This window comes from Barbus barbus (assembly GCF_936440315.1).
Source record: "Barbus barbus genome assembly, chromosome: 19".
Lineage (NCBI taxonomy): Eukaryota > Metazoa > Chordata > Actinopteri > Cypriniformes > Cyprinidae > Barbus > Barbus barbus.
Window position 1 is genome coordinate 4,204,327 of NC_136747.1, and position 69,760 is coordinate 4,274,086.

The window sequence follows — 69,760 nt, forward strand, 5'->3', positions numbered from 1 at the left end:
CTCTTACTGACTCATAAATCGCTTTATCAAGTATGGAGCTTATAATTTAACAAAACTGAATATAATATGGCATTTAACATGGTTCTGAATTAGAATTTTTTAAAACTTGAATAATGAATATTTGAAATTAAACAACTGATTTTTTTATGGCAGTTTTTAATAGACGTATTTTCAAACAGCGGATTTTTTTGTACCAATATCCAGTTTTAAAAAATACAGCTTCAAGTTTTCAAGATGAAGAAGAAATTCGGAGCATTAAATTCAATATTTAAAATTCAAAGCCAGAAATTCAGATCGTACAGAAAGTAGGTCAGAGGTCATCCACAGGGAAGAGTAGATGATCTCCGAAAAGTCGACCGAAGCTTCACTGCGACCGGGAGGGGATATGTTCGGTTCACTTAGGCTAGTTTTGTCCTGGCCACAACATATTAACTCGTGGGAGTGTGATAATATGTCGGGGCCACCAGATATATATATATATATATGTCTATGGAGGGAACAACCATAGATATACTAAATGCCTCATTTTTTGTCATTGTATATAATGAACAATTTACATTCAAGAATATAATAAACTGTTACAAACATGGTATTCATATTTCCTGGAAAAAAACAAACCATAAGGAGGGTATACATCAATTATCACAATAAAAAAGAGGCGTTTAGTTTGTGTATTATATATATAGTATTATGTAATTGTTTGAGGATCTTCGGATATCTGCTCATTAATTTTAAGTTTATATATATTATTAACACTAATATTTATTTTGTCTAAATTATGAAAATATTTGGTATTCCTTTCACCATGTTCTATCCATTTCCGTCTAGAACGAATGAAGGCCCCCCCGTGCCAAAGTTTGATAGATATTATCCAATTCAAATTGTAATTCAATTAACATATTAATATCAGCTTGTGTTTGCTCATCCGTTTCATAAATAAGAATAATTTCCTTAAGTACTCTGTCTTGCCTCATTCTTTTTTCCTTGGATAATTCTTCTCCCTTTTAATTGCCATATTAAAAAACCGAGGGTTCTATTTTTGTTTCTTCCACATCATCTAATAATTCACTGGAAATAAGCCAAAAATCAATCCTGCATCTCTTAGATAAATCTTTGTTGTTCCAAGTGAACTGGATTTTTTAGTCTCCACACATCACAACAGTTTAAGTGCAAACAGAGATTATTAAATTCTCCATAAGTGCCTCTTAAGGATCTTTGAGGATGACAGTCTTTAATAGGATCATTTATGCAGTTCCAGTCGCCCCCAAATATTAGTTTAGCATTAATAAAATAATTTAACAAGGCATTTCTTTTTTCTTCAAATTCAGCAAAAAGAAGTGTGTTTCTTTGGCTGTTATTATGGCCATATATATTACCTAAAATAAAAATATCCTCCATAAATTCAAGAACTAAAATGATCCATCTTCCTGAGTCATGAACTACATTTTTTAGGCTTTTCCCCTGAAAGGAGCTCTTTAATATAGCAACACCCGCTGATTTACTGTTTCCATAAGACATCCATATATTGTCTCCCCACTGATTTTTCCAGAAATTAAAATCTGAGGCTAAAGCATGTGTTTCTTATAAAAAATAAAAATCTGCCTTGAAAGATTTACAAAACAAAAAAACAGCTTTCCTCTTAATCTGTTCTCGTATACCCCTCACATTAAACTGATAAAGGTAAGAACTGAAAGCAGGCTCAGTACTGGTAGAAAAGAATTGCATCGCTAACTTTTAAGACTAATCTAAGAAAGCTATGTAGCTGGCCTCAGTATATAAAACATATAGATCACAGTTATAAAACAGATGGGCCATGGCATGTACAGTACCAAAAAAGTGCTGATCAGTCACAAGTAGCATGATGACGTTTCTGTCATCCATACAAATGGGAAAATAATTGAGTACATAATATCCTTACATGTACACTCTAAAAACTGCTGGGTTAAAAACAACCCAATTTGGGTTATTTGGCAACCCAGCGCTGGGTTATTTTAACCCAGCAAGTTGGGTTATTATGTTTAACCCAGCATGCTGGGTTGCTTTTTTATGGCTTAAAATTACTACATTGCTAGGCTAAAATTATCCCAAATTAAACCTACAAATCTTGTTCATTTTAAAATCACACAAAGAATGACTTTCAAAAGGTAAATATTTATTAAAAACAAGAGAAAACAGTCAAAAAGTAACATGCATGTAAGAAGAAATGCAGAAAAGTATGGCATTAACAGCTACAGAGTTTATAAATGAAGCATTGAACATTTGTTGAATATAACTTCTGATCAAATTGGACTTTTTTGGTAAATTTTATATATTACATAAAAATATACAAAAACACTATTATACAATAATTGTACAATTAGTTAATAGTTAAGTCCTTTACAAACTATTCTGGTACAACATTACACAAATAAACCACAACATTAACACTGATATTATAACATTCAACAGATGCATGTGTGTGAAAGAATGGGAGCATGTGTATAAATGACAGAGTGTAAACTCCACTTTTACTAAACACCACATTTAACATTTTCAAATTGTTTGTTTCATAGTCCATGAATTCAGATCATGCGTCACTGTCAATTTTCATGATCTCTTTAGCATAACTGATGTAGTCATGAAGAAGCCCCATCAGCACAGCATGTGACATCTTTTACAACATCCAGGGCAGCGTCCTCCTTTAATACCACTGTTGCATCAGTTTGGGGGAAATGTCATTCTCCTCTTTGACCAGCATTCATCCCAGTCACCGCCTGTTCTCCATCAGTGGCCTAAAAAGAGAAAAACATTTGAAAAAAGAAAACATTTAATTAAACTATCCATTTTCAGATAGAAGTGCATCCACATCTGCAAGGATAGGTAAATAGTCTGTTTTATAATTTAATCTGCTTTGTGTGGTTGTTTAATGTCTGTCTACCACAGCGCTCTCGAATGCTATAGTGGCAGCACTAGTGTGAGGGCATGTAATATTGTTTAAATATATTGCTTTCAGAAAGCTACTTATTTACTGAAACATTAAAACAGACATGACATTCACATACCTCACAATCTTCCATGTACGTGGAGGGCTGCTCTTTAAAGGGTTAGTTCACCAAAAAATGAAAATGGTCATAATTTACTCTCCCCCATGTTGTTCCAGACCCATACAAACTCTGCTAATTTTTGGAACACAAATAAATATATTTAATATTCTCTTAAGCTTTGTCCTCCATTGCAAGTCTGGGAGACCAATATTTTCTTCTGAACAGACATTCGCTATCATATAATTTAAGGTTTATTTATATATAAATATTGGAATGGATTACTTCAACAATAACTATTTATGAATCTTGAAAATACAGATTATCTAGACTCTCAATGGATTAACAAAAATTATGAGAAAATTTAAAATATATTCATTTGTGTTGTAAAGACAGACAGTCTTATAGGTTTGGAATGACATGAGGGCAAGTAAATTATTTTTTGTGTGAACTATTCCTTTAAGAAAGGAAGACCAAGAATGATGACTCTCCAAATCAGACATCTCCAAAGTTGGTTTGAGTTCTGCAATGAAAAACACAGACATCAATGTTTACATAAAATATGAACACGTAAACACACTGTTGTTGCATCCAAATGTGAAATAAACAGGCAGGAGACAACAGAAACATTTATTTTCTAAAAAATAACTTACATCAATCTCAAAAGAATGATGCTCTCCTATGTCTCTGGCTTTCAACATCTACAAAAAAACAAACAAACATTATTTTACTCTTAGTTTAAAAAAACAAAAACAAAAATGTTGATAACATAGGATTGTGAAGTTATCTTTCCCTCTCTTCTGAAGAAGCTGAGAATATGGCGTCCTCACACGAGCAGGCCTCGGTGTCGTTAACTCCCGACGCGGGCATTAACACACAAGCTCAACTAGTCTGAAATATTACATGAAAAACATTACTTATAACAATTATCACTTCATCAGCCTCAAAATAATTAAGATAGTCTTTATTACATAACGCCGTTTCCTTTAGGAAACTACATTCAGTTTAACCGCGAAAAATAAGAAAACGAATTAACATGTAAATGTGTTAATAACAGTCTATTAACACCTCGAAAGGTGCAGATAATGTAAAATCTTATGTAAATATGACATAAGACACTCACGGACGTTATATTAAAAGTATCTCTTCCGTTCAGTAAAAAAAAGGCCGTTAAGACCGTTTCTGAGGCGAAAACCGCAACCGCGTATTTTTCAATATAAGCTCTTTTCGGACTATTTCCGCCTTCCATGAAACCTCAAAATGCTCCTGGACACAAACTATGAATTATGACTTTACATTTTTAATCTTTACTTACCATAACGTCTAGTGATGTTACGTTCGTGAACGAATCGTTCTTTTTGAACGAATCTTTTAGGTGAACGAATCATTCTCGTTCACGTAATCCATTGACTCATATTTCTCGTTCACTGAAATTCCTCCCTCCACCGCAGCGCGCCGCTATTGCGCGCATGCGTAGCTCTGGACCGTTTCATCTGTCAAAGAATGACTAAACCTCGAGCCAATAGCCTTCGAGTATGATACGAGGACGGAGCATGTGATTTGTTGAATCTAGTGAACGAATACGCCCTTCATTGAGTTGCTTTGAGTTTGAAAGTCAAATGAACTGTTACATACATACATCTCGTCTCATTATTACGTTCGTCGTTCGAACAACTGGTTCTTTGTTTTATTTTTTTATATTATTGTTTTATTTTTTTTTATTTATCATTTTGTTTTATTTATTTATATTATTGTTGTTTTATGTTTGAACAGTTACATACTTTTAAATAAAAAAATATTTCATTATGTTAGTCTTGTCATGCACTTTTGTTTGTTTAAAAACTGTGGCTGTATCCGAAATCGCCCCCTATACCCTCATTCACTATTCCCTACATTAGTCCACTCATATAGTTCACTTGAAGGAGTGAATGAAAACGAGTGAGTGAATTCGGACACTAAGTGCACCGGAAGGACTGCCGCTTTTGCATAGTTTGCTTCCTGTTAAATAATCATTTGATACAGGCAGCTCCAATAGTAAGATTGAAGGATTTATCTAGAACTCTGTCACGGAAATTATGTATAAACCCTAATAGTCAATTTACAATTAATTGTGTACCTTTGTTGTATTCCACTGTATTCCGCCGTGGACGAGCGCTTCTAAAATCAATGAATGGATGATTCAGCTGCGGGCGCCATCTTCTGGTGAGACGCGGGAATTCATTCGGCGCGCGACTCTCGCAGTGCATTCTGGGGATTCTCTAGCCGTTGAGTGTACATCGCTTGTACACTCGTTTTTGCGGTGCATTGTGGGATTGAATGAGTGCACTCGAGAACATCCACTAAGGTTTCGAACACCACTTAAAATGGCTGTCCCCTCAAATAGTGCACTATTTGAGGGTATAGGGGGCGATTTCGGATACAGCCTGTGAAACATAAAAAAATATGGCAGTATTGATTATTTGCGTCACGTCATCCCATCTCATTTGCGTCACGTGACTCACGTCAGCAAATAGCATTTCAGCTCAGGTTTAGAAGGGGCATGTAATTGGTTGGATCGAACGAACGAATATAATAGCATCATTGACCGAGATGGCTCTGTTTTGAGTCTGAACGAGAGAGAGATCTCCCGTTCGTGAACGAATTGAACGAACTGGTAGCTATACCCAGTTCGTTGACCGGGTAGGTCGGCCATTCTGTCAATCTAGTTCATCAATCAGCAGAAAGCGGATGCAAAGCACAGGTATCCGTACTGTGCACGCTTGTTTATATTCATATTTTACATACAGAATAACTCCTCGTTTAACATAATCTCAGATTTGAACGTGTAAATCTCTGCCTAAACAATTAAATGTTAACTAGCCTAGTATGCAAACAAATAAAAAAACACTTGTGCATTGGTCATCCGAAAAGAGTGTAATTTAAAAGATAAAAAGAGTAATGACTTTGATCACTTATTTAGACTTATTTTATTAATTTAATGAGAAGGGCACACTTTTTAATGAAGCCAAATCGGTTTTTATTTTGTAACAAGTAAAGTTGAACAACACATTTTGCCGCACATGCTGACGTATTTGTGTAATATGGAAAAATGGTCACTGAACGAGTTAGTGAACGAATCTGAACGAATCATTTTGGTGAACGAACGAAAAACGAACGAGTCTCTGGAAAGAATGAAAATTTCCACCACTAATAACGTCTTTCACTCGCTTCTCGCTTCTTTCAGGCGGAGAAAATGGCGGCTTCTCGCGCTGGTGTCGTCCGACGTTAACGTGACGTGCGTGCTCTCTTTCACGTCCGCGTTCCCAACCCAGCGCTGCTGGGTTATGTTCAAGACCAATTTTCAATCCAAAACTGGGTTAAAACAACCCAACGTCCTACCCAGCGGCCTCAACCCAGCGTTTGGGTTGAAAAAACAACCCAGCATTTTTTAGAGTGTAGCAGAAAATATGTGGTTTATTTATTGAAATGCTACTGTAGACCTTGTTTTGTTTAGGAAACCAATAGCAAGTTCAAGATCAGGAGAAGTAAAGTGCAATGAGGAATACTGGAGTTTAAACATTAGTAATAATATAATGTGCATGTTGTGTTCACTCAGAGTCACTTTGATAATGTTTTACAGGTATGTGATACCATCCTGATTCATTCCAAGGAGCGGTTTTCCTTCACCCAGCACCTTGTTAGTGCAACATTGCTGCACGGAGATTTGTTTCCACAACACAGTGTGACGTTTCCTGAATCAGCACTTGAAACAACCGTGGAGGCATACCCCGTGCTGAACAAGGCCAAGCTCAAAACAGAACTGTCCCTCATCTATGAGAAGCCTGAGTTTAGGGTTGGCAGTGGTGCAGTTCCTCTGTACCAGTTTCTCATTGAGAACAATCTTCAAAGTACTTTCACAGAGACTGTCAGTCTTCTCAAGATCATAATCTCCACGCCTATGACAACAGCAGAGTCAGAGAGGTGCTTTTCTACTTACAATGAAAGAAATACAATGACCCAGGATCGCCTTAATGCTCTGGCAATGCTTTCTATTGAGAAGAAACTGGTCAAAGACATTCCTGAGTTCAATAAGAAAGTAGTTGAGAAGTTTGTCAATCAGAAGGAGAGAAGAGCAAAATTCCTGTACAAATAAGTAAAAAAAAACATGCAGGTTTTTTTCACCACATTGATTTTCTTGTACATGGTTATCCTCAGATTTGTATCAGTCATGGAAGTATCCAAAATTTAACTGAAACTGGTAAAATAACTGATCGGAGATGATTTCATGAATAAACAGGTAACCAGATGTTCGTTAACTTTGTCTGCATTGCAATAGATCATATTGCTTTGATTTATTGTGAAGAATTGTTATTTTGAAATTGTTTGCTGTGCCACAGCCCCACCTACAAGTATTTCATCAGCTGCCACTGAATGTATGACTGCTCTCTGAACATCAAGAACATCACAAAAGAAGATTGTGGGTCTTACATCTGCCAACAATGGATGGGTCTGAAAGGACAACAAAAACAACACAGAACTGATGCTCGTGTTTTTATCTGCATGTTCTTCATGGTACGTTTATGATTATGTAGTCAATGTAAAACGGGCAAGTTCTTCATTTAAACTCTGATGATGATTGTAGAGTGTGTGATGTGTGTGTTATTTTGTGTTTCAGTCTCTTCATCATCCTCATCCTCACAGACTGAGATCAGTGCAGGCCGCTCTGTGACTCTCTTCTGTCAGTTGTATTCTCTTGCTGAAGTCTCTTGTGATGATTGGATCTGTTCTGAGGGAATTGAGCTGTTCTGGGTGAATCAGGCTGGTGTTAAAAGATATCAGACTCCAGATATCAGATATATTCTCATCAGATCACTGTATCATCACTCTGACTACAACACTCCCGAACAGGGCTCTGAACCGGTTCAAGGAACGAAAACGAAAACCGGAAACGAACTAAATTTTGACTGGAACAGTACCGGAAACAGAAACGAAATCAAATGTTATAGTTCCGAACAGAATCGAACATTTGAAATGGCCATTAACCGGTTAATAACGCTATTTTATCGTTCTATTTAATATTTGAAATTTGCTGTCAACCAATCAGGAATTCAAGTAGTACAGACTATGCAGATGTGATGCTGACGCATCCAGCGAGTGAAATGCCCGCTCGCGCTCAGCTGTGAACTCTAGTCGCAATGGCAATGAATTCTGCTACCATCTGTTTTAATGGGAGGTAGCAAAATCTGACAGGGTAGCACAAATCATCAGAACACCGGCGTTAGAGTTTATCCGACAGCAGTAAATGCATTCAACATCGCTTCTTTGAACGGAGAAAACACAAAACTATATTACATAAAAAAGAATATTCTATACACTAAATATATTTCACGTAAATCATTGACAGATTGACAAAAGAAACAAAAAAAGGCCTATACGGTTCATTTTGACGCATTTCAAAGTTCTCGGAAAGGAAAAGGAGACGCAGAAAGTAGTTTTCTTTATTTTGCTAAACCTTTACAGTTTTATTAGTTTTGCAATAGCTTGACAGTTTTGAATGATGTCTTGTATCTGTATAATCAACCATATCGCGCCGGCACCTCGCGCGCACAAAGACACGTATTTTTGCGACATTGCAGCCAGTTCATTATCAAAATAAAATACAGTTAGAAACGTGTAAAAAGTTACAGAGCTCCGTTGTCCAATCTGTTGCGTTCAGCGTGATATATAGCGGATGTTAAGGATGATGTTTTACGTCGATGAAAGTAAAAGCCAATAAATAATATTTTAATAGGCTATGCGTCGAGAATATGGAAGCATTTGGATCCGTGCCGAGTGACAGAGGTAGGCATCAGTTTCACCTTTAATTTGTTTTTGGAATGACGTTTTTATAGCCTTGGCTATCCTTAAGTTTAGAGGATTTGTTGTGGAGAGAAACTAATAACTGTGTTTATAATGTTTGGAAACATTTTTGATTTACCAGCATTTTAGCCTTCATCATTTCTGAATAATAGCCTAATAAAATGTAAAAATCTAGAAAAGATGATGCTGTATTGGCTGTGAAGCGCACCGGGTTAAGATACCATCTCTTTCTGTATTTTTTTTTCTTTCTTTTTGTGTAAAGAAAACACTGTACTTTATTATTATTATTTTTATTATTATTACAGGCAAAGACAATTTTAAAAATAACAGTATTAACCTTACTGTTTATTCTTTCTACTCGAACCGATTTCGGACCGGTACTAATACAGAGGAACGCAGGAACCGTTTTCAAGCCCTGCTCCTGAATGAAGAAGACAACAGAGAGTGGAGATGCAATGTTACTCACAGAGATCAAGTCCAGAGCTCAGTCACATATCCTCCTGAGACCCAGCTCTGGAGTTTGTGCCTCTGTAGTGGACTTTCTATTTCAGTGAATTTCTCTGAGACCTCACATGTCACGGTTGTAAGTCTGGATGTCCTGTACATTCAGGGCTTTATAGAGATACTAAATGATGTTTCACCAGGACCACTGCCTCTCATAGATCTTTAAAGATGGCTAAATTTAATTTAGTGACAAATTTTACATCCTTATGGAAATATGATTATATTTTGTAATTGTCATTTAAAACTGAATACTTTTCAAATTATTGGTCATAAAGCAACATCTCAGGAAAATGTTATGGGTTTTCAAATTCAGATATGACTTCATTTCATACATGTCCACTGTAGAGGACACCTGGACTAAAATCATGTTTATTATGCATTTTGGGAGGCATAACAATTGAATAGGAAAATAAATTGTATATCTATTTTGTTATGAAATATTAGATATTATTATGAAAATCTGGCCAATTATTACTCCCATTATGACAATTCTTTTTTCAACATGCTGTCCCAACAGCTACCCATTAATATGCAAATTAGATACAGTATAGATACACTGTGTTTAATGGGAAAACCAGTTTATGGACATTTTTACACACATATTGCATAAAACAAAATGGTATATCAAATAATTTTATATATTTTATAGTTGAGAATCATCCTTAAACAAAGTTTAGAAGAAAAAAATCCTGAAACCTAAAAAAATCACATTGTTTTTGCCTTTTTGATGTCTATTCATGTCATTTTATTTTTAGAAAAACTTGGTTGTATTAACTATTGAGAAAACATTTGAGAGTTTTGTGCACATTGTTTTGAGAAAATGATTTGCATGATTTGTATGAAATGAATGGAAACTCTGTTTAGGACAATTACAAAGTGTTCAGATCACAGTGTTTTGAGAACAGTGACCTCAGTTTGGAGAAATGGGTCAAATCGATTGAGAAAAACTCTAATATATGGTTAGCTAATTATGTTAGAATACAATATTGACATTTCAATATAAATCATCAGCATTCACAGAAGTACAACACACCATTGTCTTTGAAAGTATCCATTCGTCACCTGTGATGTCATTTCTAATATAAAGACATGATTATTACATCAAACTTAATGTAAGAGAGAGAGAGAAGTAGCACAAAAACACATGCAGAGGTCCTTAAAATACAATATACATACAGCATTCTTCAGTTACATTAATTATGTCATGATAAAAACAGTTTAACTACATATGTGGTGCCTTTTGACCCCTCACAGAATTAGTCATGTTGAAGTAAACCACACAAAGAAAGAATAGCATGTAAGTAACGTAGTAAATGACAAGTTGAACGAGTTCGTAAAAGAAAAACATGATGCATTAACAGCAATTCTGGCCAAAAACGCTCTTAAGCTGTTGAAAAAATGAGTCGCAGGAATCACTGATGAATCAACAAAAAATCATCCGTCTGGAGGAGAATACACCCTCCGAAGAACAATTAGCACAATTCACAGCTTGAAGTAAACAAATTTCTACTTTTTTAACCATTAGGCAGTGATTATACAGTGTCATTAAAAATGTCTTCAAAGTTTTAAATCTGATCCGAAATCAGGTAAAAATCATATAGACACTGGTTCATATTCTCAAAGCGGAAAGCCACTGAAACTGTATCCATTTTGAAACAAATACAATGCATTGAAACTTTGTTTACTGAAATCACGGGACTTTGACAATTTGAGATGTGCTTCTAATAACTGGTTCAAAACATATGGTTTGCAAAAGTTTTGAAGCTTTGCAGTGTAGTGTTTCGCAAGCAGCCATCACAACCATCAGGTACAACTGCCTACTGATGTTGAAATGATTATATATTATAATTTCCAAATCAAGTGATACTTGGAAATGAAGATAAAGTGAACACGATCTTACATGAAAGTGCATCCATTCACGCTTAATATCTGCTGCAGATGAAGTTGAGTTCATCAGTTTCAGGACGGCTGATCCAGCGCTGATCTCCTGCAGACTGAACTGCTCCAGATCTCACTGTGTGTTCACAGTCTTCCTCTGATGTGCCGTTCCCTGGAGCCCAGTTCTGATAGCACACCGTCTCTCCACTCACCCAGAACCAGATGCCCACAGTGCAGGAGTGACGTAAACCCAACCACATCGCCGCAGTAGACGCCCGTTTAACCACGTTCATCACCTCATGCTGAATCTCTTCTGAATGAACCGAGACCAGATCCACATGTTTCTGTCTGCAGTATCTCAGAGCTTCAGACCACGTCAGATTCTCTCTGATCACAATCAGTTTATCTGGAAACCAAACCAAGCACAAGCAGAAACTAGAGAGAGAATGATCCACAAAACAAAACATGCAGAACAAACACTGTGGAATTGATCATGTCAGATATGTAGCGTAAACTTGAAGATAACTGGAGGTGATGATGAATTGTGTGTGTTTTGTGAGGATCTGCTCACCTTCATGACACACAAAAGGATATGTCTTGGTGCAAGTCATGTCTAACCATTCTCCCTGAGAGTTTGGTTCTGTCACTGTACACTTCTCATCACTTCTACCATTTGGTTCAGCAGACTTCCAGTATGTGAATGAGGAGTTACTCTGATCTGACCACTGCCATGAGTCTCTGAACAGACCGATCCAGACATGTGATCCAGATGAATGATTATCACTAATGATATTCTGAACCTGTTGATTCTCATTCTCGTTTCTTACACTGACCAGATCAGTGTGAGTCTGTCTGCAGTATATCTGAGCATCTCTCCAATTCTTCATCTGATTGACAAAAACGAGTCCTGTGTTCGCTGTAAGAAAAACAAATGGAAACACATATATGAATCAGTTTGTTCATTATTCTTATGCTGCTTTATGGATTAAATGTGAACAGGAACAGTGGTGGAGACATCAGAAACATGTCATTCAAAACCTTTTCTTTCTAAAGCTGCTGATATATTGAATATTCACCATATCTTCAGGATCATTTTAATGATTTAACATTAGTGAACATCATGATGATTTTGAAGTGCTGTGTATTTGTGCATTATATTTCCTCTCAGGAATACGTGATTCAGACACAAAGAACCAGACGAAAGAAACGTCAAACAGAGGAAGATGTTACACTGCAGCTAAATGTTAATTAACTAGTCCACAGAAACATTTTACTGGACTGTATATTTGTCATTTTAAACCATTATAGTCGCACACAGTGTTTAATAGTTTTTAATGCACTTTCATTCCTACATGGACTAGACATTTTTTTTTCTGGAAAATATTGTCTATCAACATTGAAAGTATGATAAATATCCACAGTCTTTTCTATATACAATATCAAATTAAAAATAGTGCTTATTATCAAATTTAGTAAATGGAAAATCTATCAATGAATGGTTGTAATGTTAAATAGCTGCACTCACTGTTGTTGCAGATGAAGTGACGATTATGACTACATGGCAAATCCTCCCATTTTCCATTCAACATCATTGCACAATCATCTTTGCCTTCGGGTTGTCCAGAAGCCCAGTTCAGATAGAGCGCAGGTTCACCTGAAGACCACTGCCATTCATCACGACCCGTCTTCTGCAGCCCAATCCAGACATGCTGAACACCACCATCTTTCACACTCTTCTTCAGCTCGTTCACGTCGTTCATGTTGTCAGCGGTAGCCAGATCTGTGTAATTCTCTCTGCAGTATCTCTGAGCTTCAGGCCAGGTCTTCATCTCATTTATAAAGTGATACTGACGCTGAACACATTCAGATACGGAGAAGAGAGCTGTGAAAGAGAGGGTTTGATCATAACAGGGTCAATCCTAATGAAACCATAAACCATAAACACACTAACCAATGAGAAGAAGAATGAAATGTAGAGTTTGGTCCATTTCTAAAGAAGGAAAATATAGATTCAAGCAAAATGTAAAAATCCCTATATACAGTATTAAACTATTTTCTGTCCTGAGTCAGATGTTTCTGTCTGCAGCTTGATACTATCTGATTATTATATCTGCACTCATCCCTTCTTCAGCACAATACATCATTTGTTTATTTCTGTCTAAAAATGTAAATGCTCCTTTCTTCCTAATTTGCATGTGTGTCCACATCTTTTCTCTATGCTGTTCATTATTGCTGTAATTCTTTGGAAGTGTGTTCATTTGAGTACGCTAGAGAGTGGACTGAGCGTCTGTACAAAATTGTATTTCTATCATCACAACTCTCAGAAGATTGTAGCACTGCATTTTTTTCTGGTAATGCATTTTTAAAAAAAAAGTAAATATCAACATCACTTCTATAGGTTTGTTCTCTATTGATTATAAAACATTCAGCTGTAGATACACAAATACACTAATGAAAATACACAGAGCCGATCCTCCCTTTGAGCAGAATACACAAGCTGCGTACGGCCCCCGAAACACCAGGGGCCACTGCTCTCAAAGATGTTTTAATTTTAGTTTCGTTTTTGAATTTGGCCAGTAGTTATGAAACAACACTGAAACTACTGATCAAATGACATAAATGGGTTACAGTGAAAGATAATGATGATTATCCAGATATGTATCCAACAAAGACATGGTCCTACAGTCTAAATATGATGAAAATTCAATGGATGATGATTCTGAAAGATATAAAATGTATTTTGAGTAGAAGATTTAACTTCCGCTGAGCTTGCTACATGTGTTAGAGATGTCTGTGTCTCACAGCTCAAAGCTTTCTTGCTCTATGAGAGCGATGGCATGTTATGAATACAACTCAACTGATGTGATCAGAGAAGGGGGAGAATGTGATGGAAATTGCTATATTTTCTATTTATTTCTCTATTTTCCATATGTTTTATTTGCACAGGTTTCACCTTCAGCACTATTCACCATCACCTTCAAAGATGTCTGTGTCTCACAGTAAAATATGTCAAATATGAGATAAAAACACAAAGGTTTTGCCTACATCTTGTGATTAATCTGTCAGGTTTTTAAATGTGTTAAATGTGATTGCTGTTATTATTGAATTTCATTAGTCCCACGATTAATGTGCGGCTGTTCGCAGGAAAGTGAGCAAGACAGGACATTTATTTATATCTGGTTCACAATTGTTTTGCATTAGTGTTGCCAAAATATTGGACATTTCTCAATATAGTTTGCAACTTTGTGATTTGTTTTTCTTTTAAAAATGAAAAATAATTTAGAAAACACTCTTTGAAACGATTCACTAAAGACAGTCTGGCAGTATTTTCTGATCATATGTTCATCACAGAAGCCATAATGAGCCATTTTCATACAAACACTGTGTCTCTGAGTTCATTTGCAACTGAAGGCAGCCGTTTATTTTGTCCAGAAACAGTATAAATGATGTCTAATGAGACTGCAGTTGATCTTATAAGACGTTGAAAATAAGTCCACAATGAGCACATCTGAACTAAATTTGAACCTTCTAGAGGCGTCCTGACATCAATATTGGACGCTCAGAAGACGTCATATAAACTTTCATTCTGGCTCCTCAGGAGACGTCATTTCAACGTGCAACAAAGACATAATATATACAAAATAATAATGCACCTAAAAGCTGGTTTGCTAATAAACAAAAGAAGAAACTTTGTCATCTGTCTCTCTGTTTGTTTGTTTGTGTTGAATATGTTACAGCAGTGTAAAGCCTCCAGAGGGGGATTATTCGTGCTCGTCTCGGTTTCTTCAAGGCGTTGGTGAGATCAGGTAATATTTCTTACTGTACTAACCAGACTTTATACACATCACTATGTTTTTAGTAATTGCTTGAAATTAGAAGATTGAGAAGGCAATCGCTTAATAAAACCTATAATATTTTTATATTATTAATAACATGGTAAAATATTAAAGATATTTTCTAATGTATTTGATTATTTGTAAATTAATTGTTTTATGCAAGGAAACCGTGATGGGTTATTAATGCACGTTTAAAAGAGGGATGAAATCAGAAATCATAATGAATATGATCTGCTGATGTTGATGTGTTTTGATCAGTTTGTTCAGATGATGCTGCAGCCGCGCGCTACTAACTAACCAACCTTTAACTACCCATTATAATCTAAACACTTCTCTCACTTCTTACATTTTGTTTCAGTACTTGCTTGAAATTATAATATTGGCAAACACACATTTAATACAACTTAAACGGATATTTTGCAAGTAATATTGTGTAGGTACTTAAAATTGAAAATGCTGTATAAGTCATTATGAATGTGTATTATGGCATGACATTGTGAAAGGTTAGCTATACTAAAATAAACGGGAAACTCTTCACCATGGGCTGTTTGTCATTATTTCACACTGGATCCAGTGCTGGTGTGTTACTGTGTTTATCCTGCAGGGGCTGGCGCTTCATTATCTGTGAGCCATAATCATCAACATTTCAAGAAATATTTCCCTATGTGTAATGAATCTAGATAATATATGGGTTTCACTTTCTGAAATGAGTGACAAAAATATTGATCTTTTAAAATTGACATTATTGATACAGTCTTGCCAGGAGAGTGTGTAGATCAGGAATCAGAAGAGGATCTGTGTTGATGCTTTTTCTGTTCCTCCTGAAAATAGAATAAAACTCAGTTTGTCACAAAACTCTCTCTTTACTGAAACATTACACATTAGTGCTAGTGTTTATTCCAAAGTTTGTCAACAGTATTGTGTGTGTAGATGTAAAGGAATCTCTGAAGTTAAGTGGAAAGCTAGAAGTGCGTAATACATCTTCTCTAATATTAAATCTAACACGATAATGGCGCTAAACATGCTCGTAAATAACACACACACACATTCTGTAATTTGATTACCACAAATTTAAAATGTAACTGTAACGAAATACAGTTACTGGTATTTTATATTTTAAATACGTAACGACTTTACATGTATTTCGTTACTCCCCAGCCCTGCTAATATCACAACAGTCAGAGCCACCTTGTGAACTACTCACTAATTCATTCATCATGAGTTTCCTGTTAGTTAGTGTGTTACTCATTTGTTCCTGTGTAGTTATTCTTTAACAATGGACCAGTGTTTTAAAGTGTTACTAATTATTTAACATGAGGCTTTTCTGAATGTCAGAGCAGCTCTGGTCTTAGAGAGCCACTGTCACGCAGAGTTTAGCTCCAAACCTGATCAAACTCTCCTGCCTTTAGCTTTCTAATAATCCTGAGAAATCTGGAAGCAGTATTAGTGTTTTTATTTTGTAAAGTTGTTTATCCAACTTTGTGTTCTCACTAACTCTGAGTTTCTGTGTGAGACTGACATCTAGTGGACATTTCAGTATGAGAGTTTACAGACTTACAGACAAACTTGTTTTGCACACGTCTCTCAAACACAGAACCAGGAAACTCAGTTAAAAGAAACTGAAGCTGATCTGCTGTTGAGCTGTTGTTTGTGTGTCTGTTTTGCTGTAGACGGTGAAATGGCTGAAGCCGGTGTTTTTTCAGTGGAGCAGTTCTTGTGTCCAGTGTGTCTGGATCTCCTGAAGGATCCAGTGACCATTCCCTGTGGACACAGTTACTGTATGAGCTGCATTACAGACTGCTGGGATCAAGAGGATCAGAAGAGAGTCTACAGCTGCCCTCAGTGCAGACAGACCTTCAGTCCAAGACCTGCTTTAGGTAAAAACACCATGCTGGCTGAAGTGGTGGAGAAACTGAAGAAGACCAAACTAACAGCTGCTGTTCCTGCTGGACCTGGAGACGTGGAGTGTGACATCTGTACTGGAAGAAAACACAAAGCTGTCAAGTCCTGTCTGGTGTGTCTGGAGTCTTACTGTCAAACTCATTTTGAGCGTCATGAGGAGTTTCACTCAGGAAAGAGACACAAAGTGACTGATGCCACTGGACGACTGCAGCAGATGATCTGCCATCAACATGATAAGCTTCTGGAGGTTTTCTGTCGTACTGACCAGCAATGTGTTTGTGTACTTTGTATGACAGATGAACATAAAAACCATGAGACTGTATCAACTGCAGCAGAGAGAAAAGAGAAAGAGGTATGAACTGAAATGAATGCTGACACTTCAAGTGTTTCTCCTCACTGCAGTATCCAGCTGTATCATGGGTGCATCATGTGATCTACTCTCCCATTGGGTGTTACTACACGACAGCTCTGTATTTGAGCAGGAGTTGAACTTTGATCATTTTTGTAACATTCCTCAAGTTCTCTGCTCAGTAATAATCATATATGTCCCCTTCATGTGAAAGGACTTCATGTCTAACCTAAATTCATATAATGATCTCACAACTCTTGAGAAACGCTGTAATGAAGAAAACAGGCACCTTTTTACATGATGAATTTGTGATAGTTTTATGTAATAAGTCTTGGGTTTGTTTTTAATTTCTCCTCCAGAAACACTTGAAGGAGACACAGAGTGAAATCCAGCAGAGAATCCAGCAGAGACAGAAAGATCTTGAGCAGCTGAGAGCGGCTGTGGAGTCTCATAAGGTGAGTTTGGAGAAGAAGAGAAGTTTGAGACTCAGTTTGACTCTCCTCTTTCAGTCCCACTGAAGCCGCTGTGGCTCTCAGGCTGTGAGGAAGCAGTAAGAGCTGATTGTGATGTGTGTCTAACAGCGCTCTGCACAGACAGCAGTGGAGGACAGTGAGAGGATCTTTACTGAGCTCATCCGCTCCATTGAGAGAAGCCGCTCTGAGGTGACACAGCGGATCAGAGATCAGGAAAAGACTGCAGTGAGTCGAGCTGAAGGACAAATGGAGCGACTGGAGCAGGAGATTGATGATCTGAAGAAGAGAAACACTGAGCTGGAGCAGCTTTCACACACAGACCATCACATCCATTTCCTGCAGGTAACAGAGATCTAGAAAAAAAACAGAGTAGACTTTAGCAAGATCTGCTGTTACTGAGTCTTTAATTAACTGACATTTATTATCTGAAGCACACTGATTGACTGATTGAATAAGAATCATTCTGCTGCTGGGAATGTAGTCAGGAATATTGTCTCGTGATGTTGTTTTTACTGTAAAACTGGTTTCAGTCAGGTACTCTGCAGCAGTGAGGTGACCTGATGAAACATGCTAATAATAGAGACCAATACGCATTATATGACTCTTTTATTTGCCCAATTAAGCATTAAAATCATAGTCTTAAGCATGTTTAACCCTCTGGTACTCTCAGATCATTTTGTCCAATAATGTTTATATTTTGTTTGTTTATTCTTATTATTTTACTTTATTGGAATGGGACGAAGCTTGGTAAAGGTTTTGGCTCTTGCTACATGAACACACACCAAAAAATAAAAAAATTAAAAAGTTAAAATTAAAAGCCAAGTGTCTTTATTAGTTTCAGGTAGAAATTTAATTTTCAGGTCTTTGCTCAAACAGCGGTTAAGAGGTAATAAATTAATTATAATTACTGCATAAATATAATTTATAAACTTTAACCTAACCTGAAAATACAAAATATTAAAAACAAAACAAACTAAAAAATCTAACTAAAATATAATTTTATTTTGTACTCACTATTATTTTATAACTTCTTTTTTTATGGTTTATTGATTGTTATTCCTGTAGAGTCTTCAGTCTCTCTCAGCTCCTCCTGAATCTACAGAAAACATCTCTGTCAGTTTCCTCTCTTCTTTTGATGCTGTGAGAGAATCTGTCCGTCAGCTGAGACACAAACTGGAGGATTTCTGCAAAGAGGAGATGAAAAAGATATCTGGTAAAATATTAGAGATTCATCTGCTGTCTGTAATGAGACAAACACCATCTAATATTATCATGACAATGTTAGAAATGTCTGAGGAATGGATACAGGCATGGTTTTCTCTCTGTGTTTATATCTGTTATTTTCTCAGTCACTCACAGTAACATTGTTCCCAGGACCAGAGAGGACTTCCTACAATGTAAGTCACTAACAAACACAATAACACACACTGAGATACTTCATCTAGTACGTTTAGTTTAAAGTGACAGAAAACATTATCAGTGTTTTTATTAATCGTGCAGTTTAGGCAAATTTATTACAGAATATTGCATTTTACTAATTACTTCCCTAAGGTTCTAATCAACTTACTTACAGCTTACTCTGCCTTCTTGGAGGCTATTTACAGTAACTCCGCCAGCCAACGTTTGGTTGAGCTGGACAACATTACAAAACATGATCTTCTGACAACAGCTCACGTGGCATTGGTGGTAAATCCCGGGCCATTTTTGATGTGATTATAATTTATAATTTACACTCAGTACGTTATTATTGCATACTGTTTCATAATGTACTGCAATACTGATTAACACTCATTTAATTTTAAGTTACTTTCTTAAAATCAGTACAAACCAACATACAAATAAATAACGTGATAATAAATTGATGTCCAATAGAGGAGAGCGGGGCACAGAGTAACACTTTTTAACTTTCTCAAACTGTGTAAATTCACATGGGGTTCAGAGTATATTTAATTATCCACAGTAATCTCACACTTGTCTAGTACAAATATGACGCTTTGTTTCATAATTACAGTGTAGACGTTTTTCTTTATTTTTAACATCAAAAATAGGAAGTGAAATCAAGATTCAAGATTTTTTTTTATTGGTCACATACACAATTATACAGAATATAACCAGCAGTGAAATGTGACAACATGCCCCGTAGGTGGGGTACATTGTAACATCTGAGGGGTACGTTTGACAGCTTAATATGTTCTGATCTTATGAAAAAAATATACAAGACCAACTAAAATATTTTGTCAATAAAATAAAATCATTATTTATTTAAAATAAAATAATGGTGTTTTTAAGAATGAAAAGTAATCTGATTTTTGAGTTTGACTGAACATATTGCAGCCATGCCTGGGACGGCCCATATAAACGAGCCAAAGTGCTTTACATGTCTTGAAATAATAATTTCTGAACGTTAAACATTGATTGTCAGTCTTTATTGACCTGTTTCTCATTAGAATGTATTAAAGTAATCTTACATCGCTAATGTCACAGAATAGCACGGCAGGACAGATTGTATCTGAACAGCTGGAGTTTAAAACCGGTTAGTGTCTTCTGCTAGTTATCCAAGCATTAAACTGATAAATAACAGATTTGAGATTAAAATAATAGCTGATTTGTCTCATTTTAAATTAATAAAAACTGAGATGAGAAATTTTCTTAAGCCAGAAATATCATGTTACTAAAATAAATGTTCAGCGATATCTTCAAAAGACTATAGGGGGCGATTTCGGATACAGCCCTAGTCTCGCGTAGCCAGCTTTCTTCTTTCGTGAATGAGTTTGGCGCCACCGGACCGAAAATAAATGTGACACTCGCGTCTCCCGGAAATCCGGTTTAATTCAACCAGTCATATGACGACTTCGGCTGTATCCGAAATCGCCCCCTATATAGACGGACATTTTAAGTGGTGTTCGAAACCATAGTGGATGTTCTCGAGTGCACTCATTCAATCCCACAATGCACCGCAAAAACGAGTGTTCAAACGATGTACACTCAACGGCTAGAGAATCCCCAGAATGCACTGCGAGAGTCGCGCGCCGAATGAATTCCCGCGTCTCGCCAGAAGATGGCGCCCGCAGCTGAATCATCCATTCATTGATTTTAGAAGCGCTCGTCCACGGCGTAATAAAACAATTAGTTGTAAATTGACTATTAGGGTTTATACATAATGTGCATAATAATGTAATATACATAATATGCAAAAACGGCAGTCCTTCCGGTGCACTCAGTGTCCGAATTCACTCACTCGTTTTCATTCACTCCTTCAAGTGAACTATATGAGTGGACTAATGTAGGGAATAGTGAATGAGGGAATAGGGGGCGATTTCGGATACAACCTTCGACATTCCTGAAGTGTTTCCAGAAAAGTTTCCGTGGGAGTGACTTCTGAGGCTGACCCTGTGTTACTTTGTGCCCCGTGCTGCCCAATAGTTCATTCATACTTTAATACTGACTGATCATCATAGCAACAATACAACAAATCCAGTACTTTTCTGAAAATGCAGCTTGACTTGTTTGTCTGTTCTGTCCAGATATCTGCAGCTTTCTGTGCTTGTGTGTGAATTGTAGACCTGCATGTGAATGTGTGAGCATTTGTGTTCATGTACAAGAAAAGAAAAGCATAACCAAATAAAATTAATCCATTTTCAAAAAAATCACTTTTTCATTCTGAGCAAAGAGTTTTTTACAGTTTAACTTTAACAACCACTGATTACAGTTAGTTTTTTGTGTTTTTCTTCATCAGATTCCCATCAGTTCACTCTGGATCCAAACACTGCAAATGAACACCTCCGTCTGTCTGAAGGGAACAGAGTGGTGACTGACACTAACACACCTCAGCTGTATCCTGATCATCCAGACAGATTTAATTATCTTCAGGTGTTGTGTAGAGAGAGTGTGAGTGGACGCTGTTACTGGGAGATTGAGTGGAGTGGGAGTAAAGTGCGTATATCAGTGTCATATAAGAGCATCAGCAGGAAGGGATATGGTTATGAGTGTTTGTTTGGATATAATGATCAGTCCTGGAGTTTGTTCTGCTCTTCCTCCAGTTTCTCATTCTGTCACAATAATAAAGAGACTGAACTCCCTGTTCCCTCCAGCTGCAGGAGAATAGGAGTGTATGTGGATCTCAGAGCAGGAACTCTGTCCTTCTACAGCGTCTCTGACACAATGAACCTCATCCACTCAGTCCAGACCACATTCACTCAGACGCTCTATCCTGGGTTTTATGTTGGTGGTCAATCATCAGTGAAACTGATATAGTTTCCTCATCTCTCAAACTGTCTGAAAAGTAAGATTTTATTATGCCATGTTTTACCTGAATATTTTTGTCTTACGGTTATAATATTTGAGAAAACAACTTATTGTGTAAACTTTGTAGATTTTAATGTAACAATTTTGAGTAAACATTCAATGTCCAGTATACTGACATATGCAGTTTATTTTAGATCCATATTACATGTTTGCATGATTTGATCAGTTTCAGATATTATTAGATTCATAATAATCAGATGCATCTGTTAACTGTAGTGTAAAGGTGGAATAAGAATACATGTGGAAATTACATATGACTGACTGATGTGAATCTGGGTTGACATTTATTCTGAACATCAGTATTTGTGACATCACAATGACGTCAATGATTAGTATGTTTAATTAGGATTTATGTAAATTTATGGTGTAATATGAATTTGTCGATAGCTTCATTAAGTTTAAATCTAATTTTCTAATTTTCTTAACTAAAGGCTCGAAACGCATTTGGCTCATATTTTGAACCGATGTGCAGAAGCTGAACTTTTTCTTTTGTATAAACTGAAGGTAAACAGTGGAGTTATTACATTTACATCTACCAAACATACTGATTTTCACTGATGTATACAGTATGTACACACACACACACACACACACACACACACGGGCATACTAAGGTTGAGGTAAGTTGGAGCTAAACTCTGCAGGACAGTGGCCCTCCAGGACCGAGTTTGGACACCCCTGTTCTATATGATTTTTATTTTACTTTCTAATGATAAGCACAACAACAAGCAGTTCTTTATCAGACCTGAGCACAGTCAGTGGAAAATACACCGATGTAATGCTTCAGTCAATGTACACGCTGAAGAATGAGTTGTTGAAATGTATAAATTAGTGCAGTCAAATGATTAATCATGATTAATCGCATCCAAAATAAAAGTTTTGTTTGCATAATATATGTGTGTGTGAACTGTGTATATTTATTATGTATATATAAATACACACACATGCAAGTATATTGAAAATATTTACATGTATATACATTTATATTATACATATATTATACATTAACATATTTAATATATAAACATAACATATTTTTCTTAAATATATACATGCATGTGTGTGTACTTATATGTACATAATTAATATACACAGTATACACACATATTATGTAAACAAAAACGTTTATTTTGGATGCCATTAATCACGAATATAGAAATGCATATATAAAAGTAAAAAACAAGGACTGTTTACTTAATATTTTACAATGAAGGTCTGAAAGATAAACATACCAGTAGATTGGTTGCATCATACACTTTGTTCACACTGCTGTTTTTTTCTTTCCATTCTTGGGAAAGCAGTTTCTTTTTTTCCTCAAGCGTTTGCTTATATGGCTGCTTGGCACTGCAGTGTAGACACGGTTTGCTTGCTACTCCCAATTTTTTTCCTGCATATGTAGCAGTCCTTTAGAGTAGGCATCTGAAAAAAGAAACATAAACGATAATTAGAGTACTACATGCTGTGTTAAGGGGATAAGAAATATTTTGTCTATGTTGACGAGAGTCACAGCCTCCTAAAATATTGTCACCACACTGACCTAACTTGCAAAGCTTTTAAAGAAAACTGTAGCTGTATAATGCTACAGTACAGTAGAGTTCTTAACAAATACCTACTGAGAATGACACATGTGAGTTATGTAGTATAACAGATGCATTCATCCTAAAAGAATGCCCACATGGACACATGTAATCGACTGGTGTATGATGATGAACAAACTTCTGTTACCAAAAAGGTTTATGTACTACAATTTGATAAAGATGTCTGTGGCCAAACATAATACAGTACCAAGTTTTAAGTACTGACGTTGTTTTTTGTTTTACAGTGGTTTAATGACCATATATAATTATTTCTCAGTCTCTTTATTAGAATATAACCACAATATACAGGAAATTTGTATGCAGTAGTAAAGAACAGAAATAAAAGAAACAGCTTCTATAAACTAAAGTGTCACTTATTTAGTGACCTACTTGAGCAATAGCGGGACCCTGGCTCTCTTAAACCTAAATGCAATAGAAAAGGACTAGAATAGCCAGGAAAACTTTAAAGTTTACACTATTTATTGTTATCCTGAGGAGCTGCTAAACTATTGGCAGTAAATATCTATTCCATATTTATATTCCATTGTATTTCTTAAAAACAATTACTTTATTTGAAATAACAGTTATTACAAACATTTTATTTAAAATGTTAACGTGTATCACTGCTACTAATAATAGCCTAATTATTATGATGATAGCATTTGCACTTTATTACACAGTTATAGAAAATAATAGGATATTTCTGTAAAACATGATCTGAAATATGATACGAATCATCATTTATTACTTCAAATGGACGTCATTAGGAATTAACTTAAATGTAGTTTGCATGTGAAATATTTTAATTGTTTTCATGACAGAAGATGAACGAAATGTTCGTTTTAACAAAATGTCTGGACTTTTTACATGGTCCCCTACCAAAACTTTTACAATTTCCAATTAATATCACACTAAATAACTTTACAACCAATGCTGATGTGTTCTGCTCAATTTATTTGACCGTCAAACATGTTAAAATAATTAGTAAATTAGCGTCCCGTACAGATTTAACACGAAGCATAACGTAAATTAATTCTGAATAGACGACAGAATTATAGGCAATAAGTTACGTATCCAACAATAATCGATCTCTTTCGAATATTTGAAATATTGTGACGACGGATATTAATAAAAGGAAAGTTTAATGTCACTTATGATGTTCACGCTGGCTAACTTTTCCATTTAACGTTAGCCTACTTGTGGATATTTCATAATGACATTTAACGTTTTCCCAAGTAAATAAGTTACAGCTAAACATCACAAACGAGGCTGAAAAAAAACGCCCTGATTACATAAGCTTTTGGAATTGGAGATTATTTGTTATCAGGTATAAATCTTTTCTATACTGGAGGCCCAGCTGCACGCTCAGACCTGCACTCCCAGACCTATCGTTTTTTCAGACAGTGCCACCTGCTGTTTGGATGATTATCTAACCTGATTAGATAAGATTACCTAACCTGAATTCAATTGCTGATAGATTGCAACTTACACTATTTTTCAACTATAAAATATTACGCTATGACTGAATGCATTATTATATAAAATATTACACATACTAGGTTATGATTTAATGCATTAAGTCTGGTTTATTATTAATTGTATTAGTAAATAGAAATTGTTCAGTTACTTAAATATTTTCATAGTCATTTATTATTTTCCTAATTATTAAGGATTTATCACATTCTTTAGTATTGAGTTATGGGATGAACATTAATTCTATATTTACATACAATAAATTATAGTGCTCGGAGTCATTTTCTGACACCAAACTTTATTTTTGTATTCTTTTTCATGAGGTCCTACAAGTCATCGACCTGTAAACAATGCAGAGAAAAATGGTGAAAAAAATAATTGGGTTAATAATGCATATATTACATATTAAATAACATTAGAATCAGAATCAGAATGAGCTTTATTGGCCAAGTTTGTTTACACATACAAGGAATTTGTTGTAGTGACAGATGCTCCACAGTGCAACAGAAAGACAGCAACAGGACAGGACACAGATAATAAAAGAATAATATACAAATGACCAAATAGGCAATGTACAAAGCAGCAAAAACACAATATATAATATAGTCAATTATGTGTGTGCAGGTCTGATATGTGCAAATTTAAAATGAAAAAAAAATAGATAAATAAAAAAGTAAGCAAGTGTGGTGAATAAATAATAGAGTTGTGTGTTCCACGTTTAGTGTCAAATGTTCATGAGATGGATTGCCTGAGGGAAGAAACTGTTCCTGTGTCTGGTCGTTCTGGTGCACAGAGCTCTGTAGCGTCGACCAGATGGTAACAGTTCAAAGAGGTTGTGTGCTGGATGTGAGGGGTCCAGAGTAATTTTACCAGCCCTTTTGCTCACTCTGGATGAGTACAGTTCTTGGAGAGTGGGGAGGGTTGTACCAATGATTCGCTCAGCAGTCCGGACTACCCTCCGTAGTCTTCTGAGGTCAGATTTGGTAGCTGAGCTGAACCAGACAGTTATTGAAGTGCAGAGGATGGATTCAATGATGGAGAAGTAGAACAGTTTCAGCAGCTCCTGTGGCAGGTTGAACTTCCTCAGCTGGCGAAAAAAGTACAACCTCTGCTGGGCCCTTTTCACAATGGAGTCTATGTGAATATCCCACTTCAGGTCCTGGGAGATGGTGGTGCCCAGAAATCTGAATGACTCCACTGCAGTCACAGTGCTGTTCATGATGGTGAGTGGGGGGAGAGCAGGGGGGTTTCTCCTGAAGTCCACGATCATCTCCACAGTTTTGAGCGTGTTAAGCTCCAGGTTGTTGAGACTGCACCAGACAGACAGCTCATTAACCTCCTGTCTGTAAGCAGACTCGTCACCGTCCTGGATGAGGCCAATCAGTGTGGTGTCGTCTGCAAACTTCAGGAGCTTGACAGAGGGATCTTTAGATGTGCAGTCGTTGGTGTAGAGGGAGAAGAGCAGTGGGGAGAGAACGTAGCCCTGAGGAGGTCCAGTGCTGATCGTATGGGTGCTGGATGTGAATTTGCCAAGCTTTACTAACTGCTGTCTGTCTGTCAGGAAGCTATTGATCCACTGGCAGACGGAGGTGGGGACGGAGAGCTGAGTTAGTTTAGTCTGAAGGGTGTCTGTGATGATGGTTTTAAAAGCAGAGCTGAAGTCCACGAACAGGATCCTCACATAAGTCCCTGGTCTGTCCAGATGCTGCAGGATGAAGTTTGCTCTGTAGGCAAACTGCAGGGGGTCCAGTAAGGGTCCAGTGATGTCCTTCAGATAAGCCAAACCCAGTCTTTCAAATGATTTCATGACCACAGACGTTAGAGCCAGAGGTCTGTAGTCATTAAGTCCAGTAATTTTGGGTTTCTTTGGGACGGGGATGATGGTTGAGCGTTTCAAGCATGAGGGGACTTCACACAGCTCCAGTGATCTGTTGAAGATCTGTGTGAAGATGGGGGGCCAGCTGATCAGCACAGGTTAAAATAAAAATACACAACATCAAATAAAATAAATGCTTTACATTCTCGTTGGGGAGATTTTTCATTTGTCGAGCAATTCTTCTGTCAAATTCCTCAACTTCACTAAAAGAAAAGATAAATGCTGTTGTCAGAAATATTGTGTAACACAAAAATCCAACAGTTTTTGTACAAACAAAAATTTAAAACATACCTGGAGTAATAAATGGGGCCCTGGAGGAACACCTCTTCAGCCTCCTGCCAAGACAAGCCCTGCAGCTCGCAAAGGCCATGAATGATGGCCTGTACAAATAAACCATCTGGGAAAAAAAGTCACACGCAAATTAGTTAGTCAACCCAACAGAGCTCATATTGTCAATTCTACGCAGATTACTTAATATTTTGATGAAAATAAACTCAAGGCCGCATTTTATTCCAAAGATCTTATTTGTAATTATTACAGAACTTATTTATAATTGTTACACTGTTATTGTGTTACTATTATTGTCTGTGGTAGCACTTGAGATTTGTAAAGTACAATAAAAAGAACGTGCAATATTATTTTTCTTACTACTACTACTACTAATAGTATATATAGTAGTAATATTAGTATGAAATAATAATAATTAATACAGTAATACGTACAGTAGACCTACATAGTACTAACATATGGTACAAATAATCATTTTATTATATTATACATTTTATTTTAACATTTTTTATTTTGTTAGAAAACATATTAAGTATCCCAGAATGGTACAATAACACAGAAAATAAGAGCAAGCTGTAAATATTATAAAATAATGCTATCTTTCGACACTAATTTTGATCAAATCAAATACTGACTAAGCTAGAAATGACAGCACACATTAATCTACCCGATGTCGGGCCGATGAATGCCGTTATTGTCTAGAAGACATCGCATAGGGAGCGTTTGCTCATTGGCAAGACATCGCCGGGATGTCGGCAAATCATCGAAAACGACAATGAGCCAATGTTTCAACGACTCATCAAAGCTATGCCCACCTCCACCCGCGGAGGTTTATGCGACCTTTATTTATTTAGGTCGGATCTTGAGATTGCACATTTTACACTATAGGCTAGGCTATAAATGAATTAGATCTATAATCTATAAAGAGACAAGAAAGACACCAGAAGTATATTTCCATTTCATTTTATTGAATGTTTCAAAAAAGTGAATGATGAAAAAATGCTGTTAGAAAAAACAGCTCCCCAAAAAATCCCCCAAAAATCCGGTTGTTCTCCTGCAAGAGACAAAAACAACAATTAAAGGATTAGTTCACTTTTAAAAAAACTTTTGCTGATAATTTACTCACCCCCATGTCATCCAAGATGTCCATGTCTTTCTTTCTTCAGTCGAAAAGAAATTAAGGTTTTTGATGAAAACATTTCTCCATATAATGGACTCCAATGGGACCCAAACGGTTCAAGGTCCAAATGACAGTTTCAGTGCAGCTTCAAAGGGCTTTAAACGATACCAGATGATGAATAAGGGTCTTATCTAGCGAAACGATCGGTCATTTAAAAAATAAATAAAAAAGTTTCAGTTTTATAAGCACAAATGCTCGCCTTGCTCTGTTCCGTGATGCGCGTTCGTGACGTCACGTAAACGCAATCACGTTGAAAAGGTCACGCTTGACGTAAAATCCAAAATTTTCTTTTAGGCTTTTTAATATTAAAACACCCAGGATACGCACACGAAATGGGCATTTTAAACGATAAACTGACACAAAGACATTTTAATATGTGTATATGGTCCTCCTTCCGCACATTTGTAAACACTGACTCGGTACTTCCGCTTACATCAAGCGTGACCTTTTCAACGTGATTGCGTTTACGTGTTTACATCTGTTACGTGCTATAACTACTTGTCTGTTGCACCCACTGCTTTCTACCCATAACAGGGCAAACCATATAGCTATAAGTTCTCCTGTTTCTGTTAGTCATCCAAGTCATCTGTTAGCCTTTTAGCTATAGCCAAACCCAGTACCGGACATCAGCTGTGCGCCGTTCCATGTTAAATCACCATACTTCCATGAACATTTAAGCTGGTAAAAAATACCAACGAATTGAATGTTTATTTACTTTGCCTACATTAAATGACACGATACGTTTTTTGATAAAAAACAAAACCACCATAATCTTAAATTGTATTTTCTGCCGGTCGTCTTCTCCTGTGCGGTCCCACATGAAAGAAATGGACCTGTTGGCAGATGGCGCTCCCTATACATGCAAACTCTTGCCGAATACAATTGATTTGAACTTTTCCTACAAAAATCATCACCACCGTAGTTTGTGCGCTTTCATTTGGCTTCAGATAGGAAGGGACTGATGATAGATAAGTGCCATCAACACTAGCATGCTCCAGTTTACCTGTGTGAATTCTTACTGATTATGATTCCGGCGACGGCCTTCCATCCGGTCCTTGCTCAACCTGAGCCAATTTTTGATAGCTCCCTCCACTTCCGCCTCGGTTACGTCATTTCGAAGCACTGCGGCTACAAGAGACAATAAGCAACAAGACTAGGTCAAAACCTTTGGCTGAACTTAGGCTACGGGCTCTACTAAGGAGGTCCAATTGAATTTTGCAGTACACAGTATTATGACATTGTTGTTTATTATTGCTATTCTCCTTAATGTAGTCTGACCAACATTTTAAATTGTTCCCTGTTACATTTAAGCATTATTTTTATATTTGTATGTCACTTTGGACAAAAGCGTCTGCCAAATCCCATAACCATAACCATGACAAAAAAGATCATTCTTTCAACGAAATACCCATGTCACATACCAAGTAGAATCTGTCGAATTGGTCGAGACTGAATACCAGTTTTAGGTCCCCTACCACACCAATTCAACTGTTTTTTTTGACAGAACTGCCTCCAGTTATGGATAGCTTTGCAATCTGTAATGAAATACAACAATCAAATTATTCTTTATTCACACAGGGCTTGCTGCTTTTGTATTTTATTGTGAGTGTGAAAACAGTGGTGCATGTGTGTGTGTTCATGTGTATGTTCCACGTCCTGTTACATGAAATATGTGCTTATGTGTGATGGGGGTGTGTGCGTGTGCCAACATTGTTTTTAAGGATGTGCAGAGCAAATTTCATTGTCCCTTCTTTGTGCAATGCAGGGTTTCCCACTCTTTACTCAATGTCAAATTCAAGGACTTTTCAGGTCCTTGTCCCTCAAATTCAAGGAACCCTACAAAATCTTGTAAGACACAAATCAGGTCAATTATATCAACAAGGCATTAATTCAGTTGGTGTTACTGTAGTTAGCTTTTGCTGATGTCCAAGCAGATGACTCAAGATACATTGCCAATCTTGCTTAAGTGTTATTTTATTGATGAATGATGACTCACCCCGTGGTCACACTGGGCGACAAAATACAGAGGCGTGGCGACATACTACTATTAATTTTCAATGACAGTGGGCGACAGGAGGCAAGTGAAGGGAAGTGGGCGGTGCGAAAATAGACTTGCGGCCTATTTTATGCAAATGTCGGGCGACAACAGGTGATTTTTAGGCTACAGCAAATCCGAGTGAAAAGGCGTGACGTACGTTGTATACATACACTCAAAGTCAGTGTGACCGTGGGGTTAAAGGGGGTTCGGGGTTACTCCCCAAGGACATTTTGAAAATTCTAGTGTCTCATATTCCAAATATGCTCATATTGAAGCATTTTAAATGACCTATGTACATTTTTGTCTATTTACAAAAACTTTCCAGGGCCTTGAAATAATTTTTTTAAATTCACAAACTTTTAAGGATTTCAAGGACCCGTGGGAACCCTGGTAATGACATAGTGTTCCAAGTCTGATATTAAAGGACACCACTTGTTTCTTAAAACTGGGGTCTTGGCGCAGCATCTCATCAAAATTATCCAGGTCTTCCAGTGTGGCAATTGGAAGTTTTTCTTCGTAGTCACTTCTTTGTTGGTCTTCACCTCGATTTACGCTTTGGGACTGAATGAGGGTCGTCAAGTGATCTACCTTCAGATGAAGCTCTCCCAGCTGTTCAAGCAGTAGTCTTTCAACCTCTGTTGGAAATACAGTGAAAATTCCTTCATGTTAACAAATCATAGAGGTCCTGCCACATTGGGTGTAACATAAAATCCTTGAAGAGATGTTCTGAGGTAAATCAACCCATAGCCTTGATGTTCAAAGTGTTGTCTGAGGTAAAATAATAAGACAATATGGTACAACATAGACCAAATTGCAAACCAGCAGCTAACACTAACTCAGTTTCTATACCCCCGCGTTAGCTGCCGTTTTGCTATTCAGTCCATGTTGGACTAAACTTTTTATTTAACCAACAGCACTCGGTGACCTCAACTGACAGCACTTTGGATTGATTTGCACTGGAATATCCCAAACACAGGCGTTTACTGACGTCAACAGAGAGATATGGCCAAATGTACCTGAGCAGGTAGCTGGGACTAGCTGGCAGCTAGTGGAGAGACGGGATCTTGGCACTAGAAAATACAGGTGTAGACTGTAGTGTTACATGGCTGCTTTTGTTACCCAATAGAAAACAATGCAGCCATAATAAAGTTTTATAGTTGAACTTTCTATTGTTATATATTTTTAAAAGAACACTGAAATTACGTCCCCTACACACAAACATCTGTTGAATAGCTTGCCTTCAGAAGAGCGCAATCCTTCAGCAGAGCGACCTGCCTCCATTTCCTCAGACCTCCACCGGACTATTGTGACTTGAAAAATAAATAAATAAATTACACAATGCAGTGCTGGAAAGCCTGATTAGACATAAGATGGTTGATTAGGTGCACCACGAGTATTGTCTATAGTCTACTGTGGTCAACGTATTGGGGGAAGGTATAAGCATTGTGTATTTCTTTGTGCTGCTATCATATTTCTTGTGCAATAACGTTTCACAATTAATGGTTTTTGCTGCTGATAATTTTTTCAGGCTTTGTGATGTATCTTATAATGTTGTAAATTTTGTACAATTTTTTTAACAAGTGGTGGTTTTTATTGCTGATAATTTATTCAGACTCTGTGTTTCTCTGCTCAGAGATTGAGGTGCTGATTCCTATATCTGCTGTGCTTACTTTGATTTTATTCCTGCTGTCCTTTATGTGGTATGTGGTGTTGAACTGGTGTGTGTTTTGTAGGATAAGCAGCTGTATGTAGCACTGTATGCCCAAGACACATTTCCCTTCTGGGACAATTAAGTTCATCTAATGGCCAAATGCATAGAATATCTAAAATACACTTACGTTCACTGAAAGTTTGCCCTTGATGGTCTGTCCAATCTAATTCTTGCCTTGGATTTGGTGCTGCGAGTTGAAATACATGCACATATGCTGGTCACACAAAGTAGAAATGGTTGAGACATTGAATTTTCTATATGTTAAATTGTCACTGTGTCATCTCTCTTACACCGAAAAGAGTCTATGCCAACATCTCGCCAGGCAGCAGGACTTTCACAGTTGTCATAGGTAGTCTCCTGGGCCTGTGAATTCACTGTTATGAAGATATACAAAAAGATTGACAATGTCTATCGTCAATCACACATTTTTAGTAGCTTTACTTAACGACCGCCTAATATTAAATGATGATAACGCGAGGCAAGCATAAGGCATAATCGTGACCTATTTTTAGCAGAATTAATTGAGGGATTTGACAGTGTGATTCAAAGATTGAAGTATTTCAAGTGTAGGCTGTTATATAGACACACACACTTTTTTTTTGTTTTTTTTGCCATTTTTTGGGGGTTTCTAGCTTTTAGACTAGTCGAATAGTCGGATACAAAACTTCCGTTTAAACGACAGTCAAATTAGTCGTAGCGCACATCCCTAGTAGCATATCGTAGGCATTCACAGAACACCTGAATGTTCTTGCACATTGTCTTCAGAATTTCAATTAGTATGTTCTAGCAGTGCCAGTATGGCTCTGTGACACATTTGCATTAAGGCTCAGGGAAGTGTTAGAGAGGTCATGTATGCATTATAGGTTGCTAGTCGGTTACTTGTACAAGAAAACCCCTGTGTGCTGGTTTAAACAAATACAATGTGTGGACTATGTTTTAAGTGGCTGTTTTGCTATATTCTTTAAAGGAAATACTACCAGGCCTCAGTCTGAATCTCCAGGCAACCATCTGGTCACTCAACATGGTGAGACATCTTAATTGTATGACGCTATGTGGCATATTGTAGGCATTCACAGAACACCTGAATGATCTTGCACATTGTCTTCAGAATTTCAATTAGTTCTATGGCATGGAAAATAAATGTCTCAAGCATTCATTTTTTAACTTAGAAATGTTTTTTTTTTTACTTCATAAGTCAATTCACAGACCAGGCAAACTGGCAACGGTGGACCTGCTGCCTGGCAAGATGTTGACATAGGGTGTAAGTATTTGTGCACGTATGCATCATTTTTTTTAGTGTCTCCGCTATCGTTCTTAATATGTTTTGTAAAAACTGTATGACCAATATTGCTATTTATTACTTTAAACAGAAAAAAATAAAGAGCATACACTCAATAAAGCCCTGCACGGGCCTCAAATTTAGGCCCGGCCCTGGCCCGAGACGCTCAGGCCCCAGCCCGGCCCACGTCCGACAGCTTATCAGAATTTCAGACCCGAGCCCTTTTTTCCCCCCTTCTCCTAAAACAGTTTATACTACTGTTTCGGCTATTAAAATAGTTCAGTTTTGTGTGTAATGGCAAAATTATTTTTTTTTTAAAGTAACGACCAAGCGGCCAGCGGCATGAGCTGATCAGCCTATGTTTGATCAATCATCACGACTTGCCTAAAATAAAATCTATAGATATAGGCTACTAAAACAGTTCAACTATATAACAATGTTTAAACGTTAAACCTGCTATAATAATAATGTGCGCTAGCCTATATATAAGTTTGTGCGGAGAGTGGAAGCTAAAGCGCGCTCTGCAGGACATGGAGGCACCAGCAAACACTTGCATTGCTTTCAGTGGAAACTAATTAAAATAGCCTACGCCGTCATTTTTTGTTTGTTTGTTTGTTTGATAAAGGTAAGAATAATACATCATTCGGGCCTGTAAAGGGTCTACTTGTATTTGTGTGCACTCACAATACCAACAAAAGGTAGTTCTTTTATAAAACAAAGAAAACAAACATGATGTGCTTTCTGCGTCTTTAACAGGAGCGCTTCACAAAAATGAACCGAAACTGAGCGAATACATGCCTCACAGACATGATAAATATATCTATAGAAATATTTACATTATCACTTAACGAAATAAAAAAATCGAAAACAAAAACTCTTTTATTATAATCTTGATCATAATCAATAAAGATGCATCTCTCTCTAAATCCGTTGTTTGGAGTTTTTCTTTGGACTTTGAGTATTCTTTTACAGAAATCTAAATGTAGAGTTTAGATCGGGTGTTTTTCCCAATTTAAGAAGTCAAATTTTATAGAAGGACCCCATACTTCACTGCCATATAAAACAATTGGTTCAGTTATAGATTTGAAAAGTTTGAGCCAGATTTGGATTTGAATGGATCTTTTTATGGCATAGAAAGCCCTTTGAGCTTTCTCTTTGAGTTCATTCACAGCCAAAGTAAAGATACTGGTTGGAGTTATTTTCAGGCCGAGGTAAGTGTATGTTTTTGTGGTTTCAATGGTTCTGTGTGATAGTGTGAATGTGTGTGTTGGTCCCTGAGGTCTGGAGCGTTTCTGGAACATCATTACTCTAGTTTTTAGGAGGTTGACCGTCAGGGCCCAGGTGTGACAGTAATCCTCCAGCAGATTCAGGCTGTCCTGAAGCCCCTCTTCAGTGGGCGACAGGAGGACCAGGTCATCTGCGTAGAGAAGACACGTTATCTCTGTGTCGTGTAGAGCGAGCCCTTGAAAGGGAGCGTGTTCTAATATGTTGGCCAATTGGTTGATGTAAATGTTGAAGAGGGTGGGGCTTAAACTGCATCCCTGTCTCAGTCCACGCCCCTGGGGGAAGAATTTGGTTCTTTGGTTTCCAATTTTAACCGCACAATGGCTGGCTGTGTACATTGATTTGATCAAATCATAGAATTTTCCCCCTATTCCACTGTCGGTATGTTTTAGGTATAGTCAGATTGAATCGAATGCTTTCTTGAAATCAACGAAACAAGCTAAAATGCTTCCTTTGTTTTGATGTACATATTTGTCAATTAGTGTTTGTAATGTAAAAATGTGATCGGATATGCAACATTTTGAAAGAAAGCCAGTTTGGCATTTACTCAAGGCATTGTGCTTCTTAAGGAAGTGTAACAGTCTGGTGTTTAAGATGCTACAGAACACCTTCCCCAGGTTACTGTTCACACAGATGCCTCGGTGGTTGTTGGGGTCTAGTTTATCTCCGTTCTTGTGAATGGGGCTGATGAGGCCCTTGTTCCAGATCTCAGGGAAGACCCCGACACACAGAACATCATTGAACAGTTTTAGCATGGCCAGTTTGAAGCTTTGCTCTGTGTGTTTCAGCATCTCGTTCATCTCTCTCTCTCTCTCTCTCTCTCTCTCTCTGTAGTACGGTACGAGTGAGTTTTTCTATCTTTTCTTTATCTTTTTTGTTTTGACAGTTTCTTGTTTGGCAGATGTTTTGCTAAACAGCTAGTGGTGCTGATGAAGATGATGAAGAGCTGCTCGTTATTCGTTGAAGCGATGTAACTCAGTACCTCAGAATGAGAAAATAAATGAGGAGCAGACAAGACGATAAAAATGAGGAACAGATACAGTCACAAATGGTGAAGGACCAAGTGCTGACATAGGAAATACAGGAACAAGAAAAGGACATTAATCTTCAGGTTTTGCTAATTTAATCAGGCAAAACAGATCTGTTAGAATTATCTGCTGTAAAACAAGAGGAAGAAGAAGATCTGTTAGAACAGGTTTATTATTTCCGGTCAAATCTCAGGATTTGATTACTGATTACTTTTGATTCGTTTGATTACTTCCGCCGATCATAGAGTCCCTTACCAAAAAAGTAGTATACTTCAAGTTTATTTTATTAAGTATACTTAAGTAAAGTATTTTTTAAAGTAAACTTTATGTAGTAAGTATAGAAATATCAGTGTACTAGTAGTATACTTGTAAGTGTACTATTTCAATACTCCTTGGGACTAAATTGGCCCACTTTCTAGTATATAAAGTATACTTTTAGGTATAAAAGTGAAAAATGGGTGGGTTCAAACAAAAGGTGATATTTTCTAAGTTGTGTGTCAGATCCAGGTGTAAATACCTGGAAATAAAAGCCGGCGTGTAAATCTCTCGGGAAGGAATTGGCCTCACTGTCCCAATACTTTTGGAGAGGAGTGTATGCTTGCGTGGATTAGGAAGTTCTCCTGATTGGCTGGGGCCATGTTGTTGAATGAACCAATTAGCGATTAGTAAGAGTTTCATGCCTGAACTATGTCTTTATCATGCAGTAAAATGCCCCTCCTCACGCCCAAAACCAGTCGCCTGTGGATGAGACTCCGAAACAAGGACTGGTGGGACAATGCCCTGCTCCACTTCACAGTTCCAGAGTGAAAGGAGAGGTTTATAATGACAGGACACGCATTTATACAACACTTTATTCAAAAGGAAGCGTTACTGTCAGAGTCTTAAAACAAAAGAGATGAAAGAGGATCGGTTCATTAGGAGAATTTATTCAAAGAAACCTGATCAAAATTGATGTCATTACTTTGGGCCATGGATGTACTGTACTGGAAAGATAGTTAGTATTGCATAGGTTTATTAGTAAAATAACTGAAATAGAAAAGAAAAAAAGATGCAAACTAGTTGTATTCTCCATGTTTTCTACTGCAATGTTAAAAATATAATTGTATCAACTAAAAAGTGGGCCAATTTAATACTATACTAGTGCATTGATGTTCGTGTGCTTACTGCAGAGTATACTTGGACAATATACTTGAATTTATGTAAAGCTGACTTGTTACTATAAACATGAACATTTTAATATTCTACTCTATTAAAAAGCTGTAATCAGAACTAAACCAAGTATATTTAGAATCCGTAATTATACTTTTTATTAAGTACATCTTAATCAAAAGATTAAGTATAGGTCAAATATTGGGCCTGTCCCAATACCCACACCTGTCAGCTTTGCACTTGTCTACTTACATGATGTCTTTCGTTTATACATTTAATACTTTGCACTTTATTGGTCCGCTGTATGACACAATTTAATTGTGCTTACAATTATGTAAAAAAAAAAAAAAAAAAGTTTTATAAAATGTACATACTCATATACAGTTGGGCAAAAAAGTATTTAGTCAGCCGCCAATTGTGCAAGTTCTCCCACTTAAAACGATGAGAGAGGCCTGTAATTTTCATCATAGGTACACTTCAACTATGAGAGACAGAATGGGGGGAAAGTGAAAACCTCCTTTTGAGTGAAAACCTCCTTCCAAGGGCATTGAAGATGAAACGTGGCTGGGTCTTTCAGCATGACAATGATCCCAAACACACCGCCCGGGCAACGAATGAGTGGTTTCTTAAGAAGCATTTCAAGGTCCTGGAGTGGCCTAGCCAGTCTCCAGATCTCAACCCCATAGAAAATCTTTGGAGGGAGTTGAAAGTCCGTGTTGCCCAGCGACAGCCCCAAAACATCACTGCTCTAGAGGAGATCTGCATGAAGGAATGGGCCAAACTACCAGCAACAGTGTGTGAAAACCTTGTGAAGACTTACAGAAAACGTTTGACCTCTGTCATTGCCAACAAAGGGTATATAACAAAGTACTGAGATTAACTTTTGTTATTGACCAAATACTTACAGTATTTTCCACCATAATTTGCAAATTCTTTAAAAATCCTACAATGTGATTTCCTGGATTCTTTCCCCCCATTCTGTCTCTCATAGTTGAAGTGTACCTATGATGAAAATTACAGGCCTCTCTCATCTTTTTAAGTGGGAGAACTTGCACAATTGGTGGCTGACTAAATACTTTTTTGCCCAACTGTAGTATCAATAAAATGTGCAACACTTTATATTTTATACAAGTTATGATATCTAATTGATATCTAAATGAATTAACTTACACTGCAAAGTTATTCTCAACATCTTGTGTTTTAGGTGCATGTAAGTCCTGAACATGTATGATGAGATACACTTAAGTCTCAAATACCGTTCTGAAATGTGGATTTAGTGTGCATTAATAGCCATGAGCTTTGACAATTGTTTAGACCTGGGACACTTACTTACTGTCACGTGCAGATACTCTCAAGTGGCCAAGACCACAAGTGTGGGTATTATAACAGGCCCATACTTATGCTTGTCTGTACACTTGCTGGTATGACAAAAGATTACTTAACTTTCATTTTAAATATATGTTTGAATAGCAAATATGAGGTAGACTTAAAGTGTACCCTCTTACTTTAATATAAGTATACTAATAGCATATTTAAATAAACTTCTTTTTTGTAAGGGTAACTTATAAAAATAGCACTCTGCATTTCAGTGTGAGACTGACATCTAGTGGACATTTCAGTATGAGAGTTTACAGACTTACAGACAAACTTGTTTTGCACACGTCTCTCAAACACAGAACCAGGAAACTCAGTTAAAAGAAACTGAAACTGATCTGCTGTTGAGCTGTTGTTTGTGTGTCTGTTTTGCTGTAGACGGTGAAATGGCTGAAGCCGGTGTTTTTTCAGTGGAGCAGTTCTTGTGTCCAGTGTGTCTGGATCTCCTGAAGGATCCAGTGGCCATTCCCTGTGGACACAGTTACTGTATGAGCTGCATTACAGACTGCTGGGATCAAGAGGATCAGAAGAGAGTCTACAGCTGCCCTCAGTGCAGACAGACCTTCAGTCCAAGACCTGCTTTAGCTAAAAACACCATGCTGGCTGAAGTGGTGGAGAAACTGAAGAAGACCAAACTAACAGCTGCTGTTCCTGCTGGATCTGGAGACGTGGAGTGTGACATCTGTACTGGAAGAAAACACAAAGCTGTCAAGTCCTGTCTGGTGTGTCTGGAGTCTTACTGTCAAACTCATTTTGAGCGTCATGAGGAGTTTCGCTCAGGAAAGAGACACAAAGTGACTGATGCCACTGGACGACTGCAGCAGATGATCTGCCATCAACATGATAAGATTCTGGAGGTTTTCTGTCGTACTGACCAGCAATGTGTTTGCATGCTGTGTGCAATGGATGAACATCAAAACCATGAGACTGTATCAACTGCAGCAGAGAGAAAAGAGAAAGAGGTATGAAGTGAAATGAATGCTGACACTTCAAGTGTTTCTCCTCACTGCAGTATCCAGCTGTATCATGGGTGCATCATGTGATCTACTCTCCCATTGGGTGTTACTACACGACAGCTCTGTGCATTTGAGCAGGAGTTGAACTTTACTCATCTTTCACATATTGCTCAATTTCCCTACTCTAACTAAACACAAATTTCTTTTTTGGTGCAAATTGCTTTCAGTTCATTTCTGATTAACATTAAGCTATAGTTGTAGAATAATGAAGACATTAATAATCATATATACACCCTTCATGTGTGAGGACTTCATGTTTAACCTAAATGCAAATAATAATCTCAAAACTCTCTATAAATGCTGTAAAAGAAGAACATTTTACATCATACCTTTGTGATAGTGTTATGTAATTTTTCTCAGGTTTGCTGTTTATATTTCTCCTGCAGAAACACTTGAAGGAGACACAGAGTGAAATCCAGCAGAGAATCCAGCAGAGACAGAAAGATCTTGAGCAGCTGAGAGCGGCTGTGGAGTCTCATAAGGTGAGTTTGGAGAAGAAGAGAAGTTTGAGACTCAGTTTGACTCCTCTTTCAGTCCCACTGAAGCCGCTGTGGCTCTCAGGCTGTGAGGAAGCAGTAAGAGCTGATTGTGATGTGTGTCTAACAGCGCTCTGCACAGACAGCAGTGGAGGACAGTGAGAGGATCTTTACTGAGCTCATCCGCTCCATTGAGAGAAGCCGCTCTGAGGTGACACAGCGGATCAGAGATCAGGAAAAGACTGCAGTGAGTCGAGCTGAAGGACAAATGGAGCGACTGGAGCAGGAGATTGATGATCTGAAGAAGAGAAACACTGAGCTGGAGCAGCTTTCACACACAGACGATCACATCCATTTCCTGCAGGTAACAGAGATCTAGAAAAAAAGCAGAGTAGACTTTAGCAAGATCTGCTGTTACAGCGACTAAATTTAGTCTTTAATTAACTGACATTTATTATCTGAAGCACACTGATTGAATAAGAATCATTCTGCTGCTGGGAATGTAGTCAGGAATATTGTCTCGTGATGTTGTTTTTACTGTAAAACTGGTTTCAGTCAGGTACTCTGCAGCAGTGAGGTGACCTGATGAAACATGCTAATAATAGAGACCAATACGCATTATATGACTCTTTTATTTGCCCAATTAAGCATTAAAATCATAGTCTTAAGCATGTTTAACCCTCTGGTACTCTTAGATCATTTTGTCCAATAATGTTTATATTTTGTTTGTTTATTCTTATTATTTTACTTTATTGGAATGGGACGAAGCTTGGTAAAGGTTTTGGCTCTTGCTACATGAACACACACCAAAAAATAAAAAAAATTCATATCAAATTTTAAAATAATATTTTTGTGCATAACAATAAACTTCTATAGATTTGTTTTTTTTCTATTTTACTTGTTTCTACTTCTGAAAGAATCTGCCAAGTGTCTTTAGTTTCAGATAGAAATGTAGTTTTCAGGTCTTTGCTCAAACAGTGGTTAAGAGGTAATAAATTAATTATAATTACTGCATAAATATAATTTATAAACTTTAACCTAACCTGAAAATACAAAATATTAAAAACAAAACAAACTAAAAAATCTAACTAAAATATAATACATTCATTTCAATTAAATAAAAAAATAATAATAATGTGAGGATGACCAGAGGGTTAAACTTCTCTCAATGATGCGTCATGACACAGTAAATATTTATTCACATATTATTTAATGTAGTGTTTTAAGTGGGCAGCTAAACATTACATTATTGAGGAATTAATTGAAAGAAAGCAGGTGTTTTTCTAGGCAGTCATGTTTGGAAGCTGGAACAAGAGACTTGTGAACTTTTACCAGAAATGTCTCTCACTCTATTTACTATTTCTTTGCACTCACTATTATTTTATAATTTCTTTTTTTTAATAATCAGATGTTTTTCTGGTTTATTGATTGTTATTCCTGTAGAGTCTTCAGTCTCTCTCAGCTCCTCCTGAATCTACAGAAAACATCTCTGTCAGTTTCCTCTCTTCTTTTGATGATGTGAGAGAATCTGTCCGTCAGCTGAGACACAAACTGGAGGATTTCTGCAAAGAGGAGATGAAAAAGATATCTGGTAAAATATTAGAGATTCATCTGCTGTCTGTAATGAGACAAACAGCATCTAATATTATCATGAAAATGTTAGAAATGTCTGAGGAATGGATACAGGCATGGTTTTCTCTCTGTGTTTATATCTGTTATTTTCTCAGTCACTCACAGTAACATTGTTCCCAGGACCAGAGAGGACTTCCTACAATGTAAGTCACTAACAAACACAATAACACACACTGAGATACTTCATCTACACTGGCACACTTTTACTCTTCTTACCTCCGAAACTGTGTTATGATCTATATGACCTTCTTAGTTTTATTGTGAGTATTAGGCTTATCATTATTGCTGATCACTGTTGTTGTGCTATGATATTGTAATATTTACCATTATATAATCAGAGGAGCATAGAAAAGTTTATGAAAGTGTCACTCCACAATACAATAGCAACCGTTTCCAGGAAACATGTCGTTCAACCCGGAAACCGGAGCAAAACGTCGGGCCCCGGTGTGAGTCTGAACGCGCCCCTAGTCTCTCGTCGCCAGACCTTCATTGGCAAGCCCCGCCCATGAGGCCGTTTGACCGACATGTCAAACAACCAATCACAGTTCGTTTCGTTTCGGGGCGTGGAAATGTCGCCACAATAACAGACCGGTGTGTGAAACTCTCGATGTATTTAAACGATTCTATGCCGCGAACTTTAAATATTTCACATACTTTTGAAAATCCAGCGTTTAGTTGACCCTGATAAGCGCTCGTCGTCTCATTTGTAAACACGACAGCTTTCTTCTTTCTTGAGCGAGTTTGGCGCCACGCCATCTTTGTTTCCCGGCGGACCGAAAATAAACGCGACACTCGCGTCTCCCGGAAATCCGGTTTAATTCAACCAGTCAGATGACGTCTTCGACATTCCTGAAGTGTTTCCAGAAAAGTTTCCGTGGGAGTGACTTCTGAGGCTGACCCTGTGTTACTTTGTGCCCCGTGCTGCCCAATAGTTAATTCATACTTTAATACTGACTGATCATCATAGCAACAATACAACAAATCCAGTACTTTTCTGAAAATGCAGCTTGACTTGTTTGTCTGTTCTGTCCAGATATCTGCAGCTTTCTGTGCTTGTGTGTGAATTGTAGACCTGCATGTGAATGTGTGAGCATTTGTGTTCATGTACAAGAAAAGAAAAGCATAACCAAATAAAATTAATCCATTTTCAAAAAAATCACTTTTTCAGTCTGAGCAAAGAGTTTTTTACAGTTTAACTTTAACAACCACTGATTACAGTTAGTTTTATGTGTTTATCTTCATCAGATTCCCATCAGTTCACTCTGGATCCAAACACTGCTCATGAACGCCTCCGTCTGTCTGAAGAGAACAGAGTGGTGACTAACACTGACACACCTCAGCCGTATCCTGATCATCCAGACAGATTTAATAGTATTTGTCAGGTGTTGTGTAGAGAGAGTGTGAGTGGACGCTGTTACTGGGAGATTGAGTGGAGTGGGAGTAATGTGTATATATCAGTGTCATATAAGAGCATCAGCAGGAAGGGATCTGTGTATAAGTGTTTGTTTGGATATAATGATCAGTCCTGGAGATTGTCCTGCTCTCCCTCCAGTTTCTCATTCTGTCACAATAATAAAGAGACTGAACTCCCTGTTGGCTCCAGCTGCAGGAGAATAGGAGTGTATGTGGATCTCAGAGCAGGAACTCTGTCCTTCTACAGCGTCTCTGACACAATGAACCTCATCCACTCAGTCCAGACCACATTCACTCAGACGCTCTATCCTGGGTTTTATGTTGGTGGTCAATCATCAGTGAAACTGATATAGTTTCCTCATCTCTCAAACTGTCTGAAAAGTAAGATTTTATTATGCCATGTTTTACCTGAATATTTTTGTCTTACTGTTATAATATTTGAGAAAACAACTTATTGTGTAAACTTTGTAGATTTTAATGTAACAATTTTGAGTAAATATTAAATGTCCAGTATACTGACATATGCAGTTTATTTTACATCCATATTACATGTTTGCATGATTTTATCAGTTTCAGATATTATTAGATTCATAATAATCAGATGCATCTGTTAACTGTAGTGTAAAGGTGGAATAAGAATACATGTGGAAATTACATATGACTGACTGATGTGAATCTGGGTTGACATTTATATGACTTATATATTCATATATTACTGTTTTGTTTTTAGCTCATAAATAAAGCCTTGGTGAGTATTATTGATTAAAACATTTAAAAATCAAATTACCTTCGTTTTGACAAGTAGGCCTACTGTATACATCTGAATATTTGATTTAGTATTGCACCGTGATATCAGATATAAATTTGAGTAAATGTCATACGAATGAATGAATGAAGCCATCTAGAGCGGATCAAAGGCCAGAGACTCTTACTGACTCATAAATCGCTTGATCAAGTATGGAGCTTATAATTTAACAAAACTGAATATAATGTGGCATTTAACATAGTTCTGGATTTGAATTTTTTAAACTTGAATAATGAACATTTGAAATTAAACAACTGATTTTTTTATAGCAGTTTTTTAATAGACGTATTTTCAAACAGCGGATTTTTTGTTCTGAATTCTTTGAATGAAAATATCCAGTTTTAAAAAATACAGCTTCAAGTTTTCAAGATGAAGAAGAAATTCGGAGCATTAAATTCAATATTTAAAATTCAAAGCCAGAAATTCAGATCGTACAGAAAGTAGGTCAGAGGTCATCCACAGGGAAGAGTAGATGATCTCCGAAAAGTCGACCGAAGCTTCACTGCGACCGGGAGGGGATATGTTCGGTTCACTTAGGCTAGTTTTGTCCTGGCCACAACATATTAACTCGTGGGAGTGTGATAATACACTCAAAAAAATTATTTTCCAACACTGTTCAGTTTATTTAAAAAAAATATTTTCATTTAACACAATTATGTTAGGTTTCCCATTTATACAATTGCATTGTGCTAAACTGACTTGAAACAGTTGCGTTTTGACTCAACTCAATATTTTCAATTTGAAGGAACATAAATTATTTTACTTTTGTAACTAGGAAGTGGATTTCCCCTTCCCATCATGCTTTGCACGGCTGGATAAGGAGAGTAAATCTTGAAATAAAATGTTATTTCAGGCATTTTTATTAAGATGATAACATTGTGAGACTTGTTAATGTTTAATGCTCTTTTATGTTTGTATTTAAAAGAGTTTCTGGTATGTTAGTGTTTTTGGGGGGTTACCATTGTGGTAAAGTGTAGAGCATGTGCTTGGATTGAGGACCTGCCAATGCTTACCTGAAGTAAAGTTGTTTAAATTGTTAGTAACTATGGGCATACCACAGCTGTACCAATACAATGTTTTGCTATGCCTAGTAAGTTGGATAATGCCGAAAATTAAATAAATTCAGCAATAATTTATTTGTGTGTAAGGATCTCTACCTGATTATAGTTAAACTTCATCAATGTATCACTTTCATTTAAACTACATGTGATCGTATTGAGTTGGCCATTGAATTTTCACTGAAGGAATTTAAGTTTATACAACGAGATTACAGCAAATAATTTCAAACAAATTAGATTTTGTTGGAAAAATGTAATTAAATTTTGTGGAAAAGTTTACCATAATTTTTTTAAGTTCATTCAACAACTTTTTTTTTTGAGTGTATGTTGGGGCCACCAGATATATATATATATATGTCTATGGAGGGAACAACCATAGATATACTAAATGCCTCATTTTTTGTCATTGTATATAATGAACAATTTACATTCAAGAATATAATAAACTGTTACAAACATGGTATTCATATTTCCTGGAAAAAAACAACAACAAAAAAACAAAAACAAAACATAAGGAGGCTATACATCAATAATCACAATAAAAAAGAGGAGTTTAGTTCTTTGAATATGTTCATAGTTCAGGTTTCTTTCCGGTTTGAAAGGCCTTGAAGAGTTTCTAAATAAATCCTTAGATCAACTTTGAAGTGGGAGATATTGGGCTTCCTTTCTGACCATTTACATTTGTGTATATAAAACCTACCTAATAATATTAGAAGATTTAACATAAAGATGTGACTCTTATCCATATCTTTATCAAAATAAAATATCTCTTTTTCTTATATTAATTGTAGATCCACTCAACCTAGTAAATACATATTCAACATCAATCCAGAAAAATTGAACATACATACATTAAAAAAAAAGATGCAAAACAGTCAAAAAACACAACATTCAGAAAGATCAGCTCTATATCTCTTGAGAAAATGGTTAGTTGGATAAATTATGTGTATAATTGTAAAGTAAACTTCATTAACGTTATTTGTGACACAGAATTTGTTGTTATAAGTCCAAATCAATTTCCAGTTGATATTTTCAAAGTGATTATTCCAGAAGTACTTACTTCGAAATGTTGCAGGGCAATGAATCAAACATCTAAAAAATGTATTATTACATCTTAATATCTATCTTTGATATCAATAGCGTTTAATAAGACTCTTTTTTAAATGTTGATGGTTTAGATTCACTGAAGCCCTTTAAAAGCCGTAGAAATCCTGCTGGAATTGCATCGATTACAAAACAATATTCACGTGGAGGTATTGGAATATCACATTTCTCAAGAAATGCAGTATATGTAAGTAAATATCCTTCATCATTTATCAACTGTGAGACCATTAAAATATCATTTTTAACCCAATTAGTATAGAAAATTGATTTGTTCTTATATTTAATATATTTATTATTCCAAATGATCTGCCTATGAGGAGAAAAGTTATGTTTGTATATAAGAATCCAATATAAAAGAGTCTGTCTATGAAAATGAGAACTTAAAGGGGAGTTTGTTGCCCTCAAAATCACACTCAAAAGAAACTCTATGCCACCAACTTTTTCAAAGATAAGATTTGGAATTATATACCATATCTCATCTTTATGTTTAATATAATGTTTAATCCAGTTCAACTTGAAAATTGTATTAGATGTAACAAAATCAATCACATTCAGACCTCCTTGATTATACAAATGACATCAATTATTTTTATTTAAATAGTGAGGCTTGTTTATGCTAAAATTATGTTTTACAGTATCAAAGGCTTTATATATATCTATAAATAAAATGTAGCTGTCATCATTTATATAATCCTTATAATCAATTAAATCTAAGATTAATCTAATATTATTGCTAATATGTCGTCCTTGCATAAAGCCTGACTGACTATCATCTATGATTGTATCTAAACATAACTTTATTCTTTGAGCAAAAATGTGGGACAACAATTTTGTATCATTATTAATTAATGTTATAGGCCTCCAATTGTCAAGAAGCAAACAATCCTTATTAGGTTTAGGTAACAATGTAATTAGGCCTCGACACATAGATGGGGGGAGCTTACGGGCTTCTATAGCTTCCTTAAAAACCAATAACAAAACTTCAGAGATCTTGGAATACTTTATAAAATTCACCTGTTAAGCCATCATTCCCCGGGGATTTATTGTCTTTTAACTTACTAATATTCTTTTTTAATTCTTCTAAGGATATATCTCGATCACAAACTTCTTTCTGAGTTTCGTCAATACCTTGTGCAACATTTTTAATATGAGAAAGAAAATTTGAAATATGGCTACTTTGTTCAGAATATAATTTTTTATAGAAATCTTCCACAAAATCAGAAATTGTTTGAGGATCTTCGGATATCTGCTCATTAATTTTAAGTTTATATATATTATTAACACTAATATTTATTTTGTCTAAATTATGAAAATATTTGGTATTCCTTTCACCATGTTCTATCCATTTCCGTCTAGAACGAATGAAGGCCCCCCGTGCCAAAGTTTGATAGATATTATCCAATTCAGATTGTAATTCAATTAACATATTAATATCAGCTTGTGTTTGCTCATCCGTTTCATAAATAAGAATAATTTCCTTAAGTACTCTGTCTTGCCTCATTCTTTTTTCCTTGGATAATTCTTTTGCCCTTTTAATTGCCATATTAAAAAACCGAGGGTTCTATTTTTGTTTCTTCCACACATCTAATAATTCACTGGAAATAAGCCAAAAATCAATCCTGGATCTCTTAGATAAATCTTTGTTGTTCCAAGTGAACTGGATTTTTTAGTCTCCACACATCACAACAGTTTAAGTGCAAACAGAGATGATTAAATTCTCCATAAGTGCCTCTTAAGGATCTTTGAGGATGACAGTCTTTAATAGGATCATTTATGCAGTTCCAGTCGCCCCCAAATATAAGTTTAGCATTAATAAAATAATTTAACAAGGCATTTATTTTTTCTTCAAATTCAGCAAAAAGAAGTGTGTTTCTTTGGCTGTTATTATGGCCATATATATTACCTAAAATAAAAATATCCTCCATAAATTCAACAACTAAAATCTTCCTGAGTCATGAACTACATTTTTTAGGCTTTTCCCCTGAAAGGAGCTCTTTAATATAGCAACACCCGCTGATTTACTGTTTCCATAAGACATCCATATATTGTCTCCCCACTGATTTTTCCAGAAATTAAAATCTGAGGCTAAAGCATGTGTTTCTTATAAAAAATAAAAATCTGCCTTGAAAGATTTACAAAACCAAAAAACAGCTTTCCTCTTAATCTGTTCTCGTATACCCCTCACATTAAACTGATAAAGGTAAGAACTGAAAGCAGGCTCAGTACTGGTAGAAAAGAATTGCATCGCTAACTTTTAAGACTAATCTAAGAAAGCTATGTAGCTGGCCTCAGTATATAAAACATATAGATCACAGTTATAAAACAGATGGGCCATGGCATGTACAGTACCAAAAAAGTGCTGATCAGTCACAAGTAGCATGATGACGTTTCTGTCATCCATACAAATGGGAAAATAATTGAGTACATAATATCCTTACATGTACACTCTAAAAACTGCTGGGTTAAAAACAACCCAATTTGGGTTATTTGGCAACCCAGCGCTGGGTTATTTTAACCCAGCAAGTTGGGTTATTATGTTTAACCCAGCATGCTGGGTTGCTTTTTTATGGCTTAAAATTACTACATTGCTAGGCTAAAATTATCCCAAATTAAACCTACAAATCTTGTTCATTTTAAAATCACACAAAGAATGACTTTCAAAAGGTAAATATTTATTAAAAACAAGAGAAAACAGTCAAAAAGTAACATGCATGTAAGAAGAAATGCAGAAAAGTATGGCATTAACAGCTACAGAGTTTATAAATGAAGCATTGAACATTTGTTGAATATAACTTCTGATCAAATTGGACTTTTTTGGTAAATTTTATATATTACATAAAAATATACAAAAACACTATTATACAATAATTGTACAATTAGTTAATAGTTAAGTCCTTTACAAACTATTCTGGTACAACATTACACAAATAAACCACAACATTAACACTGATATTATAACATTCAACAGATGCATGTGTGTGAAAGAATGGGAGCATGTGTATAAATGACAGAGTGTAAACTCCACTTTTACTAAACACCACATTTAACATTTTCAAATTGTTTGTTTCATAGTCCATGAATTCAGATCATGCGTCACTGTCAATTTTCATGATCTCTTTAGCATAACTGATGTAGTCATGAAGAAGCCCCATCAGCACAGCATGTGACATCTTTTACAACATCCAGGGCAGCGTCCTCCTTTAATACCACTGTTGCATCAGTTTGGGGGAAATGTCATTCTCCTCTTTGACCAGCATTCATCCCAGTCACCGCCTGTTCTCCATCAGTGGCCTAAAAAGAGAAAAACATTTGAAAAAAGAAAACATTTAATTAAACTATCCATTTTCAGATAGAAGTGCATCCACATCTGCAAGGATAGGTAAATAGTCTGTTTTATAATTTAATCTGCTTTGTGTGGTTGTTTAATGTCTGTCTACCACAGCGCTCTCGAATGCTATAGTGGCAGCACTAGTGTGAGGGCATGTAATATTGTTTAAATATATTGCTTTCAGAAAGCTACTTATTTACTGAAACATTAAAACAGACATGACATTCACATACCTCACAATCTTCCATGTACGTGGAGGGCTGCTCTTTAAAGGGTTAGTTCACCAAAAAATGAAAATGGTCATAATTTACTCTCCCCCATGTTGTTCCAGACACATACAAACTCTGCTAATTTTTGGAACACAAATAAATATATTTAATATTCTCTTAAGCTTTGTCCTCCATTGCAAGTCTGGGAGACCAATATTTTCTTCTGAACAGACATTCGCTATCATATAATTTAAGGTTTATTTATATATAAATATTGGAATGGATTACTTCAACAATAACTATTTATGAATCTTGAAAATACAGATTATCTAGACTCTCAATGGATTAACAAAAATTATGAGAAAATTTAAAATATATTCATTTGTGTTGTAAAGACAGACAGTCTTATAGGTTTGGAATGACATGAGGGCAAGTAAATTATTTTTTGTGTGAACTATTCCTTTAAGAAAGGAAGACCAAGAATGACGACTCTCCAAATCAGACATCTCCAAAGTTGGTTTGAGTTCTGCAATGAAAAACACAGACATCAATGTTTACATAAAATATGAACACGTAAACACACTGTTGTTGCATCCAAATGTGAAATAAACAGGCAGGAGACAACAGAAACATTTATTTTCTAAAAAATAACTTACATCAATCTCAAAAGAATGATGCTCTCCTATGTCTCTGGCTTTCAACATCTACAAAAAAACAAACAAACATTATTTTACTCTTAGTTTAAAAAAACAAAAACAAAAATGTTGATAACATAGGATTGTGAAGTTATCTTTCCCTCTCTTCTGAAGAAGCTGAGAATATGGCGTCCTCACACGAGCAGGCCTCGGTGTCGTTAACTCCCGACGCGGGCATTAACACACAAGCTCAACTAGTCTGAAATATTACATGAAAAACATTACTTATAACAATTATCACTTCATCAGCCTCAAAATAATTAAGATAGTCTTTATTACATAACGCCGTTTCCTTTAGGAAACTACATTCAGTTTAACCGCGAAAAATAAGAAAACGAATTAACATGTAAATGTGTTAATAACAGTCTATTAACACATCGAAAGGTGCAGATAATGTAAAATCTTATGTAAATATGACATAAGACACTCACGGACGTTATATTAAAAGTATCTCTTCCGTTCAGTAAAAAAAAGGCCGTTAAGACCGTTTCTGAGGCGAAAACCGCAGCCGCGTATTTTTCAATATAAGCTCTTTTCGGACTATTTCCGCCTTCCATGAAACCTCAAAATGCTCCTGGACACAAACTATGAATTATGACTTTACATTTTTAATCTTTACTTACCATAACGTCTAGTGATGTTACGTTCGTGAACGAATCGTTCTTTTTGAACGAATCTTTTAGGTGAACGAATCATTCTCGTTCACGTAATCCATTGACTCATATTTCTCGTTCACTGAAATTCCTCCCTCCACCGCAGCGCGCCGCTATTGCGCGCATGCGTAGCTCTGGACCGTTTCATCTGTCAAAGAATGACTAAACCTCGAGCCAATAGCCTTCGAGTATGATACGAGGACGGAGCATGTGATTTGTTGAATCTAGTGAACGAATACGCCCTTCATTGAGTTGCTTTGAGTTTGAAAGTCAAATGAACTGTTACATACATACATCTCGTCTCATTATTACGTTCGTCGTTCGAACAACTGGTTCTTTGTTTTATTTTTTTATATTATTGTTTTATTTTTTTTTATTTATCATTTTGTTTTATTTATTTATATTATTGTTGTTTTATGTTTGAACAGTTACATACTTTTAAATAAAAAAATATTTCATTATGTTAGTCTTGTCATGCACTTTTGTTTGTTTAAAAACTGTGGCTGTATCCGAAATCGCCCCCTATACCCTCATTCACTATTCCCTACATTAGTCCACTCATATAGTTCACTTGAAGGAGTGAATGAAAACGAAGTGAGTGAATTCGGACACTAAGTGCACCGGAAGGACTGCCGCTTTTGCATAGTTTGCTTCCTGTTAAATAATCATTTGATACAGGCAGCTCCAATAGTAAGATTGAAGGATTTATCTAGAACTCTGTCACGGAAATTATGTATAAACCCTAATAGTCAATTTACAATTAATTGTGTACCTTTGTTGTATTCCACTGTATTCCGCCGTGGACGAGCGCTTCTAAAATCAATGAATGGATGATTCAGCTGCGGGCGCCATCTTCTGGTGAGACGCGGGAATTCATTCGGCGCGCGACTCTCGCAGTGCATTCTGGGGATTCTCTAGCCGTTGAGTGTACATCGCTTGTGTACGTCACTCGTTTTTGCGGTGCATTGTGGGATTGAATGAGTGCACTCGAGAACATCCACTAAGGTTTCGAACACCACTTAAAATGGCTGTCCCCTCAAATAGTGCACTATTTGAGGGTATAGGGGGCGATTTCGGATACAGCCTGTGAAACATAAAAAAATATGGCAGTATTGATTATTTGCGTCACGTCATCCCATCTCATTTGCGTCACGTGACTCACGTCAGCAAATAGCATTTCAGCTCAGGTTTAGAAGGGGCATGTAATTGGTTGGATCGAACGAACGAATATAATAGCATCATTGACCGAGATGGCTCTGTTTTGAGTCTGAACGAGAGAGAGATCTCCCGTTCGTGAACGAATTGAACGAACTGGTAGCTATACCCAGTTCGTTGACCGGGTAGGTCGGCCATTCTGTCAATCTAGTTCATCAATCAGCAGAAAGCGGATGCAAAGCACAGGTATCCGTACTGTGCACGCTTGTTTATATTCATATTTTACATACAGAATAACTCCTCGTTTAACATAATCTCAGATTTGAACGTGTAAATCTCTGCCTAAACAATTAAATGTTAACTAGCCTAGTATGCAAACAAATAAAAAAACACTTGTGCATTGGTCATCCGAAAAGAGTGTAATTTAAAAGATAAAAAGAGTAATGACTTTGATCACTTATTTAGACTTATTTTATTCATTTAATGAGAAGGGCACACTTTTTAATGAAGCCAAATCGGTTTTTATTTTGCTGACGTATTTGTGTAATATGGAAAAATGGTCACTGAACGAGTTAGTGAACGAATCTGAACGAATCATTTTGGTGAACGAACGAAAAATGAACGAGTCTCTGGAAAGAATTAAAATTTCCACCACTAATAACGTCTTTCACTCGCTTCTCGCTTCTTTCAGGCGGAGAAAATGGCGGCTTCTCGCGCTGGTGTCGTCCGACGTTAACGTGACGTGCGTGCTCTCTTTCACGTCCGCGTTCCCAACCCAGCGCTGCTGGGTTATGTTCAAGACCAATTTTCAATCCAAAACTGGGTTAAAACAACCCAACGTCCTACCCAGCGGCCTCAACCCAGCGTTTGGGTTGAAAAAACAACCCAGCATTTTTTAGAGTGTAGCAGAAAATAGGTGGTTTATTTATTGAAATGCTACTGTAGACCTTGTTTTGTTTAGGAAACCAATAGCAAGTTCAAGATCAGGAGAAGTAAAGTGCAATGAGGAATACTGGAGTTTAAACATTAGTAATAATATAATGTGCATGTTGTGTTCACTCAGAGTCACTTTGATAATGTTTTACAGGTATGTGATACCATCCTGATTCATTCCAAGGAGCGGTTCTCCTTCACCCAGCACCTTGTTAGTGCAACATTGCTGCACGGAGATTTGTTTCCACAACACAGTGTGACGTTTCCTGAATCAGCACTTGAAACAACCGTGGAGGCATACCCCGTGCTGAACAAGGCCAAGCTCAAAACAGAACTGTCCCTCATCTATGAGAAGCCTGAGTTTAGGGTTGGCAGTGGTGCAGTTCCTCTGTACCAGTTTCTCATTGAGAACAATCTTCAAAGTACTTTCACAGAGACTGTCAGTCTTCTCAAGATCATAATCTCCACGCCTATGACAACAGCAGAGTCAGAGAGGTGCTTTTCTACTTACAATGAAAGAAATACAATGACCCAGGATCGCCTTAATGCTCTGGCAATGCTTTCTATTGAGAAGAAACTGGTCAAAGACATTCCTGAGTTCAATAAGAAAGTAGTTGAGAAGTTTGTCAATCAGAAGGAGAGAAGAGCAAAATTCCTGTACAAATAAGTAAAAAAAAACATGCAGGTTTTTTTCACCACATTGATTTTCTTGTACATGGTTATCCTCAGATTTGTATCAGTCATGGAAGTATCCCAAATTTAACTGAAACTGGTAAAATAACTGATCGGAGATGATTTCATGAATAAACAGGTAACCAGATGTTCGTTAACTTTGTCTGCATTGCAATAGATCATATTGCTTTGATTTATTGTGAAGAATTGTTATTTTGAAATTGTTTGCTGTGCCACAGCCCCACCTACAAGTATTTCATCAGCTGCCACTGAATGTATGACTGCTCTCTGAACATCAAGAACATCACAAAAGAAGATTGTGGGTCTTACATCTGCCAACAATGGATGGGTCTGAAAGGACAACAAAAACAACACAGAACTGATGCTCGTGTTTATATCTGCATGTTCTTCATGGTACGTTTATGATTATGTAGTCAATGTAAAAAGGGCAAGTTCTTCATTTAAACTCTGATGATGATTGTAGAGTGTGTGATGTGTGTGTTATTTTGTGTTTCAGTCTCTTCATCATCCTCATCCTCACAGACTGAGATCAGTGCAGGCCGCTCTGTGACTCTCTTCTGTCAGTTGTATTCTCTTGCTGAAGTCTCTTGTGATGATTGGATCTGTTCTGAGGGAATTGAGCTGTTCTGGGTGAATCAGGCTGGTGTTAAAAGATATCAGACTCCAGATATCAGATATATTCTCATCAGATCACTGTATCATCACTCTGACTACAACACTCCCGAACAGGGCTCTGAACCGGTTCAAGGAACGAAAACGAAAACCGGAAACGAACTAAATTTTGACTGGAACAGTACCGGAAACAGAAACGAAATCAAATGTTATAGTTCCGAACAGAATCGAACATTTGAAATGGCCATTAACCGGTTAATAACGCTATTTTATCGTTCTATTTAATATTTGAAATTTGCTGTCAACCAATCAGGAATTCAAGTAGTACAGACTATGCAGATGTGATGCTGACGCATCCAGCGAGTGAAATGCCCGCTCGCGCTCAGCTGTGAACTCTAGTCGCAATGGCAATGAATTCTGCTACCATCTGTTTTAATGGGAGGTAGCAAAATCTGACAGGGTAGCACAAATCATCAGAACACCGGCGTTAGAGTTTATCCGACAGCAGTAAATGCATTCAACATCGCTTCTTTGAACGGAGAAAACACAAAACTATATTACATAAAAAAGAATATTCTATACACTAAATATATTTCACGTAAATCATTGACAGATTGACAAAAGAAACAAAAAAAGGCCTATACGGTTCATTTTGACGCATTTCAAAGTTCTCGGAAAGGAAAAGGAGACGCAGAAAGTAGTTTTCTTTATTTTGCTAAACCTTTACAGTTTTATTAGTTTTGCAATAGCTTGACAGTTTTGAATGATGTCTTGTATCTGTATAATCAACCATATCGCGCCGGCACCTCGCGCGCACAAAGACACGTATTTTTGCGACATTGCAGCCAGTTCATTATCAAAATAAAATACAGTTAGAAACGTGTAAAAAGTTACAGAGCTCCGTTGTCCAATCTGTTGCGTTCAGCGTGATATATAGCGGATGTTAAGGATGATGTTTTACGTCGATGAAAGTAAAAGCCAATAAATAATATTTTAATAGGCTATGCGTCGAGAATATGGAAGCATTTGGATCCGTGCCGAGTGACAGAGGTAGGCATCAGTTTCACCTTTAATTTGTTTTTGGAATGACGTTTTTATAGCCTTGGCTATCCTTAAGTTTAGAGGATTTGTTGTGGAGAGAAACTAATAACTGTGTTTATAATGTTTGGAAACATTTTTGATTTACCAGCATTTTAGCCTTCATCATTTCTGAATAATAGCCTAATAAAATGTAAAAATCTAGAAAAGATGATGCTGTATTGGCTGTGAAGCGCACCGGGTTAAGATACCATCTCTTTCTGTATTTTTTTTTCTTTCTTTTTGTGTAAAGAAAACACTGTACTTTATTATTATTATTTTTATTATTATTACAGGCAAAGACAATTTTAAAAATAACAGTATTAACCTTACTGTTTATTCTTTCTACTCGAACCGATTTCGGACCGGTACTAATACAGAGGAACGCAGGAACCGTTTTCAAGCCCTGCTCCTGAATGAAGAAGACAACAGAGAGTGGAGATGCAATGTTACTCACAGAGATCAAGTCCAGAGCTCAGTCACATATCCTCCTGAGACCCAGCTCTGGAGTTTGTGCCTCTGTAGTGGACTTTCTATTTCAGTGAATTTCTCTGAGACCTCACATGTCACGGTTGTAAGTCTGGATGTCCTGTACAGAGCACATTCAGGGCTTTATAGAGATACTAAATGATGTTTCACCAGGACCACTGCCTCTCATAGATCTTTAAAGATGGCTAAATTTAATTTAGTGACAAATTTTACATCCTTATGGAAATATGATTATATTTTGTAATTGTCATTTAAAACTGAATACTTTTCAAATTATTGGTCATAAAGCAACATCTCAGGAAAATGTTATGGGTTTTCAAATTCAGATATGACTTCATTTCATACATGTCCACTGTAGAGGACACCTGGACTAAAATCATGTTTATTATGCATTTTGGGAGGCATAACAATTGAATAGGAAAATAAATTGTATATCTATTTTGTTATGAAATATTAGATATTATTATGAAAATCTGGCCAATTATTACTCCCGTTATGACAATTCTTTTTTCAACATGCTGTCCCAACAGCTACCCATTAATATGCAAATTAGATACAGTATAGATACACTGTGTTTAATGGGAAAACCAGTTTATGGACATTTTTACACACATATTGCATAAAACAAAATGGTATATCAAATAATTTTATATATTTTATAGTTGAGAATCATCCTTAAACAAAGTTTAGAAGAAAAAAATCCTGAAACCTAAAAAAATCACATTGTTTTTGCCTTTTTGATGTCTATTCATGTCATTTTATTTTTAGAAAAACTTGGTTGTATTAACTATTGAGAAAACATTTGAGAGTTTTGTGCACATTGTTTTGAGAAAATGATTTGCATGATTTGTATGAAATGAATGGAAACTCTGTTTAGGACAATTACAAAGTGTTCAGATCAGTGTTTTGAGAACAGTGACCTCAGTTTGGAGAAATGGGTCAAATCGATTGAGAAAAACTCGAATATATGGTTAGCTAATTATGTTAAATACAATATTGACATTTCAATATAAATCATCAGCATTCACAGAAGTACAACACACCATTGTCTTTGAAAGTATCCATTCGTCACCTGTGATGTCATTTCTAATATAAAGACATGATTATTACAACAAACTTAATGTAAGAGAGAGAGAGAAGTAGCACAAAAACACATGCAGAGGTCCTTAAAATACAATATACATACAGCATTCTTCAGTTACATTAATTATGTCATGATAAAAACAGTTTAACTACATATGTGGTGCCTTTTGACCCCTCACAGAATTAGTCATGTTGAAGTAAACCACACAAAGAAAGAATAGCATGTAAGTAACGTAGTAAATGACAAGTTGAACGAGTTCGTAAAAGAAAAACATGATGCATTAACAGCAATTCTGTCCAAAAACGCTCTTAAACTGTTGAAAAAATAAGTCACAGGAATCACTGATGAATCAACAAAAAATCATCCATCTGAAGGAGAATACACCCTCCGAAGAACAATTAGCACAATTCACAGCTTGAAGTAAACAAATTTCTACTTTTTTAACCATTAGGCAGTGATTATACAGTGTCATTAAAAATGTCTACAAAGTTTTAAATCTGATCCGAAATCAGGTAAAAATCATATAGACACTGGTTCATATTCTCAAAGCGGAAAGCCACTGAAACTGTATCCATTTTGAAACAAATACAATGTATTGAAACTTTGTTTACTGAAATCACGGGACTTTGACAATTTGAGATGTGCTTCTAATAACTGGTTCAAAACATATGGTTTGCAAAAGTTTTGAAGCTTTGCAGTGTAGTGTTTCGCAAGCAGCCATCACAACCATCAGGTACAACTGCCTACTGATGTTGAAATGATTATATATTATAATTTCCAAATCAAGTGATACTTGGAAATGAAGATAAAGTGAACACGATCTTACATGAAAGTGCATCCATTCACGCTTAATATCTGCTGCAGATGAAGTTGAGTTCATCAGTTTCAGGACGGCTGATCCAGCGCTGATCTCCTGCAGACTGAACTGCTCCAGATCTCACTGTGTGTTCACAGTCTTCCTCTGATGTGCCGTTCCCTGGAGCCCAGTTCTGATAGCACACCGTCTCTCCACTCACCCAGAACCAGATGCCCACAGTGCAGGAGTGACGTAAACCCAACCACATCGCCGCAGTAGACGCCCGTTTAACCACGTTCATCACCTCATGCTGAATCTCTTCTGAATGAACCGAGACCAGATCCACATGTTTCTGTCTGCAGTATCTCAGAGCTTCAGACCACGTCAGATTCTCTCTGATCACAATCAGTTTATCTGGAAACCAAACAAAGCACAAGCAGAAACTAGAGAGAGAATGGTCCACAAAACAAAACATGCAGAACAAACACTGTGGAATTGATCATGTCAGATATGTAGCGTAAACTTGAAGATAACTGGAGGTGATGATGAATTGTGTGTGTTTTGTGAGGATCTGCTCACCTTCATGACACACAAAAGGATATGTCTTGGTGCAAGTCATGTCTAACCATTCTCCCTGAGAGTTTGGTTCTGTCACTGTACACTTCTCATCACTTCTACCATTTGGTTCAGCAGACTTCCAGTATGTGAATGAGGAGTTACTCTGATCTGACCACTGCCATGAGTCTCTGAACAGACCGATCCAGACATGTGATCCAGATGAATGATTATCACTAATGATATTCTGAACCTGTTGATTCTCATTCTCGTTTCTTACACTGACCAGATCAGTGTGAGTCTGTCTGCAGTATATCTGAGCATCTCTCCAATTCTTCATCTGATTGACAAAAACGAGTCCTGTGTTCGCTGTAAGAAAAACAAATGGAAACACATATATGAATCGGTTTGTTCATTATTCTTATGCTGCTTTATGGATTAAATGTGAACAGGAACAGTGGTGGAGACATCAGAAACATGTCATTCAAAACCTTTTCTTTCTAAAGCTGCTGATATTTTGAATATTCACCATATCTTCAGGATCATTTTAATGATTTAACATTAGTGAACATCATGATGATTTTGAAGTGCTGTGTATTTGTGCATTATATTTCCTCTCAGGAATACGTGATTCAGACACAAAGAACCAGACGAAAGAAACGTCAAACAGAGGAAGATGTTACACTGCAGCTAAATGTTAATTAACTAGTCCACAGAAACATTTTACTGGACTGTATATTTGTCATTTTAAACCATTATAGTCGCACACAGTGTTTAATAGTTTTTAATGCACTTTCATTCCTACATGGACTAGACATTTTTTTTTCTAGAAAATATTGTCTATGAACATTGAAAGTATGATAAATATCCAGTCTTTTCTATATACAATATCAAATTAAAAATAGTGCTTATTATCAAATTTAGTAAATGGAAAATCTATCAATGAATGGTTGTAATGTTAAATAGCTGCACTCACTGTTGTTGCAGATGAAATGACGATTATCACTACATGGCAAATCCTCCCATTTTCCATTCAACATCATTGCACAATCATCTTTGCCTTCGGGTTGTCCAGAAGCCCAGTTCAGATAGAGCGCAGGTTCACCTGAAGACCACTGCCATTCATCACGACCCGTCTTCTGCAGCCCAATCCAGACATGCTGAACACCACCATCTTTCTCACTCTTCTTCAGCTCGTTCACGTCGTTCATGTTGTCAGCGGTAGCCAGATCTGTGTAATTCTCTCTGCAGTATCTCTGAGCTTCAGGCCAGGTCTTCATCTCATTTATAAAGTGATACTGACGCTGAACACATTCAGATACGGAGAAGAGAGCTGTGAAAGAGAGGGTTTGATCATAACAGGGTCAATCCTAATGAAACCATAAACCATAAACACACTAACCAATGAGAAGAAGAATGAAATGTAGAGTTTGGTCCATTTCTAAAGAAGGAAAATATAGATTCAAGCAAAATGTAAAAATCCCTATATACAGTATTACACTATTTTCTGTCCTGAGTCAGATGTTTCTCTCTGCAGCTTGATACTATCTGATTATTATATCTGCACTCATCCCTTCTTCAGCACAATACATCATTTGTTTATTTCTGTCTAAAAATGTAAATGCTCCTTTCTTCCTAATTTGCATGTGTGTCCACATCTTTTCTCTATGCTGTTCATTATTGCTGTAATTCTTTGGAAGTGTGTTCATTTGAGTACGCTAGAGAGTGGACTGAGCGTCTGTACAAAATTGTATTTCTATCATCACAACTCTCAGAAGATTGTAGCACTGCATTTTTTTCTGGTAATGCATTTAAAAAAAAAAAGTAAATATCAACATCACTTCTATAGGTTTGTTCTCTATTGATTATAAAACATTCAGCTGTAGATACACAAATACACTAATGAAAATACACAGAGCCGATCCTCCCTTTGAGCAGAATACACAAGCTGCGTACGGCCCCCGAAACACCAGGGGCCACTGCTCTCAAAGATGTTTTAATTTTAGTTTCGTTTTTGAATTTGGCCAGTAGTTATGAAACAACACTGAAACTACTGATCAAATGACATAAATCGGTTACAGTGAAAGATAATGATGATTATCCAGATATGTATCCAACAAAGACATGGTCCTACAGTCTAAATATGATGAAAATTCAATGGATGATGATTCTGAAAGATATAAAATATATTTTGAGTAGAAGATTTAACTTCCGCTGAGCTTGCTACATGTGTTAGAGATGTCTGTGTCTCACAGCTCAAAGCTTTCTTGCTCTATGAGAGCGATGGCATGTTATGAATACAACTCAACTGATGTGATCAGAGAAGGGGGAGAATGTGATGGAAATTGCTATATTTTCTATGTATTCTCTATTTTCCATATGTTTTATTTGCACAGGTTTCACCTTCAGCACTATTCACCATCACCTTCAAAGATGTCTGTGTCTCACAGTAAAATATGTCAAATATGAGATAAAAACACAAAGGTTTTGCCTACATCTTGTGATTAATCTGTCAGGTTTTTAAATGTGTTAAATGTGATTGCTGTTATTATTGAATTTCATTAGTCCCACGATTAATGTGCGGCTGTTCGCAGGAAAGTGAGCAAGACAGGACATTTATTTATATCTGGTTCACAATTGTTTTGCATTAGTGTTGCCAAAATATTGGACATTTCTCAATATAGTTTGAAACTTTGTGATTTTTTTTTTCTTTTAAAAATGAAAAATAATTTAGAAAACACTCTTTGAAACGATTCACTAAAGGCAGTCTGGCAGTATTTTCTGATCATATGTTCATCACAGAAGCCATAATGAGCCATTTTCATACAAACACTGTGTCTCTGAGTTCATTTGCAATTGAAGGCAGCCGTTTATTTTGTCCAGAAACAGTATAAATGATGTCTAATGAGACTGCAGTTGATCTTATAAGACGTTGAAAATAAGTCCACAATGAGCACATCTGAACTAAATTTGAACCTTCTAGAGGCGTCCTGACATCAATATTGGACGCTCAGAAGACGTCATATAAACTTTCATTCTGGCTCCTCAGGAGACGTCATTTCAACGTGCAACAAAGACATAATATATACAAAATAATAATGCACCTAAAAGCTGGTTTGCTAATAAACAAAAGAAGAAACTTTGTCATCTGTCTCTCTGTTTGTTTGTTTGTGTTGAATATGTTACAGCAGTGTAAAGCCTCCAGAGGGGGATTATTCGTGCTCGTCTCGGTTTCTTCAAGGCGTTGGTGAGATCAGGTAATACTTCTTACTGTACTAACCAGACTTTATACACATCACTATGTTTTTAGTAATTGCTTGAAATTAGAAGATTGAGAAGGCAATCGCTTAATAAAACCTATAATATTTTTATATTATTAATAACATGGTAAAATATTAAAGATATTTTCTAATGTATTTGATTATTTGTAAATTAATTGTTTTATGCAAGGAAACCGTGATGGGTTATTAATGCACCTTTAAAAGAGGGATGAAATCATAATGAATATGATCTGCTGATGTTGATGTGTTTTGATCAGTTTGTTCAGATGATGCTGCAGCCGCGCGCTACTAACTAACCAACCTTTAACTACCCATTATAATCTAAACACTTCTCTCACTTCTTACATTTTGTTTCAGTACTTGCTTGAAATTATATTATTGGCAAACACACATTTAATACAACTAAAACGGATATTTTGCAAGTAATACTGTGTAGGTACTTAAAATTGAAAATGCTGTATAAGTCATTATGAATGTGTATTATGGCATGACATTGTGAAAGGTTAGCTATACTAAAATAAACGGGAAACTCTTCACCATGGGCTGTTTGTCATTATTTCACACTGTATCCAGTGCTGGTGTGTTACTGTGTTTATCCTGCAGGGGCTGGCGCTTCATTATCTGTGAGCCATAATCATCAACATTTCAAGAAATATTTCACTATGTGTAATGAATCTAGATAATATATGGGTTTCACTTTCTGAAATGAGTGACAAAAATATTGATCTTTTAAAATTGACATTATTGATACAGTCTTGCCAGGAGAGCGTGTAGATCAGGAATCAGAAGAGGATCTGTGTTGATGCTTTTTCTGTTCCTCCTGAAAATAGAATAAAACTCAGTTTGTCACAAAACTCTCTCTTTACTGAAACATTACACATTAGTGCTAGTGTTTATTCCAAAGTTTGTCAACAGTATTGTGTGTAGATGTAAAGGAATCTCTGAAGTTAAGTGGAAAGCTAGAAGTGCGTAATACATCTTCTCTAATATTAAATCTAACACGATAATGGCGCTAAACATGCTCGTAAATAACACACACACACACATTCTGTAATTTGATTACCACCCATTTAAAATGTAACTGTATCGAAATACAGTTACTGGTATTTTATATTTTAAATACGTAACGACTTTACATGTATTTCGTTACTCCCCAGCCCTGCTAATATCACAACAGTCAGAGCCACCTTGTGAACTACTCACTAATTCATTCATCATGAGTTTCCTGTTAGTTAGTGTGTTACTCATTTGTTCCTGTGTAGTTATTCTTTAACAATGGACCAGTGTTTTAAAGTGTTACTAATTATTTAACATGAGGCTTTTCTGAATGTCAGAGCAGCTCTGGTCTTAGAGAGCCACTGTCACGCAGAGTTTAGCTCCAAACCTGATCAAACTCACCTGCCTTTAGCTTTCTAATAATCCTGAGAAATCTGGAAGCAGTATTAGTATTTTTATTTTGTAAAGTTGTTTATCCAACTTTGTGTTCTCACTAACTCTGAGTTTCAGTGTGAGACTGACATCTAGTGGACATTTCAGTATGAGAGTTTACAGACTTACAGACAAACTTGTTTTGCACACGTCTCTCAAACACAGAACCAGGAAACTCAGTTAAAAGAAACTGAAACTGATCTGCTGTTGAGCTGTTGTTTGTGTGTCTGTTTTGCTGTAGACGGTGAAATGGCTGAAGCCGGTGTTTTTTCAGTGGAGCAGTTCTTGTGTCCAGTGTGTCTGGATCTCCTGAAGGATCCAGTGGCCATTCCCTGTGGACACAGTTACTGTATGAGCTGCATTACAGACTGCTGGGATCAAGAGGATCAGAAGAGAGTCTACAGCTGCCCTCAGTGCAGACAGACCTTCAGTCCAAGACCTGCTTTAGGAAAAAACACCATGCTGGCTGAAGTGGTGGAGAAACTGAAGAAGACCAAACTAACAGCTGCTGTTCCTGCTGGACCTGGAGACGTGGAGTGTGACATCTGTACTGGAAGAAAACACAAAGCTGTCAAGTCCTGTCTGGTGTGTCTGGAGTCTTACTGTCAAACTCATTTTGAGCGTCATGAGGAGTTTCACTCAGGAAAGAGACACAAAGTGACTGATGCCACTGGACGACTGCAGCAGATGATCTGTCATCAACATGATAAGCTTCTGGAGGTTTTCTGTCGTACTGACCAGCAATGTGTTTGCATGCTGTGTGCAATGGATGAACATCAAAACCATGAGACTGTATCAACTGCAGCAGAGAGAAAAGAGAAAGAGGTATGAACTGAAATGAATGCTGACACTTCAAGTGTTTCTCCTCACTGCAGTATCCAGCTGTATCATGGGTGCATCATGTGATCTACTCTCCCATTGGGTGTTACTACACGACAGCTCTGTATTTGAGCAGGAGTTGAACTTTGATCATTTTTGTAACATTGCTCAAGTTCTCTGCTCAGTAATAATCATATATGTCCCCTTCATGTGAAAGGACTTCATGTCTAACCTAAATTCATATAATGATCTTACAACTCTTGAGAAACGCTGTAAAGAAGAACATTTTTAAATCAAACAGGCACCTTTTTACATGATTCATTTGTGATAGTTTTATGCAATAAGTCTTGGGTTTGCTGTTTTTAATTTCTCCTCCAGAAACACTTGAAGGAGACACAGAGTGAAATCCAGCAGAGAATCCAGCAGAGACAGAAAGATCTTGAGCAGCTGAGAGCGGCTGTGGAGTCTCATAAGGTGAGTTTGGAGAAGAAGAGAAGTTTGAGACTCAGTTTGACTCTCCTCTTTCAGTCCCACTGAAGCCGCTGTGGCTCTCAGGCTGTGAGGAAGCAGTAAGAGCTGATTGTGATGTGTGTCTAACAGCGCTCTGCACAGACAGCAGTGGAGGACAGTGAGAGGATCTTTACTGAGCTCATCCGCTCCATTGAGAGAAGCCGCTCTGAGGTGACACAGCGGATCAGAGATCAGGAAAAGACTGCAGTGAGTCGAGCTGAAGGACAAATGGAGCGACTGGAGCAGGAGATTGATGATCTGAAGAAGAGAAACACTGAGCTGGAGCAGCTTTCACACACAGACCATCACATCCATTTCCTGCAGGTAACAGAGATCTAGAAAAAAAACTGAGTAGACTTTAGCAAGATCTCTTAGCAAGAGTCTTTAATTAACTGACATTTATTATCTGAAGCACACTGATTGACTGATTGAATAAGAATCATTCTGCTGCTGGGAATGTAGTCAGGAATATTGTCTCGTGATGTTGTTTTTACTGTAAAACTGGTTTCAGTCAGGTACTCTGCAGCAGTGAGGTGACCTGATGAAACATGCTAATAATGGAGACCAATACGCATTATATGACTCTTTTATTTGCCCAATTAAGCATTAAAATCATAGTCTTAAGCATGTTTAACCCTCTGGTACTCTCAGATCATTTTGTCCAATAATGTTTATATTTTGTTTGTTTATTCTTATTATTTTACTTCATTGGAATGGGACGAAGCTTGGTAAAGGTTTTGGCTCTTGCTACATGAACACACACCAAAAAATAAAAAAATAAAAAATTTCATATCAAATTTTTAAATAATATTTTTGTGCATTGTTCATAACAATAAACTTCTATAGATTTTTCTATTTTACTTTTTTCTACTTCTGAAAGAATCTGCCAAGTGTCTTTTTTAGTTTCAGATAGAAATGTAATTTTCAGGTCTTTGCTCAAACAGTGGTTAAGAGGTAATAAATTAATTATAATTACTGCATAAATATCATTTATAAACTTTAACCTAACCTGAAAATACAAAATATTAAAAACAAAACAAACTAAAAAATCTAACTAAAATATAATACATTCATTTCAATTAAATAAAAAAATAAATAAATGTGAGGATGACCAGAGGGTTAAACTTCTCTCAATGATGCGTCATGACACAGTAAATATTTATTCACATATTATTTAATGCAGTGTTTTAAGTGGGCAGCTAAACATTACATTATTGAGGAATTAATTGAAAGAAAGCAGGTGTTTTTCTAGGCAGTCATGTTTGGAAGCTGGAACAAGAGACTTGTGAACTTTTACCAGAAATGTCTCTCACTCTATTTACTATTTCTTTGCACTCACTATTATTTTATAATTTCTTTGTTTTAATAATCAGATGTTTTTCTGGTTTATTGATTGTTATTCCTGTAGAGTCTTCAGTCTCTCTCAGCTCCTCCTGAATCTACAGAAAACATCTCTGTCAGTTTCCTCTCTTCTTTTGATGCTGTGAGAGAATCTGTCCGTCAGCTGAGACACAAACTGGAGGATTTCTGCAAAGAGGAGATGAAAAAGATATCTGGTAAAATATTAGAGATTCATCTGCTGTCTGTAATGAGACAAACAGCATCTAATATTATCATGAAAATGTTAGAAATGTCTGAGGAATGGATACAGGCATGGTTTTCTCTCTGTGTTTATATCTGTTATTTTCTCAGTCACTCACAGTAACATTGTTCCCAGGACCAGAGAGGACTTCCTACAATGTAAGTCACTAACAAACACAATAACACACACTGAGATACTTCATCTAGTAAGTTTAGTTTAAAGTGACAGAAAACATTATCAGTGTTTTTATTAATCATGTGCAGTTTAGGGAAATTTATTACAGAATATTGCAGTTTACTAATTACTTCCCTAAGGTTCTAATCAACTTACTTACAGCTTACTCTGCCTTCTTGGAGGCTATTTACAGTAACTCCGCCAGCCAACGTTTGGTTGAGCTGGACAACATTACAAAACATGATCTTCTGACAGCAGCTCACGTGGCATTGGTGGTAAATCACGGGCCATTTTTGATGTGATTATAATTTATAATTTACACTCAGTACGTTATTATTGCTTACTGTTTCATAAAGTACTGCAATACTGATTAACACTCATTTAATTTTAAGTTACTTTCTTAAAATCACTACAAACTAACATACAAATAAATGACGTGATAATAAATTGATGTCCAATAGAGGAGAGCGGGGCACAGAGTAACACTTTTTAACTTTCTCAAACTGTGTAAATTCACATGGGGTTCAGAGTATATTTAATTATTCACAGTAATCTCACACTTGTCTAGTACAAATATGACGCTTTGTTTCATATTTACAGTGTAGACGTTTTTCTTTATTTTTAACATCAAAAATAGGAAGTGAAATCAAGATTCAAGATTTTTTTTTATTGGTCACATACACAATTATACAGAATACAACCAGCAGTGAAATGTGACAACATGCCCCGTAGGTGGGGTACATTGTAACATCTGAGGGGTACGTTTGACAGCTTAATATGTTCTGATCTTATGAAAAAAAATATACAAGACCAACTAAAATATTTTGTCAATAAAATAAAATCATTATTTATTTAAAATAAAATAACGGTGTTTTTAAGAATGAAAAGTAATCTGATTTTTGAGTTTGACTGAACATATTGCAGCCATGCCTGGGACGACCCATATAAACGAGCCAAAGTGCTTTACATGTCTTGAAATAACAATTTCTGAACATTAAACATTGATTGTCAGTCTTTATTGACCTGTTTCTCATTAGAATGTATTAAAGTAATCTTACATCGCTAATGTCACAGAATAGCACGGCAGGACAGATTGTATCTGAACAGCTGGAGTTTAAAACCGGTTAGTGTCTTCTGCTAGTTATCCAAGCATTAAACTGATAAATAACAGATTTGAGATTAAAATAATAGCTGATTTGTCTCATTTTAAATTAATAAAAACTGAGATGAGAAATTTTCTTAAGCCAGAAATATCATGTTACTAAAATAAATGTTCAGCGATATCTTCAAAAGACTATAGGGGGCGATTTCGGATACAGCCCTAGTCTCGCGTAGCCAGCTTTCTTCTTTCGTGAATGAGTTTGGCGCCACCGGACCGAAAATAAATGTGACACTCGCGTCTCCCGGAAATCCGGTTTAATTCAACCAGTCATATGACGACTTCGGCTGTATCCGAAATCGCCCCCTATATAGACAGACATTTTAAGTGGTGTTCGAAACCATAGTGGATGTTCTCGAGTGCACTCATTCAATCCCACAATGCACCGCAAAAACGAGTGTTCAAACGATGTACACTCAACGGCTAGAGAATCCCCAGAATGCACTGCGAGAGTCGCGCGCCGAATGAATTCCCGCGTCTCGCCAGAAGATGGCGCCCGCAGCTGAATCATCCATTCATTGATTTTAGAAGCGCTCGTCCACGGCGTAATAAAACAATTAGTTGTAAATTGACTATTAGGGTTTATACATAATGTGCATAATAATGTAATATACATAATATGCAAAAACGGCAGTCCTTCCGGTGCACTCAGTGTCCGAATTCACTCACTCGTTTTCATTCACTCCTTCAAGTGAACTATATGAGTGGACTAATGTAGGGAATAGTGAATGAGGGAATAGGGGGCGATTTCGGATACAACCTTCGACATTCCTGAAGTGTTTCCAGAAAAGTTTCCGTGGGAGTGACTTCTGAGGCTGACCCTGTGTTACTTTGTGCCCCGTGCTGCCCAATAGTTCATTCATACTTTAATACTGACTGATCATCATAGCAACAATACAACAAATCCAGTACTTTTCTGAAAATGCAGCTTGACTTGTTTGTCTGTTCTGTCCAGATATCTGCAGCTTTCTGTGCTTGTGTGTGAATTGTAGACCTGCATGTGAATGTGTGAGCATTTGTGTTCATGTACAAGAAAAGAAAAGCATAACCAAATAAAATGAATCCATTTTCAAAAAAATCACTTTTTCAGTCTGAGCAAAGAGTTTTTTAACAGTTTAACTTTAACAACCACTGATTACAGTTAGTTTTATGTGTTTATCTTCATCAGATTCCCATCAGTTCACTCTGGATCCAAACACTGCACATAAACGCCTCCGTCTGTCTGAAGAGAACAGAGTGGTGACTGACACTAACACACCTCAGCCGTATCCTGATCATCCAGACAGATTTAATTATCTTCAGGTGTTGTGTAGAGAGAGTGTGAGTGGACGCTGTTACTGGGAGATTGAGTGGAGTGGGAGTAATGTGGATATATCAGTGTCATATAAGAGCATCAGCAGGAAGGGATCTGTGTATGAGTGTGTGTTTGGATATAATGATCAGTCCTGGAGTTTGTTCTGCTCTCCCTCCAGTTTCTCATTCTGGCACAATAACAATCAGACTAAACTCCCTGTTCCCTCCAGCTGCAGGAGAATAGGAGTGTATGTGGATCTCAGTGCAGGAACTCTGTCCTTCTACAGCGTCTCTGACACAATGAACCTCATCCACTCAGTCCAGACCACATTCACTCAGACGCTCTGTCCTGGGTTTACTGTTTGGGGTCAATCATCAGTGAAACTGATATAGTTTCCTCATCTCTCACACTGTCTGAAAAGTAAGATTTTATTATGCCATGTTTTACCTGAATATTTTTGTCTTACGGTTATAATATTTGAGAAAACAACTTATTGTGTAAATTTGTAGATTTAATGTAACAATTTTGAGTAAACATTCAATGTCCAGTATACTGACATATGCAGTTTATTTTACATCCATATTACATGTTTGCATGATTTGATCAGTTTCAGATATTATTAGATTCATAATAATCAGATGCATCTGTTAACTGTAGTGTAAAGGTGGAATAAGAATACATGTGGAAATTACATATGACTGACTGATGTGAATCTGGGTTGACATTTATTCTGAACATCAGTATTTGTGACATCACAATGACGTCAATGATTAGTATGTTTAATTAGGATTTATGTAAATTTATGGTGTAATATGAATTTGTCGATAGCTTCATTAAGTTTAAATCTAATTTTCTAATTTTCTTAACTAAAGGCTCGAAACGCATTTGGCTCATATTTTGAACCGATGTGCAGCCGCTGAACTTTTTCTTTTGTATAAACTGAAGGTAAACAGTGGAGTTATTACATTTACATCTACCAAACATACTGATTTTCACTGATGTATACAGTATGTACACACACACACACACACACACACACACACACACACGGGCATACTAAGGTTGAGGTAAGTTGGAGCTAAACTCTGCAGGACAGTGGCCCTCCAGGACCGAGTTTGGACACCCCTGTTCTATATGATTTTTATTTTACTTTCTAATGATAAGCACAACAACAAGCAGTTCTTTATCAGACCTGAGCACAGTCAGTGGAAAATACACCGATGTAATGCTTCAGTCAATGTACACGCTGAAGAATGAGTTGTTGAAATGTATAAATTAGTGCAGTCAAATGATTAATCATGATTAATCGCATCCAAAATAAAAGTTTTGTTTGCATAATATATGTGTGTGTGAACTGTGTATATTTAT

The 69,760-nt window shown here is 36.5% G+C and overlaps 6 protein-coding genes and 1 long non-coding RNA gene across 8 annotated transcripts in view; 4 read left to right on the forward strand and 3 right to left on the reverse strand.

The window, feature by feature from the left end:
• Nucleotides 1-582, forward strand: part of LOC306885324 (tripartite motif-containing protein 16-like) — a 7,155-nt gene extending 6,573 nt beyond the window's left edge. The window contains exon 7 of the mRNA XM_079441775.1: nucleotides 1-582. This exon is cut by the window's left edge and continues 1,090 nt beyond it. The gene's annotated coding sequence lies outside the window, so the exon portion shown is untranslated.
• Nucleotides 583-2,060: 1,478 nt separating this feature from the next.
• Nucleotides 2,061-4,637, reverse strand: LOC306885346. The gene is made up of 4 exons (XR_013785525.1): nucleotides 4,336-4,637; nucleotides 3,674-3,911; nucleotides 3,042-3,543; nucleotides 2,061-2,771 (listed from the first exon to the last, which is right to left on the reverse strand). It is a non-coding gene; the product is annotated as an uncharacterized lncRNA (long non-coding RNA).
• A 5,273-nt stretch (nucleotides 4,638-9,910) lies between these two features.
• LOC306885337 (macrophage mannose receptor 1-like) lies at nucleotides 9,911-13,358 on the reverse strand. The gene is made up of 4 exons (XM_079441791.1): nucleotides 13,192-13,358; nucleotides 12,766-13,122; nucleotides 11,812-12,156; nucleotides 9,911-11,646 (listed from the first exon to the last, which is right to left on the reverse strand). Exons 1-4 carry the CDS (start codon nucleotides 13,226-13,228, stop codon nucleotides 11,285-11,287), a joined length of 1,101 nt encoding a protein of 366 aa, XP_079297917.1. The 5' UTR covers nucleotides 13,229-13,358; the 3' UTR covers nucleotides 9,911-11,284.
• Nucleotides 13,359-16,672: 3,314 nt separating this feature from the next.
• On the forward strand, nucleotides 16,673-22,994 carry LOC306885332 (tripartite motif-containing protein 16-like). The gene is made up of 6 exons (XM_079441785.1): nucleotides 16,673-17,330; nucleotides 17,687-17,782; nucleotides 17,909-18,142; nucleotides 18,866-19,013; nucleotides 19,150-19,197; nucleotides 21,537-22,994. Exons 1-6 carry the CDS (start codon nucleotides 16,755-16,757, stop codon nucleotides 22,052-22,054), a joined length of 1,620 nt encoding a protein of 539 aa, XP_079297911.1. The 5' UTR covers nucleotides 16,673-16,754; the 3' UTR covers nucleotides 22,055-22,994.
• Nucleotides 22,995-38,662: 15,668 nt separating this feature from the next.
• LOC306885326 (tripartite motif-containing protein 16-like) lies at nucleotides 38,663-45,607 on the forward strand. Of its 2 annotated transcripts, none has more exons than XM_079441777.1 (6): nucleotides 38,663-39,324; nucleotides 39,765-39,860; nucleotides 39,985-40,218; nucleotides 41,298-41,445; nucleotides 41,582-41,629; nucleotides 42,732-45,607. In XM_079441777.1, exons 1-6 carry the CDS (start codon nucleotides 38,749-38,751, stop codon nucleotides 43,250-43,252), a joined length of 1,623 nt encoding a protein of 540 aa, XP_079297903.1. In that variant the 5' UTR covers nucleotides 38,663-38,748; the 3' UTR covers nucleotides 43,253-45,607. The 2 variants fall into 2 exon arrangements, with proteins under 2 accessions (XP_079297903.1, XP_079297904.1); XM_079441778.1 differs by having other exon boundaries at nucleotides 38,698-39,324; nucleotides 39,997-40,218.
• Nucleotides 45,608-57,401: 11,794 nt separating this feature from the next.
• Nucleotides 57,402-59,472, reverse strand: LOC306885338 (C-type mannose receptor 2-like). The gene is made up of 3 exons (XM_079441792.1): nucleotides 59,122-59,472; nucleotides 58,170-58,514; nucleotides 57,402-58,004 (listed from the first exon to the last, which is right to left on the reverse strand). The coding sequence occupies exons 1-3, from the start codon at nucleotides 59,423-59,425 to the stop codon at nucleotides 57,643-57,645; spliced, it is 1,011 nt and encodes a 336-aa protein (XP_079297918.1). The 5' UTR covers nucleotides 59,426-59,472; the 3' UTR covers nucleotides 57,402-57,642.
• Nucleotides 59,473-63,052: 3,580 nt separating this feature from the next.
• LOC306885336 (tripartite motif-containing protein 16-like) lies at nucleotides 63,053-68,784 on the forward strand (the record flags this gene model as incomplete). Its single annotated transcript, XM_079441790.1, has 6 exons — nucleotides 63,053-63,679; nucleotides 64,052-64,147; nucleotides 64,274-64,507; nucleotides 65,592-65,739; nucleotides 65,876-65,923; nucleotides 68,267-68,784. Exons 1-6 carry the CDS (start codon nucleotides 63,104-63,106, stop codon nucleotides 68,782-68,784), a joined length of 1,620 nt encoding a protein of 539 aa, XP_079297916.1. The 5' UTR covers nucleotides 63,053-63,103.
• Between the last annotated feature and the right edge of the window lie 976 nt (nucleotides 68,785-69,760).

Bases quoted from the DNA above. Each gene is read 5' to 3' on its own strand.
- LOC306885332 (XM_079441785.1), top strand. From the start codon at position 16,755: ATGGCTGAAGCCGGTGTTTTTTCAGTGGAGCAGTTCTTGTGTCCAGTG. The intron at 17,783-17,908 runs GTGAGTTTGGAG...TGTGTCTAACAG, and splicing joins CGGCTGTGGAGTCTCATAAG to CGCTCTGCACAGACAGCAGT. The intron at 18,143-18,865 runs GTAACAGAGATC...TTATTCCTGTAG, and splicing joins ATCACATCCATTTCCTGCAG to AGTCTTCAGTCTCTCTCAGC.
- LOC306885326 (XM_079441777.1), top strand. From the start codon at position 38,749: ATGGCTGAAGCCGGTGTTTTTTCAGTGGAGCAGTTCTTGTGTCCAGTG. The intron at 41,446-41,581 runs GTAAAATATTAG...TTATTTTCTCAG, and splicing joins GGAGATGAAAAAGATATCTG to TCACTCACAGTAACATTGTT. The intron at 41,630-42,731 runs GTAAGTCACTAA...TATCTTCATCAG, and splicing joins CAGAGAGGACTTCCTACAAT to ATTCCCATCAGTTCACTCTG.
- LOC306885337 (XM_079441791.1), bottom strand. From the start codon at position 13,228: ATGGACCAAACTCTACATTTCATTCTTCTTCTCATTG. The intron at 12,157-12,765 runs GTGAGTGCAGCT...TTTTTCTTACAG, and splicing joins TCACTTCATCTGCAACAACA to CGAACACAGGACTCGTTTTT. The intron at 11,647-11,811 runs GTGAGCAGATCC...TTTGGTTTCCAG, and splicing joins TCCTTTTGTGTGTCATGAAG to ATAAACTGATTGTGATCAGA.
- LOC306885338 (XM_079441792.1), bottom strand. From the start codon at position 59,425: ATGAAGACCTGGCCTGAAGCTCAGAGATACTGCAGAGAGAATTACACA. The intron at 58,515-59,121 runs GTGAGTGCAGCT...TTTTTCTTACAG, and splicing joins TCATTTCATCTGCAACAACA to CGAACACAGGACTCGTTTTT. The intron at 58,005-58,169 runs GTGAGCAGATCC...TTTGGTTTCCAG, and splicing joins TCCTTTTGTGTGTCATGAAG to ATAAACTGATTGTGATCAGA.